The sequence below is a fragment of the Lygodium microphyllum genome, chromosome 12 (assembly GCF_053477565.2).
Source record: "Lygodium microphyllum isolate KBCC chromosome 12, Lygodium_microphyllum_v1.1.10, whole genome shotgun sequence".
Taxonomy (NCBI): Eukaryota; Viridiplantae; Streptophyta; class Polypodiopsida; order Schizaeales; family Lygodiaceae; genus Lygodium; species Lygodium microphyllum.
Window position 1 is genome coordinate 118523296 of NC_141146.1, and position 72089 is coordinate 118595384.

At 40.4% G+C, this 72089-nt stretch overlaps 3 pseudogenes; 1 reads left to right on the forward strand and 2 right to left on the reverse strand.

Moving 5' to 3' along the window:
• The first annotated feature begins 5116 nt into the window (after positions 1–5116).
• LOC148028195 (delta(7)-sterol-C5(6)-desaturase pseudogene) lies at positions 5117–6120 on the forward strand (annotated as a pseudogene).
• Positions 6121–42240: 36120 nt separating this feature from the next.
• On the reverse strand, positions 42241–43742 carry LOC148028196 (pyrophosphate-energized vacuolar membrane proton pump 1 pseudogene; annotated as a pseudogene).
• Positions 43743–44051: 309 nt separating this feature from the next.
• On the reverse strand, positions 44052–57386 carry LOC148028197 (tubulin alpha-1 chain pseudogene; annotated as a pseudogene).
• Between the last annotated feature and the right edge of the window lie 14703 nt (positions 57387–72089).

The following is a 72089-nucleotide window of genomic DNA, read 5'->3' on the forward strand; positions in this document are numbered from 1 at the left end:
ATACAGAGGTTCCGCCCGTAGGCTTGTTCATAATCCGCCCGAAGGCTATCCAGTAATCCGCTAGGGATCACTATTCCAAGCTTCTGCCCGTAGACTAGTATGCGGGCCTCGAGATCCAATCCCGAGTCACGTTAGCCTCTTGTGCAGGACCCGGAAGGCGAGGGATTTACGGCCAGAGCCCCCCTGGCACCCAAGCGTCCTCCTGCTCCAAGTAGAGCTCAACGGAAAGACCTCTCGCGGCGGGTTCGGTCCACGTTCCCGGCGCGGTCAACAACCCCCTTGGTTAGGGTCAGGCAGGCAGTCGGGGGTAACTGAGCTGCCACTCCCTTCAGGCCTTCAACCTGAAGCATTTATATATCTTTCATCCTTTAGTTCCTTAAACAAACAATGCAAACAGTGCTTTCTAAACTGTTACAAGCACAATCAATTCCAGTGGACGTTTAGTTGGCAAACTGTTAAGGAGTGACTCCTTCTCTCCGAATGCATCTCGCATTCGATCCGGAATCAATTGCAACTTGGCAAGATTCCTATCGTCCTTGGGTTAGGGTCATACCCTGTCAATACCTTAGGTTTTATTAATAGTAGATTCCGGCGGCTATGTCGCTTTAATCATTTGCGCCGAGCAATTACTTAACTTCCCTTAACTTGGCAAATTTTTCCCTTAATGAGGGCGATGTAACAGGATGACTACCCATCCCTTTTCAAGTTAAACTTACGCAAGAACCTGCCAACCTCATTCCAAGGAATGGCAAAACTTTCTTACGATCAAACCACAAGGCTATGCGATGTTGCAACTAGTTGCACAAGTGTCGCCTCCATTCCAAGAGATCATTTCACCTATTGAATGGCATTTTCTGGACACGGAATTATCTTCAGACGAGAAGTAGTGTTTAGGGCGTCTTTTTACCCATCCCATCCCTAATTTCACTAGATCGACAACGTTTAGTCCTAGGGTTCCAACTCAATTCGAGTTTCATCATTTTGAGCGATTGGTTCTTAAGGTAGGAATCCTAGATTATTGTTTGCATGAGCATCCAATTAGCTCAACATTTTGGGAATGTGGTTAGGACTAATTAGGCTTGAAGGTTTCGACTTAATGACAATTGGAAAACTTGGCCGAATCCTTAACGTGCTAATCCCTAGTTAGTGCTTGGGGTATCTATCGTATTGACTGAACGATGCCCATACGAATCCCTTACGGCTAGGTGATTTGGATAATTTACTATACTTGTCTCGCGACAAGGATGAATCCTTCCCTAGAGATAATAAACTAGGTCTACAGGAGAAAAATAGTTTCGACTACCACAATACATGTAAACATGCGACTCACTCTATCTTTCATTGGTAAAGTAAAAATACATGATAAGCTGGATACCAACTTTCTTAGGACCTACTAGGACTTACTTCAAATAATCATGTCTACTACCTTGTTATCTACACTTTAGAATCTCATGCTTTGTTTAAATTCTGCAACCTTTCCCAAATGCAACACTTGATGAATGAATTTTATGCACGATGAAAGTGCAACATGCAACCCTTTCATAACTACAACGTAGTTAAATGAGAATATTGTAGAGTTAGTGTTGGTATATTCTTTCTTGCGAGCACATGCCACATGCCAATCTCTAGATTCAATTTTTGATACGCCACCATTACTTTTTGGATAACCTCCTACGGGTGTTAACAACTTTTCCCCATGAACCACTACAATAAGGATTTTTCCTAGATTGCAACATAAGCTTATTCTTTCCATGTCTAGTCAAAAATACGCTTAATAACTTCAGCCTTATAATGATAGTCGGTAGGTGTTCTAGGCTCGTCACTTTGAAATGCATGATAAGGCAACATAATACTAAGGTCGTAAGATGGATAGACAACTCACGTTCATCATATTGAAAATGTTAATAAGTCCATTTCATGTCACGAGATAATTCTTGTAATCGATCAAATAGACAGATTTTCCTCAATTTCCTTTTTAATTCGGCTTGGTAAATTTGAACATGCATAGGTGCTTTCTATTCCGTGAGAGTTATCATACCTAATGCATTACTTTTGCGTAGAATCAAAAATCATAAAAAAAACCTGGGTCTGTGGGCTCGGGGAGATATCCACTTGAATGCTTGGAGATGAACCTCCCGCAGGCGCACCTTGTGACTTTTTAGGGGCCATCGTAGGTGTGGTTTCGGCTTCTGGTTTGCCTTTGCGGTCTATGAATTTACTTGCCTTGGTATGGAGCCTCCAGATCTTTGCCTTTTTCCCTTGTGCGCAGGAGATTCATTTGCGGGACTTTGGATAAATGGTGCTTGCGGAAGAGGGCTTTATGAGCTTCTTCTTCTTCTCTTCAAAGTCCCGGGGGGGGGGGGGGGGTAGGAATGGACTTATGGGGGATCTAGTGGGAAGGGGGCTTAGGAAAGCCCCCTTAGACAGAAGAGGGAGAAGAAGAGGGAGAAGAGAAGAAGAGGAAGAGAGAGAAAGAAGGAGGAGAAGAGAAGAAGAAGAGGAAGAGAGAGGCAAGCCAAAGATGAAGGGTCGTGTTTACTAAAGTGTGTAACGGACTCGAAGGCTTGCTCTGTAAAAGCTCCGCATATCTACAAATGGTAGAACATGATAAGAGCCAAGGCCTTGGAGTTTAAGTTTTTATTTATGGCCTTTGATCAAATATAGCAATAGGAGGTCACCTTTCTTGAAGGATCATTGCTTAATAGGTAGGTATCAAGCTAGGTCTTTTGTTTGTCTATTTTAGCAAGGAAGATATTCAAGTTATATTGCATACATTGGGAATGGAAAGATAAGGGCGCACTAGGGGTTGCAATGATAGAAAAGGAAGGTATCACAATTGCATTAGGAAGACATAAGGCAATCATAATTTATATTTCATTGAGAGTTAAATGAATCATAGGCCTGTGATTAACATACATTGCGTACGAATGTTTATTGCATTAATGGCTTAGGCGGAAGGAAGGAAAAAGATAAAGAGTAATAATCATACAAAGTATCACACTCAAAGATAGAAGGTTAGAAGATGTTGCATTTACTTCAAGTTGATGTTCCAACAAGCAGGGTTTATTGCCATACCTTGAAAACCTAAGAACCCAACTCCAAGGACTTAGTCGTTTCTCAACAAAGGATTCTCTACCAAAGGCTCTATGGTTGTGAAACTCAATAAACTAGATAGATTTTCAAGTAAGTCACAACCGTCGAGGGCTGCACAAGACAAAAGGGACCCTAGTTTGAGTCCAAGATACAGTCCATTAGACCTATGGATTTAGGGCAGTTGTGAATTGCCAAGAAAGCAAATTGACCTACCAAGTTTAGGACGATGGGATTGTCCGAGAACTATTTGACTATAGTATAGGGGAACCTAAGGTAGTGATAATTTGGGGACAACGGGGTATAAGACCTAACCCAAGGGGGAGAGCAAAATTAAGGGTAGTTGATTCATGCTAAGTGTGTCGCTTGGAACTGTTGAAATGGTTTTAACGAAGGTTGATCTTGTTAAAGATGGATTGTTGACCCAAGTTATGCTTGGTTGTTGAAAAGGTTGTAAAAGTGTGTTGATACATCCGAGTTAAATTCTAGTTGTACATGTAATGGGATTGCAATGCCTTGAAGCAAGAGGTTGTGCATTCAACTATTTGTTAATGTGGTTTTGGATGTTAACCCAAGTGGGGTGTGATTGATGATTGCATGGCTGGGTCTAAAATGACTGATTGCCATGGAAACAAAAGGGATGTTTTCCCTAGTAATTGTTTTTAAGCTGGTTGCTTTAGTTGTGGTTGATTTCCTAAAGGGATAATTAAGGAAGGATGGCGCTAGCTACCCCCCACAAACCACCAAACCCTAACCAAAGGGGTTATGAATCTGCGCCCAAAATGTGGATCGAACCTGCTGCGAGAGGTCTCTCTGTGGAAATTACTTGGTGTAGGAGGATGCTTGGGTGCCAGTGGGGCTCTGGCCGTTGTCGTGTTGCTGCGCATCCGAGTTGTATACACCTCCATTTCTTTTGTTGTGCATTTGTGTTAATTTCCGCGTGTGATTCATTGTTTGTGTGATGCATTTTAATAATCTGCATCCAATGTATATATTCCCTTAGTGCATGCGCATGATTTTGTTTGGATGCATGATGTGCGTGTATTAGAAAAATATGAAAAACTGATGCCAAAGGATCTTTGTCCTGCTGCTATTTGCTCTAGCTCTATGTGCAATGACAGTCTTTAAGATCACCACATGCTATACATCTCGGTATGAAGGTTAAAAACCAGGAACTTCAGGGTTGAGGAAAAAGGTTACTGTTTTCAAACAACCAAATGAAGTTACTTTTGTTTCTGCAGTCAAAGTTTGCTCCAACATGACAGCCTTGGTGCAAGTGTTTTGAAGATATGCTACAAGAGGGACATTTAAAGGAGGAAGCAGAGTTGCCGCAAGATATGTCTCTTGCAAATAATCTTGGTTGCTTGGATGTCAATGTTAAATTAATGCAAAAGGCATGGTGACATATTGCTAGCACAGCAATGCTTTGACAAAAATTATGCTCATGTCAGACTTTTATAAAAGTGCTGGAATGAGGAAGGTCGCTTGCCTAATTTTGACATGTGAACAAGAAAAAGAAAAACTAAAAATAGAGGAGAAAAGGAAGGGGAAAAGAGACTAATTGGGGAGAGAATTCGAATAGTGAAAGGAGGGAAGATCAGACGGCCTGGGGAGGATACGTGGGAAAAAAAGAATTTGAATGGGGAGCTTTTTCTGTCTTTGGTGTCTGTGTGTGGTCTACCTGTGTACCGCGGGTCTGCATTTTCTGCCTCTGGGCTTTTCCAAGATGGTGGCAATTGTTGAAGACTGCGAGACCAGATCAGGTCGCCAGGGAATAGGGAATCCGAGATTCTCTGCAGAATCATAAACGGGACGTATTCTTGATTGCTAGCAAAAAGATAACTGGGGAATGTTTTCTCATATGAGGCAAAGAGAGGGAGCTCTCTTTTGATGGGAACAGCCTGTTTTTGATAAATCTCTCTGACTCTCATGACTCGGCTTCAGCAAAGACAGACGTCTTCCACAGTTATGGCGAAAACTTGAATACCTTAAGGCTTACACACAGACAGAAGAAGAAGCAACCATCATGTATCTCATGTTTTACACCAACGAGAATGGCGAAAAGGTCTACACGCTGCAGAAAGAGTCTCCGCTGGGCACTCCCACTCAATCAGCGCATCCAGCTCGTTTTTCTCCAGAAGACAAGTTCTCGAAGCACCGTGTTGTATTGAAGAAGAGCTTTGGCCTGCTACCCACGCAAACACCCATGCCAGCCTACTAGTTGTCTGATAATACAACGAATTCTTTGAACTACTTCATGGAGTAAACATCCTAGTACAACGATTTGGTCTTGGACTTCTTCTTCCCTGCAAAGTGGTCCCGTACACCGCCCAAACATGATTGAAGAATTACATTGCAGGGGTCATCTTATACTTTGTGGCAGGCGATCTCTGGTGTTGGTACATCTACTATTGGAAAAAGCATGTGTATTTCCAAGCTATGCCTTTATATGTTTCCTTGTCTACAGCATCAGAATACATGATTGAACAAGGCTGGACTAAGTGTCATCCTAAAATCAGCCATATTGGATTGCTTCACTACATAGCATGGTCGATTCTTTACCTTATGGTAGTAGAGTTTGTCATTTATTGGATGCATAGAGGTTTACATGATTGCAGACCCCTCTACAAATGACTACATGCAATACACCATATTTTCAACAAAGAGAACACTCTATCGCCATTTGCAGGGTTGGCATTTCACCCAGTGGATAGGATTCAGCAGGCCTGTCCACATGTGATAGCAACTCTGTTTATACTGACCCACTTTATAACTCATGTTGCTCTCATATTTCTAGAGGCTGTTTGGATCACCAATATTCATGACTGTATCCATGGAAACATTTGGTCAATCATGGATGCAGGCTATCATACCATCCACCATACAACATACAAGCATAAATATGGGAACTTCCTGAAGCAGCAAAATCTCGTATGCTTTTTTTTGGCAGCCATGCTTATGTGGATGGATCTTTGGTCAATTTTTGTTGTTCCTGAAATGAGACAAACAGTGGCTATGGATTCCAATTGAATACCCTTGATGCTCAAAAACAGGATTGCTGAAAATTTTTGCTAGTCTGATGTACCTGCTGCTGTTGTGATTTGAATTTGATAGAAGATCTCTGAAAGCATCTGAAATCAGATGTGTGGAACAACAGAAGGATCACTGCACTAAAGGACATGCTTGATTGGATTATTAGTGCCATTATTCCGTTCAATGTAAAAGACATTATACATCTGAATGTATGTAAACAGTTTAAGAGTTACTTCCACCTAGATGCAATGCTGACTAAGAGAAACTTCAGATTTTTCTGTACATGAGTTTCCTGTAACTCACCTGACAAGGAATATAGTGAACTTTGGTATCAAATATTTGAGTTTTTCTTGTTAGCCTCATTTCTTGCTGTATCTTGAACCCCGTGTTCTGCAGCCTTTGCGTGAACTCTCTGACACCGTAAATCCCAATGCCTCTTGGCCCTGCACAAGTGTTCTATGTGACTGAAGATGGAATCTCGAGGCCTTGATACTAGTGACAAGGTGGAATCTTGGGAGGATAAACCTTCGGGGTTTGTTGCCAGAAGACGCAAGGATTATTCTGTGGAGGTAGAAAGGAACACTTAATTCTCCTGTATGGGTAGGAGACACACATTAATCCCAAGATAAGTTAAGAAAGTATTTGATCTTGTTTTATCTTGTTTTATCTTGTCTCCGTGTTTGTGCCCTAAATTACATAAAGGAACTTGTGACTAATGGGTTAATTAAGGAAGCTGCTTTTATGTGTCAAACATAACATGGTAGGTAATTAAATAACTAAAATAACCCCCGAGGGAAGTGTGGTGGATGTGACCAATGGGTCTGTCCTATGGAAGGGTGGTCTCGGTTAGCCGAGAGCTTTCGTAAAAGGAAATGTTAACGATAAATGTTAGGTCTATGACCTTAGACAATGTTGACTAAGAACGCGGACTTCAGGTCAATCCTAGTGGGAATAGCCGGATAAGTTCCGTTGTGGGGTAGACTCGAGAGACCCTAGTTGGCAAACCCTGTGTCATTCCTTGGGAGTGCCGAGCAGCATCTTCTAGATATATATCTCGAAGGACTGCTAAGACGTGTCCCACGATTTGAGGAGCGGCCACGTTACACTTGTTAATGGTAGGAAAACAACATAGCTTATCTCGTATTTTTTGTAGAAAAGTTAGAACAGGGCATTGAATTAGAAGATGTTAAAAAAGGACCTTGCATTAGATGAATAATTGTTAAATTTATATCTTATTTAACCTTGTATAAGTATTCTCCAATGAGAGAGGACCTTCCACTGATGGCACACAGGTGTCAAAATGAGTATCCAAGCTTATTTAGATGACAATGTCATGTACAAGATGAGTATTGAGAAAATGTATTGGCTTTCTGGCTGTTTTGAAGATGAGAGCCTTGAAGAAAGGCATGAATATTACCTATCTTTCATGGTCATTACATTTCCAACATTTCCATCAGATAGTTTCAGTCTACAACAACTCAATGCCATGGCTCTAAATCTTGAAATTCCCCTCGAATTCCCCTTGAAGTGTGGGATATACCTAGCATCCATACAAGCACAAATAGTTATCAAAAGTTATTTGAGCCACATACAAACTAGGAGCATATCCATCCATTAGGAAAATAGAAACATTTCAAATTGTAATAGCATTTTCCTTAAACGAAAGACATAGAACCTCTTGAGTATGTGGAAACTTGAAGAGGGGAGCTCTCAATAGACAGTCATGGCACATGGTCTATTAACTAGGGTGGCTGTATTAAGTTCATTAAAAAAGCAACATTTCCTACCAACATGTGGCATATACTCCCATTGTCATGCATGTAGCATATTCAGGGGGGTGAACAAGGAGTAAGAGATGATGGAACACATAGCACAAACATAAAGCAATATAAGCAAGACAATGCGGTGGAGATGGATTATGCTAACATTGTCATTGCTAGCATGAACATGGAAGAGCTACAGAAGAAGATGTGGGGTGACAAAAAATATTTCAGTGAGACTTAAAAGAGTCACAATAGAATTTGGAGGGCAAGTGCTACGTGCATGAGTGGTATCCTTGTTTCCATGCATTCGGCAAAGCAATGCTAAGTATTCTCTATGCAACATGTACATGTATTTTAATGGAAGGTCCCCCTTGAGGATGAGTTTGCTAGATTGTTTTGGCTCACCTATGCATCAAAGTGGTGCTCACATTGTTTGCCTTGCCATTAGATTTATTTTGGGTCTTACTTTCATCTAAAGCAAAAAGAGATTGGGTTTTGGGTTCATTTTTTTGGCTTAAAATGAGCCTTGTTTACATGCTTCCATGGCATGTTGATTTTATTCCTGAGGAGGTCTTGCAAATTGAATCCCTAATATGGGCTAGTTTTCATGGACTTCCTACTTTGCTAGATGGAGAAGTTAATGTGCTAGTAGAAGTGCTAGGTAGAGCGCTCCTACCAAGATGTATGGCAAAGATTAGGATTGACTTCAAAGAGGGTTGCATGTTAGTAGTTAGCAATGCATGGAGTATATTATTACGACTCTTGCTAAGCGTTCTAGTAATGGGATGTTTTATCAACTTCTCAAAGAAGTGGAGCATTACATAGAGGACTTGAAAAAACATAAAGGTGAAGTTGCCAAAATTTAGTCTAAGGGAAATGGTATCTTATGGGGCTAGTGCTTCGACCAATTAATTTTGTAAATTGATGAAGCAAAAGAAGCAACAAGACTTCATCACTATGATAGATGATGGAGGAGGAATCGTGGAATTCTGTAGGGATGTTTCAATCTCTTTAGAATGTATCTATAAATGGTCTATGCTTAGGTCCATTTGAGGTAAAGCGGTCAATGCGAAAGGGTGTCCTATTGCTCCATTAATCTTTGCCACCATAATCACCAACCTTTGCTTAGGAATTTGGATTTGAAGGTGCAACATGGAGTAAGCAAGGGGCTTCCTATAATATTAAGAAAATACTTAGTCTCCCAATTCTTTACCAATAATAATTGACCAATATTGTGCAAGAAGAGAAGTAATTAATTGTAACCTGTCCACCTGTTTGCTCGTAGGACACGTCTTAGCAGCCCATCGGGAAGGTGGTCCAGAAAGCGCCACCCGGCACTCCAATGGAATGCCACGGGTTTTTTGATCTAGGCCTTCTTGAGTTTGCCACGAAACGGAAGCATTCTGGCCATTCCCACTTAGGACTCACCTAAATCAGGGTTCTCCTAGTGGTCAAATTCCTAGAATGGCAGCTAGCGTCGAACCCTAGGCAAACTACTTTACACAAAAACATCAGGGTCAAAGCAGATTCATGTTGCACTTGGTTTAAGGAGAATGGGAAACGAGAGGGATGCAAAGCTCGACCTCTCTGCCCATAAGGCATAGTCCCATTCCATTCCCCTAAAACAACATAGATCGGGATTCTAGGTCAACGTTCCTTGCTGTTCATTTCCTTCGAGGAAAGTTCCCGGCCAACTTGGACCACCCATCCATAGGACGGACCTATGGCCACATCCACTGCACTTTCCTCAAGGTTGTTTTAGTTTTCTAATTACCTACCACATTTAGTTTGACACGCAAAAAAACAGCTTCCTTAATTAGCCACCACATTTAGTTTGACATGCAAAAAAATAGCTTCCTTCATGTAATCTTAGCACTGACATAGAAAAAAAATGTCAAACAAGTTCCTTTACAACAATTGATCTTATTTATCTTTGGAATACATCATATAATCCAGTCCATAGGCTAATCCATAATTCACTCAAAGGCAATCCATAATCCACAGGGATTACTAATCCAAGATTTTACCCGTAGACTAGTATGCGGGCCTCGAGATCCAATCCTGAGTCATGTCGGCCTCTTGTGCAGGACCTGAAAGGCAAGGGATTTACGGCTAGAGCCCCCCTTGGCACCCAAGTGTCCTCCTGCTCCAAGTAGCGCCCGACGGAGAGACCTCTCATGACGGGTTCGGTCCATGTTTCTGGCACGGCTAATAATCCCCCTTGGTCAGGGTCAGGCAGACAGTCGAGGATAACTGATGCTGCCTCTCCCTCCAGGCCTTCAACCTGAAGCAATTAATTATTTTTCAGTCTTAGATTCTTTGAGCAAAACAGTACAAACAGTGCTCCTAAACTATACAAACATAATCAATCCAGTGGGTGGTCGATTATTTGGCCAAATGCTAAGGAGTGAATCCTTCTCTCCGAATTCATCTAGCATTTGATCCGGGATTAATTGCGACTTGGAAAGATCCCTAAGGGTTTGTTTGTTTACCCTTTTGTCGTTGGGTTAGGGTCATACCCTGTCAACCCAAATTAACCAACACCTTAGGTTTCTTAAGTTATGACAGTAAATCCTGGTGACCATGTCACTCAAACTTGATCGAACCTTTGCTTACTAGGCAATACATAACTTCCCTTAACTTGGCAAATTAGCCCAAGAAGGGTGATGTAGCAGGATGTCTACTCATCCTCTTGCAAGTTGGACTTGTGCTAGAACCTGCCAACCTTGTTCCAAGGAATGGCAACTCTACTTTGTGATTTAACACAACCATGCGACATTGCAACTTGTTGCATAGGAGTCGCATCTAAATTGTGGGTTCAATCTCCCATCAATGACATTCCTTAGTTAAGAAGTATGTTTAGTCAAGATGTAGGGTTTGGGGTGTCTTCTTACCTAACCCAAGGCTAACCTTTCTAGGCCAATAACGTTTGCGCCTAGGGTTTCTAGGCTCAACCGGAATTTTAGTATTAGATCGTTCGATCCTTAGGGTAAAACCCTAGATCATTATTGCATGGGCGTTCACTTAACCCAAACATTCCATGAATGTAGGTAAGACCTTTGGGTTTGAAGGTCTCGACTTGGCATCCCAAGTGCGATACTAGGCAAAATTTCTAACGTGCTAAACCCTAGCTAGCACTTTGAGGTGTTCGTTGTACTAACTAGCTATTCTTATACGAATCCCTTGAGGGTTATACCCTTACAAGTGATCTAGCCAAATCGGTCTACTTGTCTTGCGATAAGAAACGATCTCTTCTTAGAGATGCTAAACTTGTTCTAAAGGTGTAAGTAATTGCAAGACATCACATTGCATGTAAATATGTGATTCATTACTTCTATGCACTATAAGGTTTGCAATAACCCTTTCTTTTCTTGCTAAAGTCATGACAAATGACAAATTGGAGGATAACTTGCATAATACCTACAAAGATTTACATTATAGAACTATGCCTGCAACTCTTCGTTTAATGAAATTGAATTTCATGCTTTGATATGACATGGAACCTTTTCTAAATGCAACTTCGATGATTGAAATTTAGGCATGATGATTATGTAACATCCAACCCTTTTCTAGATACAACATCGTTAATGAAGTTCATGCAAAACGAATATTATAAGACTAATGTTGACTTAATCCATTCCACAAGCATCTTCGCATGCAACTTGCAAGTCCATGATTTCATTTCCATGCTATGCAATTTTTCAGACAACATCTAACGGATGTGAACGATTTTTCCTCATGCAAATCACAACAAGGAAGTTATTGCCTAAATGCAATATACTCTTATTCTTTCCACAACCAATCAAAGATGCACTTAATAATTTCACCTTTTAACCCTAAGCAATATGCGTTTAGGCTTGTCACTTTAGAGATGCATGAAAAGGCAACATGCTACTAAGCTCGTAAGACGGATAAGTAATTTACATTCATAACTTTGGAAATGCATGCCATGCACAATTTTTCATAGATCGTCCAAGGGGATAAGTTCCCAAATGTATTTTAACTAGGCTGCGTGAATTTGAACATGCGCAAATGCATTCTTCCCGTGAAATTTAACATGCCTAATGCATTTCTTTTATGTGGAATTAAAGTCGTAGAACTTGGGCTTGAGGGCTTGTGGGGATGTCCATGCGTATGCTTGGGTTTGAGACCTCCGTGCGTGCGCCTTACATCTTTTGTTTTGGGGCCATTTATGCAGCGTAGTTTTTGTTGCAGCGGGTTCCCTCGGGTTATTTGCACGTCCTGAAGACGTGCAGTCTGCGATCTTTCTCTCCTACGTGGGATCAGGCCCTTGGAGGCTTGGATTTTAAATTTCGGGGATAAGCCATATGCACAAGGCTTAAGGGGCTTGCCTTTAGAAGCTTTTAAGAAGCTTTTGCTTCCCAGATTTACATGGGTGGAGGGGACAATGATTGGTGGAGAGGAGATGATGACAAAAGGGGGGGGAATTATGATGATGATGAGGATGATCGTGGCAGCAGCACGGCTACAACAACAGCTTGGCATTGATTCGGCGGCTTCTCCACGGGGCAAGCGGCAGATTTTCTTCTCCTCTCTCTAATCATGCCTCCCCCCAAGGCTAAGGGAGAGGTTATATAATGTAAGGGAGGGGGAGATCCACCATGTGGAGGCTTTTGTGCCTCCCCTCCCTCATGCATCCACACCACACTCCTCCTTAACTCACTTCTCCACACACTCCCTCTCTCCCTACCATGCATTGACTGAGGGGAGGGGTAATTAATAAAAACAATTTGCCTTAATCTTACCCATTATCCAATTGCCTCTTTTTCAAGAAGGGTGTTCTCATGTGGCTTTGTGGTTTTTAAGCCCCAGCCTCATTTGCACAATGTGGATGCGCTCATTCTTGCGCGTGCGGGTAAGGATTTAACTGCCAATATTAACGATGTGGGAGATAACTTTGCACAGCTTTTGCGCGGTCGTGCGGTGATCAAAGATCTTTAATATTTCAAGCAAAAATCTTACATTCTCTCCCCCTTAGAAGAATTGAGATGTCCTCATCTCGATAAGAACTGGGGGTATTGTTGGTTGAGAGTACTTTCATCCATCCAAGTGGCATCCTCTTTGGGATAATCTTTCCACTGGACGAGACATTCTCTCAAGGTTCTGGATCTCAATTTTCTCTCCCTAACATCTAATATCCTGTCAGGCCGTAGCTCAAGGACTCCTTGGCTAGGCATTACAACTTGTTGATCATCAAGTACGTGACTAGGATCAGGTACATACTTCTTCAATAGGCTGATATGAAATACATTATGAACCTTTAGGTTCTCAGGGAGTTGCAGTCTATAAGCATTAGGTCCTAGGAACTTGAGAATCTTGTAGGGTCCACAATACCTTGGACTTAGCTTCTTGCATTCACCTAAGGATAGGGAACTCTTCTTGGGGCGTACGCGAATGAAGACCATGTCTCCTTCAGCGAAGGATTTATCTTGACGTTTCAAATCCGCGTATGCCTTTTGTCTATCCTTGGCGGCTTGGATGTCTTGTCTTATTGACTTCATTTGGTCATCCATATCTTCCAACATCTACTTTGAAGCTTCAACTCTTAGGGTTGGATCCGAGAAGTTTAAAGGACTTTGACAATCGTGCCCATATAATGCTTGAAAAGGGGTCATCTAAATGCTTTGTTGATAAGAAGCATTGTAGGCAAACTCAACCAGCGGTAAATATTGGATCCACTTTTTGGGTTCGCAATAGCAGTGTGCCCTTAGCATATCCTCGATGGCTTGGTTGACTCGCTTCTTTTGACCATCGGTTTGAGGATGGTAAGCTGTACTAAAACAGATTTGAGTCCCAATGGCTTCGAAGATAGCTCTTCAGAAGTGTGATGTGAAGAGAGAGTCTCGATCACTAATGATTCTTCTAGGTAACCCATGCAGTTTGAATATCTCCTTGATGAACAACCTTGCAATGTCTGAGGCTTTATAGTTTGTCTTAACAGGAATAAGATGTGCAAACTTAGTGAGCATATCAACCACAACCATAATGGAGTTGTATCCTCCCTGAACTTGGGGCAGGCCAACAACAAAGTCCATACTGATGAATTCCCATTTCATTTGGGGAATGTCAAGTGGTTGCAACTTTCCTGGCATTTTGACATGTTCGGCCTTAATATGTTGACAAGACAAACATTCAGTGACATATTTGAGAATGTCACCTTTAATCCTCTCCCAATAATAGCTCTTTCTGACTACATTGAGGGTCTTGGCATAGCCAAGATGTCCTGAAAAAGGGGAATCATGAGCTTCCCAAAGTATCTTTTGCTTGAGTGACAAGCTTGCCGGTATACATAATCTCATTCTATAGTAGACAAGTCCACTATTGATAGAGAATTATTGATATTTTGCCTGTAGCTTCGGGTCTTGATCCTTGATAGCGATCTCCCTTAGAAACTTCTGATAGGTTGGATCATGGCATGCTTCTTCTCTAGCTAGCTCAAGTATTGGGTTATTTGGCATGGATACATTTGTGGCTAGAGATCTAGCTGTTGATGGATCTTACAAGATTAGAGAATTTAGAAATGCCTTGCGACTAAGTGCATCGGCAACTACATTCTCCTTTCCAGGCCGGTATTTGATTTCAAAATCATACTCCTCCAGCACTTCATGTTGAGATGACAAGCTTAACACATGCGGACATTAATGATTGACTGCCTGGTTAGATGGGTCCACACGTCTACACTTAGCACGTCGATGGTCATTATGACTCTCACATGGCCACTGACTCATTACTTATTATATTCAGGTTGTTACACCTATTTACAACTGGCATACTTATAGTGCCAGTCGACTAGGGTAGTCGGTTATGCGTTGTTTGACTTAGTAGGCCACTTTCCTTTATGTTGTATCTTATCTATACTTTGTGTACATTGTAAAGTGTGTGGAAGAAGAAGAAGAAATCAGCAAGAAAACGTTTTGGCCTCCATCTCTCTTCTTGTCTCTTGAGTGAGCTTCTCCTTGTGCATTCTGTGTGTGTTCGGCGCAGCATCTTGAGCAAGTCCCCCCACCACGCGATTCGTGACACTTCAATCCATCGACATTGCCTCATGTTGATCTCATTCTAGGTAAAGATCCACTTGAGACTTTTATGATCCGTCACCAGGGTAAACCTATTACCCAACATGCAGTGTCTCCATAGCTTGAGAGCATGGATGACAACTAACAATTCCAGATCGTGGGTAGCATAATTCCTCTCATGGCTCTTCAGTTTTCTTGAAGAGTATGCTACAAGATGACCCTCTTGCATAAGCACACATCCTAAGGTAAGTCTGCTAGCATGAGTTACTACTTCGAACTCCTTATTGAGGTCCGGAAGCTTCAGGATAGGTGTTGATACCAAACTCTGCTTTAGTTTATCAAAGCTGGATTGTTCAGCAGTCGACCATACAATTGATGTTTGCTTCTTTAGTAGATCGGTCAGCGGTGCTGCAATCAAAGCATAGTTTTAGATAAAGACCCTGTACCATCCTATCAATCGAAGAAAACTTTGTATTTCTTTGATAGTTGTTGGTGTTGGACATTCTAAAACATTTCTAACTTTGGCTGGGTATACTGAAATTCCTTCTGCTGATACAATGAATCCCAGATACTCAATCTATCGCTTGAAGAATGCACACTTCTTCTTTTTGGCATAAAGCTTGTGTGTCCTCATTGTCTCAAGGACAATGCAAAGTTAGGGTTCATGATCTTCTTCCTGTTTGGAATAAACTAAGGTATCATCAAAGAAGACGAGTACAAAGTCATCAAGATATGGTCTAAAGATATCCTACATTAACCTGTTGAAGGTGGCAGGTGCATTCGTCAGCCCAAATGACATGACTAGGAACTCAAAGTGTCCATATCTTGTGCTGAATGCCGTCCTTGGGATATCTTCTTCCTTGATCCTAATCTGATAATATCCAGACCTGAGATCAAACTTGGAGAAGATCTTCGCACCTTGAAGACTGTCAAGAAGTTCATCTATTCTTGGAAAAGGATATTTATTCTTAATGGTTGATTGATTCAACCCTCATTGTTTTCAAAGTGGTGGTTTTAGCCTCAGCATTAGCTACGTTCCTACCACTCACTAGCATCGTCTCTCCATTAGTTTTTAGAGTGATCTTAGAGTCAATTTTCTTCTATCTCCGCCTATGACTCTTCTTTCCTATTGAGGCAGCATCTAGGTTGCTAGGCCCAGGCAGTGATATGCCAGCCTGCCACATTTGTGCACGTATCATGACATGCAATAGGATGGGTGTATCCTTGTTGTCGAATGTCTCAATGCCAAACAACCCCAAAGGTACTAATGGTACATTTCCTGAGCTCAAGGATGGGTTTTGTCTAGGGTATTCCCTGAAGAGATGGGTGATGCCACACTCGGCACACCTGAGATCATCTCTCTCCATATTAGCCTAATCTTTTTCAGGCATCCTGTCGATATGTGACTAGGGTGACCACAAGTCCAACACGTGACTAGGTCTTGGGTTGGCTTTGAAAAACCTATGTCTCTTCCCCTTCCTTATGACATCATCGACACTGGTCGATAGTCCATGAGGACCGGATTACCCTCTTCATCATACGAGATGTAAGGGTTCACATATGACTCCTCGTCATTGGGCTCTTCCACGTAGTGGATGGGAGCATTAATCAGTGGATGTGTCATGAAGGGTCCAGGTGCTCTAGGTATGCCCGTGGGATTGATCTCTAATCTAGGAACGGCCAGTTTTGCATCATTAGGTGCTGGAAGGGGCAATGGGGCTCCTCTTCCAAAGAAGTTAGGCAACCTATTCCCGTACTATGATGAGTTATACTACTATGCATAAGGAAACCTTCTTGGCAATCAACAATGCATTGCATCCTCGCCAAACCTTCCGCGATTGGCACAAGCATTGGATCTTGGATCCTGGCACTCAGCACGGATGTGGTTGCCTTCATAGTGCACACACTGGACATGCGGTCTAGTGGGTCTCTTTACCAACTCTTGCAATTGTGCTAGCTCTATCTTGACTTTGGCTAGCTCTTGGTCTTGTCCCATGCTCTTGCCCTTATCCTGCATGTCAGGGGCTAATCTCTCGCTATAAATTGTGGCTTTTTCTATGGTGCCATCTCGATTTGAGCTTCTAGCGCTTATCTCCCTAAGCTGGTCATCTACCCTTATTGCTTCATTGAAAACCCTAGCGAGCACATCTCTCTGCAAGCTCGAGTTGCTTTGCCAGTGCCTTGTAAAGTTCCTCGTTGCGGATTCTATTTATAAAACCGGTAGAGAGCGCTCTCTTCTTTGGTCGTTTGTTGCTAGGAATTCTCTTAAATAGACTACGTACATGAGTGACGTAGTCTCTAATGTCCTCTTTGTCCTTCTGATTGACATTCATTATTCGGACGATGAGGTTGTCCGAATACTCTGTCTTTGAAAATCTCTTGATGAAGAGATCCCTCAGGCGATTGAAGTTCGTTTGCTCTACTACATCTAGGCTGGTGTACTAGGTCCTTCCCTTATCACCCGAGCAAAGCCCAAAAGCCTACGAGCGTTGGCCGAGGTCCATGAGACCATTAGCTTCGCAAACCTGCTCAAACTACTCCACGAAGCTATACAGGTCCTTGTTGCTGAGCTGGTACTTGTCCAGCTACTTGGCCATTGTAGGAATCTTTTTGTGGCTCCTCGCCCCTTGCGTGATTTCTAAGTGTGTGAGCAAAGAGGTGGCTAGTGTAGTTGCACTCTGTTCTATAGCTGTGTTGTCTATGAACTGCTTGGAGATAAGCTCGCTCAGTGTTAGGTCTGCCTCTAGCTCCCTCTCCCTCTTTGCATTCGGCCTTGTCGTGGCATTACTAGCTAAGGCTAAAATCGTCGTGTCTCGTGCACCTCTAGGTCTTGCCACAATTTCCTCGTCCTTTGCTCATGATTATACGTTGTGATGCTCTGCTTAATTGCTCGTACTATTTCCCTCCCCCTCCAGCTCGTCAGTCGGCTGGGGGGATAAGGGGGAATATTTTTTTTTTCATTTATCCAATTTTTCATTTTCATTTGAGGCAGTTCATGCGTGGATTCTTTTAGCAAATTGGAATATTACATTCTCTCCCCCTTGGAGGAATCAAGATGTCCTCATGTCGAGATAAAGTGGGGATATTGATGGTTGAGAGAGCTTTCATCTATCCAAGTGGCATCCTCTTCGGGATAATCTTTCCATTGGACGAGGCATTCTCTCAGGGTTCTGGATCTTAATTGTCTCTCCCTAACATCTAAGATCCTATTAGGCCTTAGTTCAAGGACTCCTTGACTAGGCATTACAATTTGTTGGTCATCAAGTACATGATTAGGGTTGGGTACATATTTTTTTAAGAGGCTGATATGGAATACATTGTGAACCTTTAGGTTCTCAAGGAGTTGCAATATATAAGCATTGGGTCCTAGGCATTTGAGGATTTTGTACGGCCCACAATACCTTGGACTTAGCTTCTTGCATTCTCCTAGGGATAGAGAACTCTTTTTAGGGCGTACACGAATGAAGACCATGTCTCCTTCTTCGAAGACTCTATCTTGACGTTTCAAATCTGTGTATGCCTTTTGTCTATCCTTGGCCGCTTGTATGTCTTGTCTTATTGATCTTATTTGATCATCCATGTCTTCCAACATCTGTCTTGATGCTTCAACTCTTAGGGTTGGATCAGAAAAGTTTAGGGGACTTCGACAATCATGACCATACAATGCCTCAAAAGGAGTCATCTGAATGCTCTGCTGGTAAGAAGCATTGTAGGCAAATTCAACCAAAGGCAAGAATTGAATCCATCTCTTCGGCTCTCGACAACAGTATGCCCTAAGCATATCCTTGATGACTTGATTTACTCGCTCTGTTTGGCCATCCGTTTGGGGATGGTAGGCGGTGCTAAAACAGAGTTGAGTCCCAATAGCTTCAAAGATAGCTCTCCAGAAGCGTGATGTGAAGAGATAATCTTGATCACTAATGATTCTTCTAGGTAACCCATGTAGCTTGAATATCTCTTTGATAAACAACCTTGCAATGTCAGAGGCTTTATAATTTGTCTTTACTGGAATCAGGTGTGCAACCTTGGTAAGCATATCAACCACAACCATAATGGAATTGTATCCTCCTTGGACTTGGGGTAGGCCCACAACAAAATCCATACTGATGAATTCCCATTTCATTTGGGGAATGTCAAGCGGTTGCAGTTTCCCTGGCATCATGACATGTTCGGCTTTGATACGTTGGCAAGACAAACACTCAGTGACATACTTGAGAATGTCACCTTTAAGCCTCTCCCAATGATAGCTCTTCCTAACTGCATTAAGAGTCTTAGCATAGCCAGGATGTCCTACGAAAGGATAATCATGAGCTTCCCATAATATCTTCTGCTTAAGTGATTGGCTTGCTAGTATACACAGCCTTGTTCTGTAGTAGACAAGTCCCTTATCAATGGAAAATTCCTGATACTTCGCCTGCAACTTTTGATTTTGCTCCTTGGTAGATATTTCCTTTATCATTGTTTGGTAGGCCAAATCATGGCATGCTTCCTCTCTAGCTAGTTCAAGTATAGGGTTGTTTGGCATAGATACTTTTGTAGCCAGAGATCTGGCCGTTGATGGATTCTGCAAGATTAGGGAATTTAGGAATGCCTTGTGACTGAGTGCATTGGCAACTACATTCTCCTTCTCTGGTCGGTACTTGATTTCAAAATCATATTCCTCCAATATTTCAATCCACCGACGTTGTCTCATGTTGAGCTCGTTCTGGGTAAAAATCCATTTAAGACTCTTATGATCGGTTACTAGAGTAAACTTGTTACCCAACAGGTAGCGTCTCCAAAGCTTTAGAGTATGGATGACAGCTCGTAATTCCAGATCATGCGTGGCATAATTCTTTTCATGACTCTTCAATTTCCTTGAAGAGTATGCTACTGGATGACCTTCTTGCATAAGTACACACCCCAAGGCCAGAATGCTAGCATCAGTTACTACCTCGAACTCCTTATTGAGGTCAAGAAGTTTTAGAATAGGTGTTGATACCAAACTTTGCTTCAATTTTTCAAAGCTATTTTGTTCGGAAGTTGACCATGTAATGGAAGTCTACTTCTTTAGTAAGTCTATAAGAGGTGATGCAATCAAAGCATAGTTTTTGATGAAGACCCTATACCATCCTGTCAATCCAAGAAAGCTACGTATCTCTTTGATGGATACTAGTATTGGCCATTCAAGCACATCTCTGACCTTGGCTGGGTCTACTGATATTCCTTCTGATGATACTATGAATCCCAGATATTCAATCTGACGCTTGAAGAATGCACACTTCTTCATTTTTGCATACAACTTATGAGACCTCATTGTCTTAAGGACAATCCGAAGTTCAGGTTCATGATCTTCTTCCTGTTTAGAATAGACTAAAGTGTCATCGAAAAAGACAAGCACGAAATCATCAAGATATGGTCTAAAGATATCTTGCATTAATCTATTGAAGGTGGCAAGTGCATTTGTAAGCCCGAATGACATAACCAGGAACTCAAAGTGCCCATATCTTGTATTGAAGGCCGTCTTTGGAATATCTTATTCCTTGATCCTTATCTGATAGTAACCTGACTTGAGATCAATCTTAGAGAAGATCTTTGCACCTTGGAGACGATCAAGAAGCTCATCTATTCTAGGAATAGGATACTTGTTCTTGACTGTTGATTGATTCAGCCCTCGGTAATCAATACATAGTCGAAGTGTCCCATCTTTCTTTTTCTGGAATAGTACTGGAGCTCCCCACGGTGAGTTGCTAGGCCGGATGTAACCCTGATCTAACAGTTGCTTGAGTTGTTCCTTCAACTCAATTGCCTCCGATATGGACATTCTATAAGGTCTCTTTGCAATTGGTGCAGCTCCAGGCACTAGTCTAATCTCATGATCTACTTCTCTTGGAGGCGGAAGTTCAATCAATTCCTCAGGGAATACGTCAGCGTATTCCTTTAGCCAAGAAGGTCCTTCGTGAGACTCTTGCTTTTGATCTAACTTGTTGAGTTTGATGAGGTAAATGGGTAATCCTTTTCTGACTCCTTTTATGATCCGAGATACTTTGGCTAATTGGATTCTTGGCACTCCTGCCTCACCTTGAGTTATGACAAATTCCCTTTCAGAGTTTCAAAAGGAAACTTGACCCTTTCCACAATGAATGTGGGCGTCATTAGGCTTAAGCCAATCCATCCCGAGTAGACACTCATGGATACCTAAATTCATGACTCTGAATTTGACTAAAGTCTTCTTTCCTCCCAGAAAGAATTCCACCTTAGCAGTTTTCCTGGTACAAGTTACCTCACGACCGTTTGCCAACTCCACAAGCAGGGTAGGTGCTTCTACTGTGGTTATTCCTAAACTTTTTGCACATGCTGGTGAGATAAAGGAATGTGTACTACCACAATCACTCAAGGTTTTGAAACCTTTACCTTGATAGTCCGACGGTGTCTGAATCACCGAGAACTGGTGATTTGGCCCTTTCTTGTGTAAAGCGGCATGGATTGTCGCTCTTTCAAATTCTGCTTCCATAGTCGGATCTTCCTCTTCTTCTTCTTTGCATCTTTGCCTATTGGCAATGCAAGCGGTTCTTCCTCTTCCACGGGAAACGGCTCCTTGACCGCGGCCTACACCTTGGAAAGGCATTTGACGATGTCCTCCACTAAGCTTGGGACATTGCCTCTTGAAGTGACCGGGTTCGTTGCAGTGGAAACAATGGAGGTTTCGGCCATTACTTTGAGTAGGAACAAAGTTGTTGAAGTTATTTGTCCTTGCTTTCTTCCTTTGTCCATGATTATGACCTTGAACTCTCTTCATTTGAGGTCTGAATGCTCCTCTGTTCGGGTCACTATAGGACCAAGTTTTATTACCCCTTGGTCTAGCTTGCACCTCCTGAATTATAGGCGCCGCTCGAATGAGTGCATCCTGAAGATCTGATGGATGCATAGATTCGAGACGGGTATTTACGGGTGGATTTAAGCCCGTACAAAATTTGGACACCTGCTGCGTCATGTCCATCTGTGGCACATACTTTAAAAGTGAGATGAATTTAGAGTAGTATGCGTCAAGAGTGAGTCCTAGCTGTTTTAGCTCGTAGAACTCATTCATTTTCTGAGTACGATATGCAGGTGGTAAATATCTTTCCTGCACGGCTTTCTTCAACTTCTTCTAGGTAACGGACCCCTCTGAAATCCCTTGATACCTGCACCATTGCTTCCACCAAAGTCTGGCTTCGTCGGTGAGCTTTAACTTGGCGAGCATGGCCTGATTGGTAGGTGCAGTACCAGCTGCTTTAAAGTAATCCTCCATGGATTCAATCCAAATTTCAGCATCAGCCTGGACGAATCTGCCTCTCCTGTCAAACTCGGGTGGCTTTATTTGCTTGAGGAGGAACTTCTTCTCCTGGGTCATAGGAGTACTTGATGTAGGAGGCGAATTTGGAACCTGTACCTGGGGTTGTGCCTGGATAAAAGTTTTCTTAACGTTATTATATGATAATCGATGATAGCTTATATTTCATTTTTAGCTCCGCTATCTTGTAAATAATGAAGCTACTTAACTTTTTAACAACTCTTATGCACAGCCAGATATTGATAAAAAGAAGTCTTTATTTGTATTTACATGGGCATAGCCTTATACAATGTTTTGTGTGATGATAATCCAATCATTATATTCAGTTTCGGGAGAACAATGTCGTATTGCATTTATCTATAGGAACTGTGTAATAGTAGGGTTTTGGGTCATGGATCTTTAGGAATCGATAATTACCCTTTCTGTTGGTATCCATACTTCTCATGGCGGCCCAATACTTTAATCCTGTCGACTGGGATTACACGGGTTACTTCCTCATATACATATGAGTTCATTTCAACCCTCCGACCTTGAATATGTAAAGTCGAATTTACGTGAGCTTCCACAAAAATGAACAATTTCACGACTTTCAAGTCTTCCAACCACTTGATCCTCTTTAGGTTGGTCTGTAGATAAGCAAACCGGTGGGCGGCTATATAGTAGATTCCTGAAGACCCCGTCCATCTTCGTTCTATGTATAAAGGTGATGGATTATAAATTTGCTCCAGGATTTTCATCATCCCAATTCTTTGTCTATAAAGGGGAGAATGCATTGCAGTCATAAACATGACCCGAAATACCAAAAACTTGTTCCACGCTTCATAGTTCTGCAAGACAGCATTGAAGATGAGAAAATGTTTGGACAGCAACAATTTCTTTACTTCATTTTATTGAGATCTCATAAAAACAATTCCGTTGTTGGTCGGCTCTGATACCAACTGTAACGTGTCCCCTAGCATCATCCAGGACACGTCTTAGCAGTCCATCAGAAAGGATGTCTAGAAAACTCCGCCCAACACTCCCATGGAATGTTACGGGTTTTGCGATCTAGGTCTTCCCGCGTCTGCCACGTAGCGGAAGTATCCTGGCCGTTTCCCACTTAGGATCGACCGAAATTAGGGTTTTCTTGATTGGTCATTAGCTAACAGCAACTAGCGTCAGACCCGAGCAAACTACTTTACACAGAAATGCCAGGTCCAAAGCGGATTCACGCTGCACTTGGTTCAAGGAGAATGGAAAACGAGAGGGATGCAAGGCTCAACCTCTCTGCCATAAGGCATAGTCCCATTCCGTTCCCCTAAAACAATGTAAATCGGGTAAGACGTAAGTCTAGGTCATTGTTCTCGTTATTCATTTTGATGATGATGATCATCCCGCTGTTCTTCGAGATTTTTGAGAAAAGTTCCCAGCTAACCCGGACCACCCAACTGTAGGACGAACCCATGGCCCATCCTCCGCACTTTCCTCGGTTTGTTTTAGTTATGTAATTATCTAACACATTAATTTGACATATAACAATCAGCTTCTTTAATTAACCCTGTTAAGCACTGGTTCCTTCACGTAATCTTATCACGTGACATAGAAAAACAATATCAAGCAAGTTCTTTTTTTTACATTTCATCATTTTATCATTGAAATACAAGGAGTTCCGCCCGTAGGCTTGTCCATAATCCGCCTGAAGGCTATCCAGTGATCCTCAAGGATCACTATTCCAAGCTTCCGCCCGTAAACTAGTATGCGGGCCTCGAGATCCAATCCCGAGTCACGTTAGCCTCTTGTGCAGGACCCGGAAGGCAAGGGATTTACGGCCAGAGCCCCCCTGGCACCCAAGCGTCCTCTTGCTCCAAGTAGAACTCAACGGAGAGACCTCTCGCGGTGGGTTCGGTCCACCTTCCCGGCGCAGTCAACAACCCCCTTGGTTAGGGTCAGGCAGGCAGTCGGGGGTAACTGAAGCTGCCTCTCCCTTCAGGCCTTTAACCTGAAGTATAGTTACTCATTTAATTTGTAATTCATAATTCAAACAGAGCCCTAAAATCTCTAGCAAGCACAAACATTTCTGTTAATCAACCAAGTTGTTTGGCAAACTGCTAAGGAAGTTTTCTTTCCTTTTGTGTATTAGCACTCATTCCCAAGGTGTCTTGTAAATTGGCAAGTGTAGGGCATACCCAACTTGGTTAACCCTAAAATTCCTTAGATATGCTAGTTTCCGGTTTACAACTTTCCTTATTTAGAAGGATATCCGAAAATACGTCTTTTTGCAAGATAACTTGCGTAGGGATCTGCCATCCTTGATGAGGGTTTTTACCTTTTCTCCTTGTGAATCAATCACAAGACTAAATGATTTTGTACTTGTTGCGCAAGTCCTGCGATGGAACAATCTGTTTAGATCCTTTAAGCTGACGTATGTCAGGCCTAGGGTTTCTTCTTTTAAGAACCTTAGGGACAAACCCTAGTTCCTTATCTTTACGAATTTATTGTCCCTACAGTAAGGAAAGTAGTCAAGTGTTTATGGTATGAATGTTTCTATGTTTAGATTGGTTCAGTTATCTTTTGGAAGGTAATATTAATCGTCTTGTCACGGTTTTGCTATCCTTGTGACAATTTACTTTCTAGTCAATACAGTTTAATTTAACTTCCGTTTTCCTTAAAGATGAACTCATGCCAAATAACAACATTTGCCTTGCTAAGATGTGCAATTAGCAAAGATAGCTTCCTAGTAATTTGAGCATCGAAAGAAACCCTTCATGAATTTAACCATTTACAATGATTCGTTGCGAAAGGAATAAGACTAACGGTGCAAGATATAATTTCTACACCTTTAGGAATTATTTAAAATATACTGCTATAGTAAATGGATAATCTCGCTCGTAATTTAATATGCTTGACGCAACTCGAAGGAAACTAAATTCTATTCATTATCATTCATTCAAATAAGCTAAACTTCTTTATTACTAATAATTCGGACAAATATATCCTATCCCTAACAATTTCTCTTTGCATGATCGACTTAAAACCGGATTAAAGCCAAGAAGAAAAACTTGGTTTTGGGGTGAGATATCCACATGAATACCGGGAGATGACCCTCCCGTGGCTACGCCTTGGACTTTCTTAGGAGGCATCGCAATTGTAGTCCTTCAGACGTAGAAGAAGCTTTACAACTTCTCCTTAGAATTCCACTGTCGCTCCTTGCACCGTTCGTCAAAGTAGTTTTTGGAAGGCTCCCCCCTTGAATTCGGAAATTCGAAAGGGTGTTTTAGAATCATTTACAACTAAGACCCATTGAAGCCATGGGGAAGACTTAATGGCCTTTGTAAGCTCGCACGAACGGGAATAAAAAGGTCTGGAAAAGACACAAGGTGTGGAAGCAAACTCCAAGGAAATATAGTAACCGCAAGGATTATAAGTGAGGTCGAAAGACCTTGGGTTAACTTGGAGGGAAGGGGTTTCAATACGCCATAAGGGAAGGGCTAGGGAAGGATCTAACACGGAGGTGTTGTAGGCTTAAGGGATAAGAGGGGTGATAAGACACGGGGGAAAAAAGTAATAAGACCCTTAAGGTCTTCGTGCTTTTAGGGGGAGTGACTTCAAAATGAAGGTAAGGGGTTTTTAGTACGAGGGTGAAATGGGGCTTAAAGGTCTTTAAATCCCGGGGGGAAAAAGGGGGCTTAGAGGAATTGAAACTGGGGAGAAAAAAGGGGGCTTAGAGGGATTAAACCGGGGGGGGGGGGGGCACAAGGGGGCTTAGGGGGCCTTAAGGGGAAACTTTTGGAGGGGGGAAAATAGGCAAAGGTGTGGAAAAGGGGGCTTAAGAAGGCCCCTTGGAAGCTTCCAAGGGCCTTCTAGAAGGCTTATGAAGGGCATGTGGGGGGTGGGGGGTTTCAGGGCCATCTGTCGACGGCGATGTCCAGGTGGCAAGAAACCGTGGCGGTTCCTCTGCAGCACGCGCGGCTATGTCCTTCGGCTTCTCCCTCCCTCAGGCCCTCTCTCTCTCTCACGTTGTCAGCACGACGGCTTCTGGCGACACTCCCTTCTTCAAGACCACCCTCACGCATTCACGACAGCTTCGTCCTCTTCATCTTTCGGCGGCCCCCCTTCAGCCTGCGGCCCCTCATTTAAATAGTGGAGGGGAGGGGGATCTTCCCTCCCTTGCGTGTCATCACGCATGTTTCCCCCCCTCATTCCCAGCTCCACCAAGGAGCTTAATTGCTCCTACTATTTCCCTCCCCCTCCAGCTCGTCAGTCGGCTGGGGGGATAAGGGGGAATTTAAAAAAAAATTCATTTATCCAATTTTTCATTTTCATTTGAGGCAGTTCACGCGTGAATTCTTTTAGCAAATCGGAATATTACAAAAGGACATGGCTTCCAAAGACGCAATTACGAATCTCGTACTTTACGTAAGTGCCTTAACTTGTTTAACATTAAAAAAATAATTCTACATAAATATTTCTTTAGTTTGGAATTTTTATAAAATACCTTTGAATCTCAATTTAAACTCTGGATAGTTTTTAGAATTTATGTAGGTCTTATTTTATTTTAAAAATAAAAAACTTTTAAAAATATTTTAAATGGCTTAAAAATGATATAGATAAATTTTTATGAAATATTTGGTTAAACAATTATGAGATGTGATATTTTTTGATAGATTATGTATTTTTGGAAGTATTTTTAATTTTTTTCTAGAATTTTTGAAAACTGATTACTATATCTTAAAAATAAAAAATAGTTATTTTGGATGAATATTACATTATTTTTTGATAAAAATCATGTTTTTAATTCAACCAAAAATCAGGATCTTCTATAGAAAACCTAAGAATATAGTTTTGGATGTTTTATGAAAATTTCTTAGGGTTAGAGAAAAATAAAATTAATTTGATGTTATCTGTTTGTTTGAACATTATTAATATAAAAGATGATGTGTCTAACTTTACGCAAATTAAAAGTGTTGACGAGCTATTAAGTTATATCAACATTAGAAAAAGAAAATTTTAAATTAAATTAGAGTTTATGGGATTGAGGGATGTTAGTTGATTTGATAATAAAAGGAATGAGAAAGAACTATAGGGTTTATGCTTTGAAGTTAATTCGCGAAGGGATTAAATCCTAGGTGTTATTTATGAGTGAATACACAGTCTCTTTTCTAAGGGACTATTTTCCTAATTTGCCCCAGGAGTGCCAAAGAAGAGTGCTATATTGGGCGAGAGATACAGAGTTAGTAGAGGGAGGTGAATATTTTGGCCCTAAATTAACTGTGGACGTAGAGAAATTATCCTCTTGGAGTTGGGGTTACAACGATTGTGCACAAACCATAGTTCTAGTAGCAACACATTTTAGGCTAATAGACACAGTAGAGATAAATACAATTAGTGTATCGTACCACTTCGATTGGTATTATCGCAGCTCTTACCGAACCTTTAGAAGAGTGGTCTGGGATGATGTGCTGCCCTGGATACGTGTGTCTAGAGGTTTAAAAATTACTTTTGATACAAAAGACATTAGAGAGGTTGCTGAAATCTTAGGCTTAATCCCCAAGCAAGAAGAAAAGTTGCCTTATGGGGAAATAGACCCAGAGTTGCCGACTATCTTGAATCTTCTAAGCGCGCATACAAGCGAAAACCTAATTTTATAGCTTCAAATAAACCGTGCATAATTTTGGAGTATGACAGTAAGAGCTAGTTTAGTAATCGTGGATGAATTCAGAAGAGAGACGGAGGTAGCAAAATGAAGCTAGAGATCAGCGAGCTAGAGAACGAGCGGCGCGACAGGAGGTTTGGTTATTAGAAAGGCTTGAGAGGGTCAATGCATTACTGAACTTAGGGATAGACGCTGTGTCTATTTCAAACGTAGAATCCTTAGAGCCTAACATATCATTTGATAGAACACCATCAAAGGGAAGTGAAGTAGCTTCATACCAGTGGGATCGAGTGGTTTTCAAGCACTGATAGTGCCACTGAGGTAAAGAGTACACAAAGTGAGAGCGTGGAAAGTGAAGCTAATGCCACTATAGGGAGTAATGAATCTACAGTTAGTTCAAATTTAGAATCTACTTTTGGGTTAAATTACTTATTTAATGCACCAAAAGAACCCTTGTGGATAAATAGAGTGACAGATCTAGGATTACGTTCTTTGTTTCGTATTCCCCGTTAAAGAGAGCAATCAAGAGCCGTATATGACTTTGGACTAAGATCCTTATTCAAAGAATCCAAGGGACCCGTGTGGTCTGACTCTATTTCAGATTTTGTACTAGGAACACTATTTAAGGAAACAATGGCTCGAAACCCAGTCAGATTAGCTGACTTTACGCAATTTGGGGGACTGTGGGACGAAGATCGCGATGCCCATTCGCAAAGATTTGAGGTTACCTGTGTTGCCAACGAGATAATAGACGACAACCAAAAGCTTCATATTATCCCTGCAACATTAAAAGATGAAGTAGCAAGGTGGTATGGGAACGTGGATGCTCAACATAAAGGAACCTATGCTGCCTTATCAAGAGCTTTTCTTGAAAAATTTAGGCGACAAGGTTTTCAAGATAGATTGGCTCTACAATTGGATTATTTATCCCAAGGGGCAGCTGAAAGTGTCGAACATTACATTGAGCGTATGGAGACAATTATACGAAAGATGAATCCAGCTTCTAATGATCCCACGCAAAAGCGTAAATTTATTTAGTTTACAATGACCAGCCACACTAGCAGATGCTAAAACACATGCCAGATGGTGGGAAGAAGTGCAGCTTAGTCAACAACGATGGAGGGATTTATTCAAAGAACCTCGGATGGAATATCCGAGCACTTCAGGCGGGGTACCTAAGAACGTGTCTTATGTGACCGTTCCCTTAAATCCATCGGCAACTGCAAATTCCAATGTATCAAGTGTACCTTTAAATCCGTACACTTCAATTCCAACCTATATGATGCAGACAGGGATGCCCTCTATGCCTCAACCTCAGTCCCCTCTTGATGAAGCAAAAGTAGCAGATATTATTGCAAAATATTTGGGAAAGTTGAAGGAGGAAATTATGGGTGCAGTACAAGCACCCTTGAAAGAAATTTATTCAATAACAACATGAGGTTCTAATGCGCAATAGCCTTCGAGCAACTCGACCTTAAACCCACCTAGATCAAATATCTGGTGTGGTAAGTGTCATGGTTATGGCCATGTTGCTACTGAATGTTCGACGCCTTCGCGATTAATGCCTGATCATCCTCCATTTTGTACTTTTTGTCTAAAAACATGTCATTTAGAAACAAATTGTTGGCACAAGATCGGCCAACAACAATAACAAGATCGTTCGATGCAAACAAATTACAATTACATGGATCGTAATAATACTACTTATGAGATCGGGCCACCCAATCAACCTTTCAGGCCCCATGGATTGCCTACCCAAGGCAGACCTCCAGTGCCACGAAACAATTATAATAGTGATGGAAATCGAGGAAGAAATTCTCATTTTAGGAGAAACAATGGTAACTTTCGTAACCCAATGGGCCAGAGTGGACAACAAAGGCCTAGAGGACCAGTAATTTGTTATCAATGCCAACAGGAAGGTCATATAGCTACTTATTGTCCAAATGCACGGAAAAATCAGGACTATACTCCCCTTTGTAGGAGGTGTAGCGGTGAAGGGCATCATGAAGAGAATTGCCCTAAGCAAGAGGATAATAAAAATAATGATAGGGGTAAACAAGTTTCTAATGAACCCTCAACCTCATCCGCAAATTTAGTTGAAGTAGAAACAACAAGGCAAGAGATTGGGTTTAGGTCTAAATTCATACCACGTAGGGCGACCTTTAAGGCTGACCCCATGATTGGTGTTGTTACTAGAACACAAAAGCAACAACAAAAGGAGCATGGTCTAGAGGAAGGAAGTCCCCAATCAAAAGAAGCCGTGAAGGATAAATCTAAGGACATAGATCCTAACATAGAGCTACCTGAATCGGATTCTCCTCAGCAGTCTTCAGACCATCCGTTATTGCCCGTGCCTCTAGCAAATCCTAAGATTCAATTGGGGGTGGCTCCTTTTCCTGAAAGACTTTTACCTCCAAAAGAAGGGAGTAAAGAGCAAGCGGAAACAATGAATAAGGCCTATGATCTTTGGGCAGCATTGGAGGAAATAAACTTAACAATTAATCTCAGGCAGCTACTTGAAGTAGCGCCTATATGTCAAAGGCAGCTTTATCATAAGCTAGTTCGACGTAGGAGGAAAAGGATTGAGACTAACACTTCTAAAGTAATTGCAAATGCATCCAAAAGGAGAACGACTAAGGAAGTAAAAATAGTAGATTTATTTGTGGATCCAGGAGCACCAGTTATAGACACTACCATCAATGGACATTTGCTGAGTGAAGTACAATTGGATGGTGGTTCAGCAGTCAATTTAATGACAGACTAGACGATGCAAGAATTAGGTTTGAAGAATTTAGAAACTACTCATATAGTTTTACGTATGGCTGATCAAAGGAAAGTGACTCCTTTGGGGTTACTTCGCAATGTGAAATCTGTAATTGCTGGACTAGAATTTCATGTAAATTACTTAGTAGTTCGCTCATTGTCGAATATCTCTTCATATTCTGTGTTGCTGGGTCGACCTTGGTTGTACCAAGCAAGGTGCACTGAGGATTGGTATAAAGGTTCAATTGTGATTGGTCCTCAAAGTGATAGGGTCAAGATTCAAGTTACCACAAAAGGGGTTTTGAGGGAGTCAGGAGATGAAATAGTTAGTGAGATGGATGAAAAGTCTAATAGTGAATTCTATGATTCAGAAGTAGAGAGGACCGATAAAGAAGGGCCTTATGCTTGGTTATTTAAAACACAACAACCAGTAAAAGAAGAAAAATTAGAGGTTAATATTGTGCATCAGCCTAGCAAAGTAGAACAAGTGGGTATTTGTGAATATGTTGTTAATTTTTCATCAGACAATGATTCTGATAGTGATATTACTCGCTGGTTGTCTACCTCGGAAGATACAACCCTAGACCATTTAATGGTTTCAGCAAAGGAGGATAAATATCTTGTGGATGTAATCCATGAATTCAATGATTTGAATGATTCATTTTTCGATGCATGTCCTGGATTTGGTAAAAATGAGGAAGAAGGTGACCTTAGAGATGCATTTTTTGCATATAACAGATCGGAAATCTTTTCCCCTAATGACTTAGAAGAGGAGGGGGAGAATGAGGCAGGAACATCAGACTTAGATGAAGTTTCAGTAAGCTCCTCTATGGAGGAAGTCAATACTATTGAGAATGATCATGACGAACCTGAGGAGAGTTTAGTTACAACATTTCCTTATGAGTTAGATATTCTGCCTTTTGGGTTCGAATAACTTCCAATTGTTGCTAAAAGATCTTACTATCGTCAGCTAGAAAAGAAAGAAAGAGAAAGAAGAAAAAGGAATGGTTGCAAACCTTTACAATAGCCGATATTACATGATGATAGAGATGACCCATCTCCAACTTTAAATAGATTTGCGTAGAATTTTAATGAATGCCATGGTAATTATGATAGGATAATCAATGATTTAAATGAGACTTTGGAAATAGAACGTGAGGCAGCAGTGACAGCTGTGAATGAAGCAATGAAGAAAATTGTGGAGTTACAAAAAGAAAAGTCAAAATTCCAATTTAGGGAGAGGCGGTATCTAGAAGAAATTTCACTTCTAGAGATGTATTTAGAAGAGCAAGAATCTAAATTAAAAAATGATGTACAACAAATGGAACGAATATCGCCTATTCCTAGGAAATGCTCAGTGGAATGTGGGCAAACAAATGAATTTTATACAAGAAGTAAACCTCTCGCTATTTCTGGAATTGGATTGCAAGAGAAAAACTCGACTACTGCTCCTTGGCTATATTATTCCCTTAAGCGCTCTATGAGCAGTAGACAAAAGCCGTATCATTATTTTAAAGGGCAGCTACGGAGATATCATAGAAGGCAATTGCAATCAAGCAAAGCTCACTTGCCAAGTATATGTGAGGTAGTCTTACCGCATCCCAAAGAAAGAGTAATGGATTTTACTGTCTATGGGGATGGAGTTGAACTAGAGCTTTGATGGTTTGAACCTCTGGCACCTAAGAATTTTCTAGAGCTAAAACGAGTTATACACTATTTAGGGTGTCGGATTCAAGGTGAGGAAGATGAGGATTTACACTCATTAATTCTCAAGCTTAGTACTACTCAATGGTCTTGATGATGCAGCTTCGGCTCCGCTCCATGATGTGATGGAGGTTCTTAATGATGAACCTGATAGCGGATCTGTGACCTCTAATGTGCCTATGCTAGAGGTTATTCCTGAGTATCCTATAGTTGATAATTTAGTTGCTAGGTTTGACTTAGATAGCGTGGATGATTTTGGGTTAGGGTTATTGTTTGCACTAGAAGAACTTAGAGAGTTTGAGGATTTTAGTTTTGATCTTTTGTTTTCTTAGAGTCTTTTGGTTTTTACTTTATTCTACATTTAAAAAGAAGGAAAAAATAAAAAAAAAACGTACCAAATAATCCTTTTAAAAAACTTTTGATTTGTTGTTAACTTTTTTGCACACCTTAGCTTAGTTAGTCTTCACCTGGTTAGGTAGTTAGTTGCACGCACGCTCGGGATACTCCTTCAGTGCTAGGAACTTATTACACGGGAGTTTGACTAGGTGGCCAATTTCTAAAGGAGTTTCATTCTTTATTGAGCTAACCTATTAATGGTTTAGTGGTTAGTGGTTGCATTCTGTGAAGGTTTAATGATTTTTGCAAATTTGTGAACCACTACGTGTTTATTCTCACATTATTTTGGAGCCGCCACGTCAACATTCATAACAGGTTGTTTCATATCAAATCTATCTATTTATATTCGTTTGAAATAAAGGATAGTAACAATCTCTATAACTTGATTGAAATAATTTAGAGATTTCACAACCTAAGTAATTATAGAAGGAACATAAAACATTTAAAACATAAATACATTGAAAGATACATAAACAATTTAGTCTATATGAGAGTCCACTCACATGGGATGGGACTTAGTACCAGGGAGTGCTTAAAAGGGGGTGATGTGTGTGCATGACATAGTGAATTCCATTGTATGGATGTCTAATTAGGAATCCAATCGAGTTTTCCTTGGACTTTTTGTCGCTTTTTAGCAATGTGGGGTAGCTGAATAACAAGGTTCTCTCCACGAAATTTTGACTAGGAGTAGAGTGGAAGAGAGATGCTGAGCTAGTGAGTATCTTTGCTTGTCATTTGCCTAGGCAAGATAACTGATATTATGTGCTAGATTAGATTCCTCGCGCGACGTTGTTGAGCTAAAATGTTTGAAAGTTCAATTTGGTGATGTATTCCTAGCCTTCTAGTCATTCCTATAAGTCACGAGATTCAAAACTAAAGTAATAATAATAAATTAAGTTTGGTAGAGTCGATCTATTTATTCTTCTAAAAAGACAAAGAATAAAAATAAAAAGAAAGGAAAAAAAAAACACTCTAAGACTGCAGGGTTGAAAAAAAAAAACCAAAAGAAGATAACCATCACCTCTGAGGTCCTGGTAGGCTGTAGGGATTTCCTTGACGGGTGCCCTACATCCGATGCCTTGCATCTCTTTGGGGTGGGACCTTTTGGGAAGGAGAATGAATATATATACTCTTTTGACTTTTTAAAAAAAATCCAAAAACAAAACAAAGAAAAGTTATTCTTTAAAAAAAACAAGAAAGTTTGGAGTTAGGGACCATTTACTGGTTGTTCTAGTAGAACATGGAGGGTTAGCAGTTAAACCATAGGAGTCCTATTTGGTATTGTAGTATTGGATTGCCTTGTTTGGGTTCTTTGATAGGCATGGACCTTATCAGTGACGCTACTTCAGAAGAAATATTTCTAGTAGGATAGTAGTGTGGCAATTTATTGCCTAGAGGGATTATTGTTATTTAGCGGCTCTAGACAGCTTCCTAGTTGGTATATTCTATGCAATGGATGACGCTCTGTTATGCACTTTAGTGGGCAGAGTGAGTAAGGGGAATGTTATTTTGCACTAGTTTTTACATAATTTCCTTGACATGTTTGTATTGTTTGCGTTTTACTATGACACCAATCAGTATTTTTCTACCTTTGCAGTGTCTACTAGTTGTCCATGTGTGGTTTTGTAGATTTTGTAGCTGTGCTCGTGAGGATGCTTCGCAATTAAGTGCAGGAGAGTATATTTTTTCTTGAAGTTGCGTAGCAGTGTTCGTGATGCTGAATGTTCGTGATGAAGATGTGCTCATGAGGACACTTCGCAATTAAGTGGGGGAGAAATGACAACACCTAGAAACAATGCCTAGCATTGCAAAAATTTTTAGCAATATTCTATACAATTGACACATTGTTACCAAATTTTCACATTAATTTAATGCAAATGCGATCGTAATTTCGTCTTTGGAGGACGTGTCTCTGTAGTCCGACAAGTGAAAAATCCTAGTTCAAAGGATTTTTGTGCTAGAGGGTGGACTTAGGGAAATACCAAATAGAATTCGATAGTTTTATCTAATCAGAAGGGATTATTTTTTATTAGTGGAACCATGAGTATTTGAGTTAATATGAGCAAGGAGGGGAAACATTTTGATAATGGCAACCTCATAGGCAAAAATGCAAGAGAGATTAGTCGTATAATGAAAGTGGAAAAGTAGCTAACATTTTAGCCTAACAAAAAAAATATTATGTAAGAGAGGATGCTAGTTGAAAGAGAAGGGGGGGTGTTCTTCTATGTATTATGGTTCTAAAGGTTAGGAAATGAGTTTTAAAAAAAAAACCATAACTAAAAGAAAAAATGTTGCATGTGGATTTGAAGAGGTTATGATCAAGGAGCTTGGCGGCTTGGATGTCCTGTCTTATTGACTTGATTTGGTCATCCATGTCTTCTAGCATCTGCTTTGAAGATTCAACCCTCAAGGTAGAATCTGAAAAGCTAAAAGGAGTACGACAATCGTGCCCATATAATGCTTGAAAAGGGGTCATCTGAAAGCTTTCTTGGTAAGAAGCATTGTAGGCAAACTCAACTAGTGGCAAAAATTGAATCTACTTTTTGGGTTCGCGATAGCAGTGTGCCCTAAGCATATCTTCAATGACTTGGTTGACTCTTTTTGTTTGACCATCAGTTTGGGGATGATAAGCTGTACTGAAACAGATTTGTGATGCCATTTGGGCTTACAAATGCTTTAGCTACCTTCCATAGCCTGATGAATAAGATTTTGCAACCTTTCCTCTTTCCATTTGTCTTAGTCTTCTTTGATGACATTCTGATTTACAGCAAGACTCTACAGGATCATTTATCACACATGAGGAGGGTTCTTTATGTATTGAGACATAACAGTTTTTTTGCTAAGGAGAAGAAATGTTCATTCATGCAGACTAAAGTGGAATACTTGGGACATATTGTCTGTGAGAAAGGGATATAGACTGACCCTAAGAAGGTGCAATGTATAAAAGATTAGCCAACACCTACTACTACTACTACTTCTCGTAGAGGATTTCTTGGTCTATCTTCATTCTACCGTCGATTCATCAAGCATGATGCGGCTATTGTAGCTCCTTTGACTGACAGGTTGAAGAAGGAGGCTTTCTTTTGGGATGCTCTTGTAGATATTAGCTTCAAGCAATTGAAGGAACTCCTTACTTCTGCTCCTATTTTGGTATGTCCAGATTTCTTGAAAGATTTTACCATACAGTGTGATGCCAGTGGCAGAGGCATTGGGGCTGTTTTCTAACAAGAGCATGGAGTGATTGTCTTTGAGATTCGTAAGATTATAGATAAATAAATGGCTATGAATATTTATGACCAAAAGATGTTGGCTACTTTGCATACAATAAAGAAATTGCACCATTACTTGTATGGTAGCCAATTCAGAGTTCGATTCAGAGTCCAGAGTTATCACAGGGTTCGTAAGTATTTCCTTACTCAGTCCAATTTTAGTCATAAACAGCGTAGGTGGGTAGCTACATTGCAAAATTATGATTTTGACATCACTCATATAAGGAGTAAAGACAATATAGTGACTGATTCTCTTTCTCGTATGTGGGCTTGCAAGGTTTCAACAATGAATGAACTACATAGTGATTGGATTGAAGAACTACAAGAGGCTTATCTTTTGCATGAAGAGCTCAGCCATGTTTTTTTGAAATTACAACAAGGTCTCATGGAAGAACACTTGCATTATCAGCTTAAAAATGGCCTTATTTGGTTAAATGGCAAGATTGTCATTCCTTCTACCTCTCCTTTTACATGGAAAATTATAGAGAAACTACATTCTTCACCTTTAGCTAGACACCTTGGACTTTTCAAGACCTATTACAAGATCAACAAAAGTTTCTTTTGGAAAGGGTTGTGGAAAGATGTCAAGGACTTTGTCATGAGGTATATTCCTTATCAGCAGAATAAGGACATCATCGATAAGCCAGGAGGTTTGTTGTAGCCATTACCCATTCCTATAGGCAAATGGATGCACATTACCATCGATTTCATCACTAGCTTACCTACTACCAAGAAGGGATGGAATAGTATATATATGGTGGTGGATGAGTGGTGGATAGACTCACCAAGATAGCCCATTGCATTCCAACCACCAAGACACAGTTTACTTATTTTCTCAAGTGGCCAATCAGTTCATGGAGAAGATCTTTAGACTACATGGACTACCACAGGTGATTGTTCATGATAGAAACTCAAAGTTCATGAGTAACTTTTGGTAGGTGATATTCACATCTATGGGCACTAAATTGGCTCCTTCTACGGCTTATCATATTTTGATTTCTAGTTTTTTTAAATTTATATTTCTTTCAATTCTTTATATATTTTAGTCTAATATATTATGACTCATAATTATTTGTATATCTCTAAATGTTTTGCAGACTACCATCATTGATAGGACACCTACTCCTAGAGAGGTAGGTTACCATCGAGGCCATAACTGCGCAGTGACATGGCTTCACTTTTATGAGGAGGGTCTCATCACTGAGGACCAATACAATCGGGGCATGAGGATTCGACAGCCAGAGGAGGTATGTTTTTCTTACTTTCCTATTAAAAGTATAGCTAATTATAACTTTTTCTCCACCTTCTCTATGTAAGCAACCCTGATCTTTTGTGTGTGTAGGCGAACCCGGATGTGGAGCATAGCGAGGAGGGGGATAGCGACGCTAGTAGCCATGGTGGTACTAGCGAAGATGTTTCCTCTTCAAATTCGTAGAGGAGCACCATACCTCCTCATGAGGCCTTCTTTTCTTGTATATGTATGATATCTCTTTGAGCCTACTGCTTGTGGCTACACTTTAGGTCGCAAGCACTTAAACTTCCCTTGTAAATACTTTTGATATATAATGAATACATGGACTTTTATTTTCAATTCTTGTGCCCGTAAGATACATTGTCTTTTTCCCAAATACACAATCTGATGTATGGGAGGGGGAAAAAAAAACCAGAGAGCATTTCCAGTTCTGTTTTGCGTGTCTATCAGCGCGTCTAAATTGCAGATAATTTGTGTTTATACGCATGTCTATAATGCAGACTACACGCGCTTATACACACGCTTCATAATTCAAATTTAAAAAAGAAATTAAATATCTTTTAAAAAAAGATTTTTTTTTGTTTTTCGTTCGCGTCTATCAGTGCTTGTAAAAGTGCGTCTACCAGCGTGTCTATATGCACGTGTATATGTGCGTCTATTGCGTGTCTATTTGTGCATGTAAATTCGTTGATACATGCGATTATAGACGTGAAATGGTAGACGCGCAAATAGATGGGCAGATTAGTATTTTATCATGTTTTTTAACTAATATTATTCTTTACAAATATATAATATTATCATGCTTCACCTTCACCTTTATATTGATTGTGCTAACATCTTTAATTTGACTATATAGGTCATTGTAGACAATCTAGAGAGCAGGATAAGCCAAGGGATGGCAGATGAGGAGTTATAGGAAATCTTTATACATACATGTCCAGATCAAATGACTTGCTTCAAAGATACTAACATACCAAGAGTTGTCTCGATTATTGTTTGGACATTTAGCACATTCTAGCTTAGAATGTTCTGATGCACTATTTCCCTCTTCTCAAGAGCTGATATAAACTTTCAACCACATGAGTAAAATTTAAAAACCACATTTGTACATTTATTTTTTACTTTTGAAAATTTAGATAAGTAATGTAGATTAAGTTTCTTAATGATAATAAAGATTTTGATTTCTAAAGCATAAGAGATAAGTAATTTAAAAAATTCCAAAAAAAACTTTAAAATAAAGATCCTTTCAAATAATAGAAAAAATGTGATTATCTTTTCATTACATATTTAAAAGGGAATTAGACCGGTTTAATTTGTAAGATAAAAAGATTTGGACCAGCTCAAGTTGAAACGTAAAAGTTTTGGATGGTTCAAATTAGTTCAAGAAAGATCGCACTCATGCAAGTTGAATATTCCAGTACCTGCTGAGCCAGCCTATTCAAAACAGTACGAAACGTAAAAGTTTTGGATGGTTCAAATTGTACTAAACTTCTTTAGGCAAAGACAGGAAAGATCTATGTCAGGTTCACAAATTTTTTTTCCCGAAAACTGCTACATAGGCGACGGATGCGGCATGCTGAAGCTTTACGTGTCTGTCATAACGTCCATAAAAGTGATATGCAGCCCCCAAAGCCCGTTTCCAATCCATGTGATAGTCAGGGCGGGACAAGGCGTCTTTATGAGCATGGGAAGCTGAAAATAACTCTCCGTATGAGTCGAGGACTTGTTGGCAAGAACAATCTTCCATTATAATTACTAGGCGCTCCGCGCCTAACGGACGTGATTTTCGCGGCGAGGGCGGGTGCTGGACGCGTGGCACCCACCCTTGCGTTTCTTTGTGGGGAGGTTGGGGGCTGCCACGTGGCACCCGCCCCCAACCTCCCCTTAACTAATAGTAAAGATTATGCTGGTCCCCACATCCTCCCTCTTGAAATGCTATACTGCCCTGTTCAATATTACAATATGTCGTTGCATGAGAAACGAGGGCTCTGAAAGCATATTGAAGGATCATATTTTACTAGATATGTTCAATACACACGGCTTGCTTGTATGCAATTGCTCGATTTCCAGGAAGTGCATGACGCGCTGCATCCACTAGTTAGGAGACAAGACGAGCACCCATAAAAGCATGGCCAACGGCCTGCATGACTACACCGAATCATACCGATCGAATTGTTTAACCTAATTCTTCCCACTGCAAATGCAGATTACATGTACCAAAACTGTGTTCTGAGTTAGGACTTGGACAGAATATGTAGCGTTCTGACCTATCGATCCATCAGAAACTTTCAACCGTATATACCATTGACCTGCTTACCATATCGGAGCAGTTTTACGTAAAGAATCCAACAAATCGAGATCAAGTAGCAGGCTTTCTGCGCAAATTATATACGCATGCATCTTCACTGACATCGTCTAGCATAAATCGAAGATACGTTAGAAGGCTTTTCACGCAAATATGCTGATGAGGACTTGAGACCTGAGATAAAATTGGTATGTTAACGAAATCGTGACGTATGTTAATTACACAAGGAACTTTCAAACGATCCCCATATAGGAAAAAAAGAGAATTCCCCATGAAATTCCCTAGTTGAAAATGCATATAAGTGGGGAAAGTAAAAACTAGGGAGAATGGGACATTTTCTAGTGAGAATAAGTAGGGAATCACATAAGAACTTTCCTATGTAAGAAATATTTCCTACATAGGAAAATACAAAAATTTCTATGTAGGGAATAATTCCTATATAGAAAATATTTCATATATAGGAACAATTTTCTAGAGGTAATTCCCTAGGTACTCTCACTAGGAAATCTCTCATTTTTCCTATTTTTTACATTCCCTATTTATATGTACTTTCAACTAGGGAATTCCGTGGAAAATCTCTTTTTTCCTTATCACTTTATCTACTTTGCCCTTTCTCTTAGACATGCGAATATCAAACAAGAAATTGCACAATAAATTTTTAACTAGAAAATTATATAGAGAATGCCATCATTTCTAAGTAAGGATCAATAACATACATCTAATGATCAAAATAGATTAAACAAATTAAGACATCAACATCTACTTCTAGCAACCAAACGAAAAATGAAAATAATTTTAAAGGAGCATATAACTAAAAACTAATTAAGCAGCATGTGTGTCTTGATTGTTTTATCACTTAAATCTCCAATATGTTGCAAAGTAATAAATGTTTGTCTACCCTCTTCTCTAAATTTCAACATGGGTGGCCGATAGATATCATCATATGATGGTATGCGTATCACTCCTATTGATACTCAAGTGATCAAATATCATTAGTTAGTATAACCATTTTAAAAAATGACTCATTATCAACATAAGAAAGCTTGTAGTACTTGATTCTTGGCTTGAAGAAGTGTTAAGGCAAGCAATCTCAATGTCTTCCTTTTTTGCATTGTCTCTTGTGTCATCTTTAGTAACTTGTTTACCTATATATACATAGAGTTAACCAAAGCTCATGATAATACAAGGTTATGAAAAAATTCAATAACACAAAAGAAAGTAATTAGATATTTTGTATCAATTTGGGTCACCAAATTTGTACAAGTTTTTGATCCTTAAAGTTGGTACCTGCATCTTGACTTGAAGAAACATTATTGCAAGTAACCTCCTAATCTCCCTTTCTTACATCACCTCTTTTCCCACCTTTTGTTGTTCTTTAATCTATATTTATATATATACACATAATTACTTAAAGTTTAAAAATAGGAATAACTATGAATATTTTAAATTAGACAAAGAGACTAATTAAAGCTAGTTAATCTCAAAATGAATCACCTAATAAAGCAAGATGTAAAATATGTACAAAATTTATTTTTCAAAGTTTAGTAGAAATAAAGACATATACCTCTATCGTGATTTGAAGAGACATTAGGGCCAATGACCTCCTTAGCTTTCATTGTTCCATTATCTCTTGTACCATCATTTGTGATTTTGTTGCCTTTATGTACACATAATAAACCAAAGTTTAGAAACATAAGCGACATTTGTAAAACATCAAAACACGCATTTGTAAAACATCAAAATATCAAAACACGCATACCTTTTTTGCCCTGTTCTTTACACCATCTGATAGTAAATTGAGCATGTGAAAACAAGGAATTCATTGTTCATACTTTTATGGGCTCATCAACTTCTCCTTCTGGTTTGAAGCATCTTACAGACTTCTTGTTGAACAGTGCGCGAGGGAGACGAGGAACGGAGGAAGAGAGAAGAGAAGAGAGACACGGGACACCAGAAGTGGAACCCCAGAAGTGCATCAAGTGAGCACGCATTAGATACAACATCAGCTCCTTAGCTAGAATAGATAAAACATCAAGTAGAATAAACATAAGCTTGAACACATGAATCAACTGAAAATAGACAAACAACAAGTGGAAACAATGAAACATCAGCTAGAACAACTCAATAGCTAGAATAATAATGAAACATCAGCTGGAACATTTCAACAGCTGGAATAAGAATGAAATGAAATATCATCCCATTAGCTCGAAACATTTCTTATAAACAAAGCGTGGAATAATTTCAATGCATTAGCTGTAATATAGATGAAATGATATGAAACATAGCATGAAGAGCCAAAAATCAGCTGGAAGAAAGAAACATTTAGAATAATCAAATGATGAACAAACTACCGACAATCATCAGCAAGAGATCATCAATTTTCTTACTGCTACTCAGAGCCCAAGCAAACATCTCAGCAATCTGCTTCTCGGACTCTAGGAACATCTTTGTACGCCTGGCCTCCAGATCATCACGAAATCGCTCAGACTCTCTCTGCATCTGCAGTTTCATCTCTTCTAATCTGAGAAAGCGCTCCCCCAAAGTGCGGATCACGGAGACCAATCTGAGAAAGCACTCCCCCAAAGTGCTGTCAACTGGGGGCTGTTGATGCCACAAGCTGGACTTTGAAGAAGTCCTATGGTTGAGGAATCTGTCCATCTTGAAAGCCTTCACGGCCTCATAGTCTATACTGCAGCTGCGCTTCTTGTGGAGAGATGTGTAAGAAGTATCATGGTCATCCAGAGACCGGTTGCGATACCACCATTATCACTTATGGGACCATATGCATCTATGGCTAGATAGGTGGAAATGGTACAAAGCATTCCAAGAGCTACAACTGTGATCCCGTACATGGCTGCTAGGGTATGGCTAACATAGATGGCAACATCAATAGCAAATATTGAAACAATTACAGACTTGTAGCTAAGTGCCAAACCAAAGATGACATTGGTAGCAGCTCCTGTCTTGCAAGAATCAGCAACATCCTGGACTGGTTTGTATGTATTGCTGGTGAAATACTCTGTAACGTAGCCAATTACCAACCCTGCCCAAAGCCCTACTCCAACGCAAAAAAATAGTTTCCAGTTTTGAACCATCTTTGCACCACCGTTAGGATCATATTTGTAAAACGTGGATGGTAGTGCCAACCAACAAACAAAAGCTGCACCGAATGTCATTAAGATGGTGGATATCAGCAACTGTCTCTTCAGTGTAGATTCAATATCCCTTAGATTTGAGATCTCGAACACATCAGTTGCGAACAAGGTTGTGATGAGGCACACCACAATGCCCATAGAGCTAATGAGTAGAGGGAAGCACATAGCAGTGAAGTCATGATTTGTGCCAAATGATGACATGGAAGCTACAACAAGAGCTACGCAAGAAGCTTCAGCAAAGGAGCCAAATAAATCTGAACCCATTCCAGCAATATCTCCCATATTATCACCCACATTGTTAGCAATGATCGCTAGATTTCGCGGATCGTCCTCTGGGACATTCCTTTCTACTTTTTCAACAAGATCTGCTCCAACATCCGCAATTTTGGTATAGATTCCACCTCCAACCCTTTCAAATAGAGCCACGGATAAGCATCCAAGCCCATAGCCAGTGATGGCCTCAAAAAGGCCCTCCCAATCATCCTTGTAATAAAGCTGGAACAGTTTTATAGTGATGTATAAAACTATGAGGCCATTAGCAGCAAGTAAGAAACCCATCATCGAACCTGATTGGAAGGCGATTTTGAATGCTTTGTCTATCCCTTTTCTGGCTTCCAAAGTTGTGCGAGCATTCGCATATGTTGCGATCATCATGCCCAAAAATCCCGACACATCAAAGCTCCCAATATAAATGCAACTGTAGTGAAAATTGCTGTAAAGAGAGCTGGGGCACATTCCTGCTTTGGATCGTATCTGCAAGGCTGGGGCTTAGTACTGAACCCCTTCACAGATCCTAGGAACAAGAAAATGATAGCAGCAAATATGCCCATGAAATAAACCAAGTACTTGTACTCTGTCAGTAAAAACGATGTGGCTCCTATGGATATGGCTTGCTAAATTTCAGTGCATTTCCTAATAGCTGCAGCCTGCATCTGATTCCTCATCCAATCTATCCTCCTCGTCACAATCTGATGATCCATTGACGATGTTGTGACTGTGGGTGTCGTTGTTGTCGAGGAAGGTGTAGCCATTGCTGGCAGGCCTCGACTTGTGCTCGAAGGCCAAGAGACCAGTTGCGATAGCGATCTGGTGGTGGTTGGTCAGAATCATCTGTATCTTCATTAGTTAACAAGTTAGTTATACCATATGCACCAGTAATTATACCCCACAAGTTAGTTAACAAAATATTGCTAAGGCACAGTAAAACCACTTCAGGAGCTACACTACATTCTTGCAAAGTTAGGATGTTGAATTGGAAAGGTAAGCAAATGTATCATTAATCTCTACCCATTCCAAGTACATATTCATGTCTTCCTGCATGTCAAATGCCACTGTCACTGTCATTGTCTCACTATCTCACTGTCATTGTCACTGTCACTATCACTGTCACTGTCTCCCTGTATCAGTACCAGGCTGCCATTGTCTCCCTGCATGTCAAATGCCTACTGGTTCTCGCCCACAATCAGGAAATCAGTGAAAAAGCAATTGCCCTTCTCATCATTGTACTCAAAGGCATATGCCATGATGCTTTCTTCTGTTAGCCCTGAGCTTCTACCAACTTTTATTACCCTCCTCCCCACGATGCTGTTGATGTTTGCTTGCAAGTCAATAGTTGTAACATCTCCCATCTCACCTACCCCTTTGATAGTAGTTGTGACTTTGGAGACATCAAAAGTGCCCCGAACGGAATGAAAGCACCATCAGCTCGCACAAATGTCTTGACAACACCTAGAAACAATGCCTAGCATTGCAAAATTTTTTAGCAATATTCTATACAATTGACACATTGTTACCAAATTTTCACATTAATTTAATGCAGATGCGATCGTAATTTCATCTTTGGAGGACGTGTCTCTGTAGTCCGACAAGTGGAAAATCCTAGTTCAAAGGATTTTTGTGCTAGAGGGTGGACTTAGGAAAATACCAAATAGAATTCGATAGTTTTATTTAATCAGAAGGGATTATTTTTTATTAGTGGAACCATGAGTATTTGAGTTAATATGAGCAAGGAGGGGAAACATTTTGATAATGGCAACCTCATAGGCAAAAATGCAAGAGAGGTTAGTTGTATAATGAAAGTGGAAAAGTAGCTAACATTTTAGCCTAACAAAAAAAATATTATGTAGGAGAGGATGCTAGTTGAAAGAGAAGGGGGGGTGTTCTTCTATGTGTTATGGTTCTAAAGGTTAGGAAATGAGTGTTTTAAAAAAACCATAACTAAAAGAAAAAATGTTGCATGTGGATTTGAAGAGGTTATGACCAAGGAGAGGGCGCCCTCATCCTAGGGGGCACATCATAGTGGGAGATGAAGAGAGGGAGAATGGAAAAAGACTAACTGGAAGAGGAAGAGGAAAGGGAGAGGAAGTCCAAAAGCCAATTGGAGAAGAGGAAGGGAAGGAGTTAGTGGAAGTTGAAGAGTCATGAGAAAGAGAGGAGGGGGTACCATCCTATAAAGAGGGAGAGAGAGCAAACTAAAGGGAGAGAAGGGCGCCATCATCAAGAAGGGGACATTATCATCCTGAAGGAAGTGCCATCAATTCAAGCCATCCAAGCAAGAGGATTTGAAGAAACAATTGAAGTTGGAGAGAGCAAGAAGAGAGAATTGAAGCCCATGCCTATTCCATAGCCATTACTATGTCTTCTCCTTCTACCTCCATTTTGGAGCCTTTCTCTTCTCTTTTCTCTTAGTCATCAACATAAAATCATGGAAGCTAAGCTCGTATGTTTGGACTTAATCAAGATTAAGTCTTAAAAGAGTTAAAAGTGGCTTTTCCATGGCAACAATACAATTGACCAATTGATCTCTTGGGAGAGGGAAAATGATGATCTCACCATTGGGAATGATTGGATAGACTCCCCTTTGCTGGATTACAAAGGTGTAACGTGTCCCCTAGTATCATCCAGGACATGTCTTAGCAGTCCATCGGAAAGGATGTCTAGAAAACTCCGCCCAGCACTCCCATGGAATGTTACGGGTTTTGTAATCTAGGTCTTCTCGCGTCTGCCACGTAGTGGAAGTATCCTGGCCGTTCCCCACTTAGGATCGACCGGAATTAGGGTTTTCCTGATTGGTCATTAGCTAACAGCACTAGTGTCAGACCCGAGCGAACTACTTTACGCAGAAACGCCAGGTCCGAAGCGGATTCACACTGCACTTGGTTCAAGGAGACTGGGAAACGAGAGGGATGCAAGGCTCAACCTCTCTGCCATAAGGCATAGTCCCATTCCGTTCCCCTAAAACAATGTAAATCGGGTAAGAGGTAACTCTAGGTCATCGTTCTCGTTATTCGTTTTGATGATGATGATCATCCCGTTGTTCTTCGAGATTTTTGAGAAAAGTTCCCAGCTAACCGGGACCACCCAACCGTAGGACGGACCCATGGCTCATCCTCCGCACTTTCCTCGGTTTGTTTTAGTTATGTAATTATCTAACACATTAATTTGACATATAACAATCAGCCTCTTTAATTAACCCTGTTAAGCACTGGTTCCTTCACGTAATCTTATCACGTGACATAGAAAAACAATATCAAGCAAGTTCTTTTTTTTACATTTCATCATTTTATCATTGAAATACAAGGAGTTCCGCCCGTAGGCTTGTCCATAATCCGCCCGAAGGCTATCAAGTGATCCTCAGGGATCACTATTCCAAGCTTTCGCCCGTAAACTAGTATGCGCGCCTCGAGATCCAATCCCGAGTCACGTTAGCCTCTTGTGCAGGACCCGGAAGGCGAGGGATTTACGGCTAGAGCCCCCCCTGGCACCCAAGCGTCCTCCTGCTCCAAGTAGAACTCAATGGAGAGAACTCTCGCGGTGGGTTCGGTCCACGTTCCCGACGCGGTCAACAACCCCCTTGGTTAGGGTCAGGCAGGCAGTCGGGGGTAACTGAAGCTGCCTCTCCCTTCAGGCCTTTAACCTGAAGTATAGGTAATCATTTAATTTGTAATTCATAATTCAAACAGAGCCCTAAAATCTCTAGCAAGCACAAACATTTCCGTTAATCAACCGAGTTGTTTGGCAAACTGCTAAGGAAGTGTTCTTTCCTTTTGAGTGTATCAGCACTCGTTCCCAAGGTGTCTTGTAAATTGGCAATATCTTTTACATTCCAATGTAGGGCATACCCAACTTGGTTAACCCTAAATTTCCTTAGATATGCTAGTTTCCGGTTTACAACTTTCCTTATTTAGAAGGATATCCAAAAATACGTCTTTTTGCAAGATAACTTGCGTAGGGATTTTCCATCCTTGATGAGGGTTTTTACCCTTTCTCCTTGTGAATCAATCACAAGACTAAATGATTTCGTACTTGTTGTGCAAGTCCCGCGATGGAATAATTTGTTTAGATCCTTTAAACTGATGTATGTCAGGCCTAGGGTTTCTTCTTTTAAGAACCTTAGGGACAAACCCTAGTTCCTTATCTTTACGAATTTATTGTCCCTATAGTAAGGAAAGTAGTCAAGTGTTTAGGGTATGAATGTTTCTATGTTTAGATTGGTTCAGTTATCTTTTGGAAGGTAATATTAATCGTCTTGTCACAGTTTTGCTATCCTTGTGACAATTTACTTTCCAGTCAATACAGTTTAATTTAACTTCCGTTTTCCTTAAAGATGAACTCATGCCAAATAACAACATTTGCCTTGCTAAGATGTGCAATTAGCAAATATAACTTCCTAGTAATTTGAGCATCGAAAGAAATCCTTCATGAATTTAACCATTTACAATGATTTGTTGCGAAAGGAATAAGACTAATGGTGCAAGATATAATTTCTACACCTTTAGGAATTAACTAAAATATACTACTATAGTAAATGGATAATCTCGCTCGTAATTTAATATGCTTGATGCAACTCGAAGGAAACTAAATTCTATTCATTATCATTCATTCAAATAAGCTAAACTTCTTTATTACTAATAATTCAGACAAATATATCCTATCCCTAACAATTTCTCTTTGCACAATCGACTTAAAACCGAATTAAAGCCAAGAAGAAAAACCTGGTTTTGGGGTGAGATATCCACATGAATACCGGGATATGACCCTCCCGCGGCTACGCCTTGGACTTTCTTAGGAGGCATCGCAATTGTAGTCCTTCAGACGTAGAAGAAGCTTTACAACTTCTCCTTAGAATTCCACCGTCGCTCCTTTGCACCGTTCGTCAATGTAGTTTTTGGAAGGCTCCCCCCTTGAATTCAGGAATTTGAAAGGGTGTTTTAGAATCATTTACAACTAGGACCCATTGAAGCCATGGGGAGGGATTAATGGCCTTTGTAAGCTCGCACGAACGGGAATAAAAAGGTGTGGAAAAGACACAAGGTGTGGAAGCGAACTCCAAGGAAATATAGTAACCGCAAGGATTATAAGTGAGGTCGAAAGACCTTGGGTTAACTTGGAGGGAAGGGGTTTCAATACGCCATAAGGGAAGGGCTAGGGAAGGATCTAACATGGAGGTGTTGTAGGCTTAAGGGATAAGAGGGGTGATAAGACACAGGGGAAAAAAGCAATAAGACCCTTAAGGTCTTCGTGCTTTTAGGGGGAGTGACTTCAAAGTGAAGGTAAGGGGTTTTTAGTACGAGGGTGAAATGGGGCTTAAAGGTTTTTAAATCCCGAGGGGAAAAAGGGGGCTTAGAGGAATTAAAACCAGGGGGAAAAAAGGGGGCTTAGAGGGATTAAACCGGGGGGGGAACAAGGGGGCTTAGGGGGCCTTAAGGGGAAATTTTTGGAGGGGGGAAAATAGACAAAGGTGTGGAAAAGGGGGCTTAAGAAGGCCCCTTGGAAGCTTCCAAGGGCCTTCTAGAAGGCTTACGAAGAGCACGTGGGGGGTGGGGGGTTTCAGGGCCGTCTGTCGACGACGATGTCCAAGTGGCAAGAAATCGTGGCGGTTCCTCCCCAGCACGCGCGGCTATGTTCTTCGGCTTCTCCCTCCCTTAGGCCCTCTCTCTCTCACGTTGTCAGCACGACGGCTTCTGGCGGCACTCCCTTCTTCACGACCACCCTCACGCATTCACGACAGCTTCGTCCTCTTCATCTTTCGGTGGCCCCCCTTCAGCCTGCGGCCCCTCATTTAAATAGTGGAGGGGAGGGGGATCTTCCCTCCCCTGCTTCTAACCCTCTTCCAAACTTAAGGGCTGTTCACACATGTACATATAGGCTAAAGCTAAATTTACAAAGGCTGGAATTAATCCAAGGTGCAAATATTAATGTTGTATTTTCCTTCATGACAAACCATCCCTTCCTGAAGATGGTTTTGTCCTCAAAACCAAGAAGTAAGGGCCTATATCCAAGTCAAGAATAATAGTAATCATGCCCATTCATCTTCCAAATGATAAGAAAGCACTGTCCATGAAAAGAAGACCTTTTGCATACCAAACTGTGAGAAAACTGGCTGCTGTCCAAACAGGGCTGATTCACTAAAACTGCCATAACTTTTGATATATTGGTCCAAATATGGCGTACGAGGTGTGGAAACGAAGTATACACTCCCAAGCATCACCCCATAACATCAGAATCAAATTTTGATGAAGTCAGGACAGTTTTATTGTCTGCAGAAATTTCATACAGCAAGCTGTCTCTACACAGTCACTGCATACTGCATCATATATCATCCTGTAATAGCCAAGGAAAGTTACTGACATAAGTGGATGGTTGCCAAGAAGACTCTTCAATGGGCAAATTCTTCCACTTAATAAGATACTCAATGAGAGTACGATTTCTGAGAACTTTCTCTCTCTTTCCAATAATGCTTTCAGGTTCATATATGATCAGTCCTGCCTCATCCAATGGTGGTAACTCTTCCAATACTTGTACATCGGGCCCAACATACTTCTTCAGCTGTGAAATATGGAATACATCATGTATTCTAGTGGAGGATGGTCGCTGAAGTTTATAAGCAAGCTCTCCAATTTTGTCTAGAATCAAATATGGTCCATAAAACCTATGAGCAAGCTTGTTATTCCCACCCTTTAGTGAAGCATAATGCGTCTTGGGCACTTTGAGAAATACCCAATCTCCAACCTTGAAGTCTAAATGTCTTCTTTTCTCATCAGCATAGACCTTCATTACATCTTGTGCTTTCCTTATGCTGTCCTTGCATTGCCTCATGAGCAACTCCATTCTTTCCAACTCTTCCTTTGCTTGTGGGTTGATGTCTTCATGGAATAAAACTGATGGAAGTTGAACTTTATACCCATAAAGAGCTTCAAATGGAGACATCCCAATGCTCATGTGATGCGTGTTATTATAGCAAAATTCAGCAAGGTGGATCCAATGATCCCATGAAGCTTGTGTGTCATGACAATAATGCCTAAGGTACACTTCCACCCAATGATTGACTCTCTCCGTTTGCCCATCAGTCTGAGGGTGATAGGCCGTGCTAGGAGTAAGGAAAGTACCCATAGAGGAGAATAGACTTTTCCAAAAGTTGCCCATAAACTTCGAATCACGGTCTGATACTATTCTCATAGGCATACCATGTAGTTTGAACACACCTTCCATAAATTGCTCGGCGACTTGTCTTGCTGAATATTGGACTTTAGTTGGGATAAAGTGGGCTGATTTGGTCAATCTATCAACTACCACATAGATACTATTCCATCCATGACTGGTAGTAGGCAATCCCGTTATGAAATCCATGGAAATATCTGTCCATTTGCCCGTAGGTATAGGTAAAGGCTGAAGTAAGCTAGCTGGTAATAGAGTGGAATCCTTATTTTGCTGACACTCCAAGCATTGAGATACATACTCTTTAACATCTTTCCATAGACCTTTCCAATAAAAACTTTGATGAACTCTATCAAACGTCTTGAAAAGGCCCAAGTGACCAGCCATTGGCGATGAATGCATCTCTTGAAGCACCTTCAGCTTGAATTTACTGCTGGGAATCAAGTACACTTTACCTTTAAACCATAAGAGGCCATTATGCACTTTAAAATTTGGAAATTCAGCATCACACCCTTGCTGTAATTTCTGTAAAATATGGGCAGCATGCTCATCAAGCACATATTCCTCTTGAATGTCTTCAATCCACTCCTTATAGATGGTAGACACAGTAGATAGACTGCATGCCCACATTCTTGATAACGCATCAGCCACCACATTATCCTTGCCAGCCATGTATGATATTTCAAAATCATATGATTGCAAAGTAGCCAACCATCTCTTTTGCTTGGGAGAAAGATTGGGCTGCGAGAGAAAATATCTCAAGACCCTATGATCGCTTTTGACTTTGAAGTGTGTCCCATAGAGGTAGTGGTGCCATTTCTTGATTGCATGTAAAATAGCAAGCATCTCCTGCTCATAAACATGCATCTCTCTCTCTTTGTCATCAAATTTTCTGCTCTCAAATGCAATGACACCATGCTCCTGTACCAAAACTGCTCCCAAACCTCTACCACTGGCATCTGCATAAATGGTAAAAGTCTTGGAGAAATCAGGGCAAACTAGTATGGGTGCTGAAACAAGCAATTCTTTCAGCTCATTAAAGCTCTTGTCAGCGATCTCATCCCAAAAGAAGGCCTTCTTTTTTAGCCGATCGGTAAGAGGAGCTGCAATATGAGCATAGTTTTTCATAAACCGTCGGTAAAAGGATGACAAACCAAGAAACCCTCTTAATGAAGTGGCATTGGTTGGTGTAGGCCATTCTTTGACGCACTGAACCTTCTTAGGATCCACTTTGATTCCATCTTCTCCCACTATATGACCCAAGTACTCCACTTCCTTTGTCATAAAAGAGCATTTAGTGGCCTTGGCAAACAGTTTGTGTATCCTCAACATGTCAAAGACCTCTTTTACATGCTGCAAATGGTCTTCTTTATTCTTGCTATAGATTAAAATGTCATCAAAGAATACCAAAACTATTTTAAAGAGCAATGGCTGAAGTATCTTATTCATGAGAGACTGGAATGTGGTTGGAGCATTTGATAACCCAAAAGGCATAACCATAAACTGATAAAGACCCCTCTCCGTCCTGAAGGCTATTTTGAATTCATCCCCTTCCTTCATGCGTATTTGATGATATCCCGATCTCAAGTCAATTTTTGAAAACACCTTGGCATCCTTCAATTCATCTAAGAGATCATCTATTCTAGGTATGGGATACCTATTCTTGATAGTGACCTTGTTGAGATCGCGGTAATCAATGCACATTCGAAAGGAGCCATCTTTCTTCTTCACAAGAAGGACTGGAGAAGCAAAAGGTGATTGGCTTGCCTTAATGAGACCCATTTCCAAAAGCTCTTTGACTTGGCGTTCTACCTCTTCTCTTTCCACTTTGGAGAGGCGATATGGTGGTTTGTTGATGGGCTTTGTATTGGGCAGCAAGTCAATGGGATGATCCACTTCTCTTTTGGGAGGAAGAGAGGTAGGTGGCTGGAAAATATCATCATATTCTTTCAGCAAATTACAAAGACATGGGTCCATATTGTTGGTAGGAGAAGAGGGCTGATCCTCTTCAATCTTGGAAAGAAGAATGGTGAACATACATGCCTTTGCATTTATCTCTTTCTTAACCTTCTTGGGACTGATCATCTCCATTCTTTTCTTTTCAGCTCCATGTAGTGTTACTTGTTGTCCACACCATTTAAACTCCATTTCCATGTTGCTGAGATCCATGGTAAATCTGCCCAAAGATTTCAGCCAGTTGTAGCCAAGTATTATATCAATGGGACCCATTTCTAATGCAATTAGACTCACTGAAGTAGTGCACAATGGAGAAAAGGTGATAGGTACATTTGGACAGCATTGATTGCTCATCTCAAAATTTCCATTTGCCACTTGGATTTTGAGTGATGTAGGCATTTCATGCGTATTCAATTTCAGCCCATTGAGTGACTTAGCATTAATGAAGCTATGTGTACTTCCCGTATCTATGAGTATATGAGCGGTCCTTCCCTTGATTTGACCTTTAAGGCGTAGGGTATTATCCCCTCTTGAACCACTCCATGCATCACTTGATATGGCACATAGCGATGGATGTAAATCAGTCCATGAATCATCCAAATAATGACCACTCGGGTCGAAAGGAAACCCATCCATCGGATCATAGAACTCTTCATGGCCATTCTCTTCATTTTCATGCGCCTCTTCTTGAGTTGTTGTGACATCAAGCTGAGCCAAGCTTCCTTCAATAGATTCACCATCGGAATCATCCTCGATGATCATGCTAATCTTCATATTTTTGGCCTTGCATTTGGACTTATGATCGGGTGACCATTTCTCTCCACATTTGTAGCATAGACCTTTAGCATACATATCTTTGAGCTTATCATTCGATACATGTTTGCCTTGAGTAGGGACTGAAGTTTTGGCATTTATATCAGTCCTCTTTCCATCAAATCTATTTTCAGCATTAGATCTGAAATTACTACTTTGTTTTGACCCAAACACAGTAGGAAAAGTGGGTATCTTGCTGTAGGTATTGCTGTAAGTATTTGATGGCTTCCCAATATGCTGAAAATCAGTTTTAGCATGCCCATAATGGCCTGATGTCCTTGAGAACTGCGTAGGCTGAAAAGAATGCCCTGTTTTTGGCTGAAAACCCTTGTATTTCTGCCCATAACGTTCAGCCAATTGAATGGCAGCTTGTAGGGATGTAGGATTCATGGCTCCAACTTCAGAAGAAAGAATAGGTTCCAAACCAAATATGTATTTATTCAACTTGGCACTATCGGAGACCCCATGAACATACATCGAGAGGTTCAAAAACTGATTTGAGTACTCTCTAACCGAGAGACCACGTTGCTCAAGAGCATACCACTTTTTCTCTAACCTCTCTTTTTCAATAGGGGAAACAAAGACTTCAATCATAGCATTTTTCAATGCATCCCAAGACAAGAAGTCATGTCCCATCCTCGCCATATATCTCCACCAAGTGTGAGCATAGCCTTCTAGATGAAGGGCTGCAAATTTTACTTTGGCATTCTCGGGCCTTGGGTAAAGAGAAAAATACATCTCTAACTTGTCAAACCACTCCTCCAACTCCGTGGGTGAAGGATTCTCTCCCTTGAAGTTTGAGATAATTATTTTCTCCTTGTACTCTCTCTCGTATTGAGGAGGTTGTCCATTAGGGTGCTGCTGCCCACTATGGTTTTGTGGCCCAAAAGAATTGCCAAAAGGTCCTTGCCTAGGATATTCATTATTTCCATGCCCTTGTGCATAAGGAGTTTGATGTCCATAATGCATACCATGACTTTGTGGCTGGAAACAATGTCCTTGAGGATGAAAGTATCTGTTGCTCACATTGGGAGGTTGTCCATGCATCGGTGAATTGAAAGGTGGTTGCTGCCCATTATTTTGCTGATTCCAACCATGATTTGACATGGGATTTGACCTATTGGCCTGCACTTGAGGAGAGAAATTATGTTGTGGCTGTCCAAAAGCATTTGGGGCTGAATTCACATGTCCATGTGGCTGCCCATAAGAGTTTGGGGTTGAATTAATATGGACTTGCTCATAACCACCAACATTTGCTTGAGGGTAAAATTGCTTGTAGAAAGAGTTGCACCCATGGATGTCTTCATCATGCTTTGAGTTTGTTTGCACTCTTTCTTGAAGATCCTGCCCATGTGGCTGAAAGTGACCCATTTGTTGATGGAATTGTGGCTGAAGTGAAGTGGGATGAGCAAAATCCTTAGCTTTAGATGATTCTCCAACTTCAAATTGACCTACCACCTTAGGAGTAAGTGGTTTAGGTGGTTCTTCAGCCCTATGCGGGTGTGGGATATTAAGACCAGCTGTAGGCAACATTTTCTCACCAAGAAGTGCTACAAGCTTGTCAATACCCAACCTCATACCCTCGAAACCTGATTTCATATCCTTTATGTCATTTGACAATTGCTGAAAACTGTTTGAATTCATTGAGATATGAGACATCTCTATGGGTTGATTGGTAGGGGAGTGAGTGGAGCTTGCATCGACCTCATCGTTCTCATAATGCATTCGATAAATGGCATCTTGAGAAGTGTCATGATGTTCACCCCTTTCCTGTTGATGTTCATCCCTATCCTGCTGATATTCCTTCAATTCTTCATTGATAGTATCCAAAACAGGGTCTCTCTTCTTATTTCTAGCCATGGGTTGATTTCTGTCCTGAATTTCTGTAGTAGAAAAACTTGATTATCTTTACTTCTAGAGCTCCAAATTACGAGGTCTCTGGCTCTGTTCAAAGCTTGAAGAGCCCTCTATCCAATGATCTATCAAATGCAGAAAATGGATGAGTATAGAAATTTCTGTAAGGGATTTTCTGTTGCTGTCTGAAAATTCCTGCAGGCAGTGAATACCCTGTTCTAGTCAATTAATGGCTTGTACCATCAATACCCAGCATGTACCAACTTCATAACCTTGTAGGAGAGTCTCATACGTCTGCCCATACTGAAAATGACCTCAGTAACCAGTAAAATGGCTGTCTGACTCAAAGTAGACTGCAATCTTTAATGAGGGTATGTATACATACTCTGTTCCAATCTTTCAGACTGAACCATAGTGTCTTTACCATAGGATGTATACATTTTACTGTAGCCATATGTCTTCATACATTTGCCATACCATACATTTGCCAATATCACAAGAACTCACTGTCCATACTCATGCTGTAGGCTGATTTCAAATGCCTTTGAGATTTGTACCTGCACCTAAACTTGAAAATACGTGGGATCCGAGACCCGAGGGGTTTGCAAAGTTCCCTCTCGGGCCGGGTTGCGCTCCCCTTCAGGGTCCTTGTTGGTAGGGGAGGGTCACCTCACTATTGTCCTACCGACTCGCCCGGCATCCACTTTTTCCTCGTGGGCAAGTACATGGCAAGTGAATTCTAGCTCTAAAAATCAGCATGATATGCATGGAATAGGAAGGAAATACAATTGCCTTTCATTTGCCCTTTTTCATGATATGCAAGATTGAAATTGAAAAGGCTGAAATGTAAATGAGAAGTGGAGAGGTATTTACCTCAGCAGTGACTCACTACTTACAAAGTTTTTCTCACTTACCAATTGGGTAATGATTTTCTTATGATCAAGAGGCAAAATAGGCAATCAATTTCATGTCAGGGTTAGGCAATAAAAGATTGAGTAATGAAGCTCAAGGAATTACTGATTTCAGTGAATGGAAATAGATGGGTAATGCTCATTCATTATGGAAGAGTTTGAGACATTTAGAGATGGCCATTTCAGTAAATTGAAGAGGTTTAGTAAAGACAATGACTGAGATAACCTATAGGCTTCATGTAATGCATTAGGCTATGAATGAAAGCTTCATTTATTCCTCTTATTTCTCTTCAGCAATTGGAAATGAGATCAGCAACAATTGGATGTAAAGAGAAATTAAGAGTGATTAGAGTACCTCATTTGATTGATTGGAGAAGAGCATTGTTGATGGAATGACCTTCAATCCATAATGCTTGACATAGGTGGGCTGAGCTTGATAATCCAACTTCTCTACTTGAAGTAGGTTGCAATAGGTATTAGAGAGGGCTTCAATGTGTCCAAGAGATCCCGAAATTTGAGAGGGAATGCCAAAATTTAATGGCATAAAAGCTTCAGGCTGTCCATTGAACACCTAGACCTCCATTGGCTTCAATCACTTCAATGTCGGTCCAATGTTGATGGATTCTTGAGGGGGAATGGTTGAGGAAGCTTCAGAGATGCTTTGCCCACAAAAGCCCCATGAATTGCTTTAAAAATTTCAGGAATCTTTAATGCTGTCCCAAACTGTTACACATAGAGTTTGCAATCTCCATATCCAAGCTCCAACAAAGCTTCAAGCTTCAAGATCAGTCAATGTTGGTACTAGGATGTATGTAGAGGCTTCAGGGAGTATAATAGAACAAAAACCCTTTGATCTTGATGAAGAAATCTGAAAAATTTGAGTGCTGTCCAGAACTGTCATAAAACTCCATATCCAGGGTTTTGAAGAAGAGGGAACACTCCAAACTGATAAGGATCTTGAAGAAATTGGTGAGATATCTCTTGTTCAAGGTTGGAGATCATGCACACGGCTCTCTGTACCTTGGCAAGGTCACCTCCAGGCACGACAGTGGGAGGCTGATAGTTGATGCCGCACTTGAACCCGGTAGGGCACCAGTCCACAAACTGAATGGTCCTCTTGGTCTTGATAGTGGCCACAGCCGCATTTACATCCTTGGGCACAACATCGCCTCTATACATGAGACAGCAGACCATATACTTTCAATGCCTCGGGTCACACTTGGCCATCATAGACGCGGGCTCGAACGCACTGTTGGTGATCTCCGCAACAGAGAGCTGCTCATGATAGGCTTCCTCAGCCGAAATGACGGGCGCATAGGACGAGAGCATGAAGTGAATTCTCGGATAAGGAACCAAGTTCGTCTGAAACTCGGTAACATCTACGTTCAAGGCACCGTCAAAGCGAAGCAAGGCCGTAAGGGAGGAAATAACCTGAGATACGAGTCGATTCAAATTAGTGTAGGTAGGACGCTCAATGTCCAAGGAGCGTTTGCAAATGTCGTATATGGCTTCATTGTCAAGCAGCATAGACACATCAGTATGCTCGAGAAGAGAGTGAGTGGACAAGACGCTGTTGTAGGGCTCCACAACGGAAGTAGACACTTGAGGGGAAGGGTACACAGTAAACCCTAGCTTTGATTTCTTGCCGTAGTCTACAGACAAGCGTTCCAGGAGCAAGGAGCCAAGGCCGGAATCAATAGCAATGCATCAAGAGGATCATCACCCTGAATTTCTCACGTAGTATAGGAGTATGTTCAGATGGCGCAAACAGCGTGAGTGCATACTCACGTCCTGGAAATCAGCAATGGTGCTAAGTAGCTACATAAGCTACTCCTCTTGAAGCTCTTGAGGCAGGGGAAGAGGTCATCCAACCCATTCTCATGATAGAAGTGAGAAGGAGAAGATCTGATGTGGTCTTGGCCATGGATTCTTGTGGAAAGCTTGAAGAAATGAGGAAAGGGAAGAAGAAACCCTTTCTTCTCAAAAGTAACCACAGTTAAAATGTCCTGTAACCATTTGTTTGTACACTTACCCCAAATTTTGGCTCAATCTTGATCACGTCCTGCTATTTTGGCTGGGGCCTTCCATTTTCTTCCATTGGTAATGCCAAGAATCACCATCTTCATCCCTGTTTGTAGCAGACCTTCACATATAACTCCGGTTTGAAATCTTCATGTCCTGTCAAGTCCTGTCACTCAAATTCCTAACTATGGTTTGCTCTCTCTAGCCTAGGAAACTGAATCTAGTACTTGAAAATGACTTCTGCAAGGATCTAAGCTACTGCTCTGATACCAATGTAATGAAAGCAATCAACCATGGAATGAAATCTAACTGAAATTGAAAATTAACTAAGCTACAACAAAGAATTAACAAATCTATTGCACCAAGACATCTTCATCATGTATTAATGGTTGGGAATTCCAGAATACATGACGGCCATGGCTGAGTGCTTCATAGGCTAGAAAGAAGCTAACTCCAAGAAAATGGTAAAGCCAAGATTATTGAATGATCAAAAGATGTCTTGCCTTTGGCCTCCTGTCCCTTTTATTCTAACCCTCTTCCAAACTTAAGGGCTGTTCACACATGTACATATAGGCTAAAGCTAAATTTACAAAGGCTGGAATTAATCCAAGGTGCAAATATTAATGTTGTATTTTCCTTCACGACACTGGATACGTGTGTCTAGAGGTTTAAAAACTACTTTTGATACAAAAGACGTTAGAGAGGTTGCTGAAATCTTAGGATTAATCCCCAAGCAAGAAGAAAAGTTGCGTTATGGGGAAATATACCCAGAGTTGCCAACTATATTGAATCTTCTAAGCGCGCATATAAGCGAAAACCTAATTTTATAGCTTCAAATAAACCGTGCGTAATTTTGGAGTATGACAGTAAGAGCTAGTTTAGTAATCGTGGATGAATTTAGAAGAGAGACGGAGGCAGCAAAACGAAGCTAGAGATCAGCAAGCTAGAGAACGAGCGGCGTGACAGGAGGCTTGGTTATTAGAAAGGCTTGAGAGGGTCAATGCATTACTGAACTTAGGGATAGACGCTGTGTCTAATTCAAACGTAGAATCCTTAGAGCCTAACATATCATTTGATAGAACACCATCAAAGGGAAGTGAAGCAGCTTCATACAAGTGGGATCGAGTGGTTTCAAGCACTGATAGTGCCACTGAGGTAAAGAGTACACAAAGTGAGAGCGTGGAAAGTGAAGCTAATGCCACTATAGGGAGTAATGAATCTACAGTTAGTTCAAATTTAGAATCTACTTTTGGGTTAAATTACTTATTTAATGCACCAAAAGAACCCTTGTGGATAAATAGAGTGATAGATCTGGGATTACGTTCTTTGTTTCGTATTCCCCGTCAAAGAGAGCAATCAAGAGCCGTATATGACTTTGGACTAAGATCCTTATTCAGAGAATCCAAGGGACCCGTGTGGTCTGACTCTATTTCAGATTTTGGACTAGGAACACTATTTAAGGAAACAATGGCTCGAAACCCAGTCAGATTAGCTGAATTTACGCAATTTGGGGGACTGTGGGACGAACATCCCGATGCCCATTCACAAAGATTTGAGGTTACCTGTGTTGCCAACGAGATAATAGACGACGACCAAAAGCTTCATATTTTCCTTGCAACATTAAAAGATGAAGTAGCGAGGTGGTATGGGAACCTGGATGCTCAACATAAAGGAACCTATGCTGCCTTATCAAGAGCTTTCTCAAAAAATTTAGGCGACAAGGTTTTCAAGATAGATTGGCTTTGCAATTGGATTATTTATCCCAAGGGGCAGCTGAAAGTGTCGAACATTACATTGAGCGTATGGAGACAATTATACGAAAGATGAATCCAGCTCCTAACGATCCCACGCAAAAGCGTAAATTTATTGATGGGCTTAATCCTGGCTTAATCCTGAAGTTCATCAGCATGTTAGTTTACAATGACCAGCCACACTAGCAGATGCTAAAACACATGCCAGATGGTGGAAAGAAGTCCAGCTTAGTCAACAACGATGGAGGGATTTATTCAAAGAACTTCGGATGGAATATCCGAGCACTTAAGGCAGGGTACCTAAGAACGTGTCTTATGTGATCGTTCCCTTAAATCCATCGGCAACTGCAAATTCCAATGTATCAAGTGTACCTTTAAATCCATACACTTCAATTCCAACCTATATGATGCAGACAGGGATGCCCTCTATGCCTCAACCTCAGTCCCCTCTTGATGAAGCAAAAGTAGCAGATATTATTGCAAAATCTTTGGGAAAGTTGAAGGAGGAAATTATGGGTGCAGTACAAGCACCCTTGAAAGAAATTTATTCAATAACAACACGAGGTTCTAATGCACAACAGCCTTCGAGTAGCTCGACCTTAAACCCACCTAGATCAAATATCTGGTGTGGTAAGTGTCATGGTTATGGCCATGTGGCTACTCAATGTTCGACGCCTTCGCGATTAATGCCTGATCATCCTCCATTTTGTACTTTTTGTCTAAAAACAGGTCATTTAGAAACAAATTGTTGGCACAAGATCGGCCAACAACAACAACAAGATCGTTCGATGCAAACAAATTACAATTACATGGATCGTAATAATACTACTTATGAGATCGGGCCACCCAATCAACCTTTCAGGCCCCGTGGATTGCCTACCCAAGGCAGACCCCCAGTGCCACGAAACAATTATAATAGTGATGGAAATCGAGGAAGAAATTCTCATTTTAGGAGAAACAATGGTAACTTTCGTAACCCAATGGGCCAGAGTGGACAACAAAGGCCTAGAGGACCAGTAATTTGTTATCAATGCCAACAGGAAGGTCATATAGCTACTTATTGTCCAAATGCACGGAAAAATCAGGACTATACTCCCCTTTGTAGGAGGTGTAGCGGTGAAGGGCATCATGAAGAGAATTGCCCTAAGCAAGAGGATAATAAAAATAATGATAGGGGTAAACAAGTTTCTAATGAACCCTCAACCTCATCCGCAAATTTAGTTGAAGTAGAAACAACAAGGCAAGAGATTGGGTTTAGGTCTAAATTCATACCACGTATGGTGACCTTTAAGGCTGACCCCATGATTGGTGTTGTTACTAGAGCACAAAAGCAACAACAAAAGGAGCATGGTCTAGAGGAAGGAAGTCCCCAATCAAAAGAAGCCGTGAAGGATAAATCTAAGGACATAGATCCTAACATAGAGCTACCTGAATCGGATTCTCCTCAGCAGTCTTCAGACCATCCGTTATTGCCCGTGCCTCTAGTAGATCCTAAGATTCAGTTGGGGGTGGCTCATTTTCCTGAAAGACTTGTACCTCCAAAAGAAGGGAGTAAAGAGCAAGCGGAAACATTGAATAAGGCCTATGATCTTTGGGCAGCATTGGAGGAAATAAACTTAACAATTAATCTCAGGCAACTACTTGAAGTAGCGCCTATATGTCAAAGGCAGCTTTATCATAAGCTAGTTCGACGTAGGAGGAAAAGGATTGAGACTAACACTTCTAAAGTAATTGCAAATGCATCCAAAAGGAGAACGACTAAGGAAGTAAAAATAGTAGATTTATTTGTGGATCCAGGAACACCAGTTATAGACACTACCATTAATGGACATTTTCTGAGTGAAGTACAATTGGATGGTGGTTCAGCAGTCAATTTAATGACAGACTAGAGATGCAAGAATTAGGTTTGAAGAATTTAGAAACTACTCATATAGTTTTACGTATGGCTGATAAAAGGAAAGTGACTCCTTTGGGGTTACTTCGCAATGTGAAATCTGTAATTGCTGGACTAGAATTTCATGTAAATTACTTAGTAGTTCGCTCATTGTCGAATATCTCTTCATATTCTGTGTTGCTGGGTCGACCTTCGTTGTACCAAGCAAGGTGCACTCAGGATTGGTATAAAGGTTCAATTGTGATTGCTCCTCGAAGTGATAGGGTCAAGATTCAAGTTACCACAAAAGGGTTTTTGAGGGAGTCAGGAGATGAAATAGTTGGTGAGATGGATGAAAAGTCTAATAGTGAATTCTATGATTCAGAAGTAGAGAGGACCGATAACGAAGGGCCTTATGCTTGGTTATTTAAAACACAACGACCAGCAAAAGCAGAAAAATTAGAGGTTAATATTGTGCATCAGCCTAGCAAAGCAGAACAAGTGGGTATTTGTGAATATGCTGTTAATTTTTCATCAGACAATGATTCTGATAGTGATATTACTCGCTGGTTGTCTACCTCGGAAGATACAGCCCCAGACTGTTTAATGGTTTCAGCAAAGGAGAATAAATATCCTGTGGATGTAATCCATGAATTCAATGATTTGAATGATCCATTTTTCGATGCATGTCCTGGATTTGGTAAAAATGAGGAAGAAGGTGACCTTGGAGATGCATTTTTTGCATATAACAGATCGGAAATCTTTTCCCCTAATGACTTAGAAGAGGAGGGGGAGAATGAGGCGGGAACATCAGACTTAGATGAAGTTTCAGTAAGCTCCTCTATGGAGGAAGTCAATACTATTGAGAATGATCATGACGAACCTGAGGAGAGTTTAGTTACAACATTTCCTTATGAGTTAGATATTGTGCCTTTTGGGTTCGAAAAACTTCCAGTTGTTGCTAAAAGATCTTGCTATCGTCAGTTAGAAAAGAAAGAAAGAGAAAGAAGAAAAAGGAATGGTTGCAAACCTTTACAACAGCCGATATTACATGATGATAGAGATGACCCATCTCCAGCTTTAAATAGATTTGCGCAGAATTTTAATGAATGCCATGGTAATTATGATAGGATAATCAATTATTTAAATGAGACTTTGGAAATAGAACATGAGGCAACAGTGACAGTTGTGAATGAAGGAATGAAGAAAATTGCGGAGTTACAAAAAGAAAAGTCAGAATTCCAATTTAGGGAGAGGCGGTATCTAGAAGAAATTTCACTTCTAGAGATGTATTTAGAAGAGCAAGAATCTAAATTTAAAAATGATGTACAACAAATGGAATGAATATCGCCTATTCCTAGGAAATGCTCAATGGAATGTGGGCAAACAAATGAATTTTATACAAGAAGTAAACCTCTGGCTATTTCTGGAATTGGATTGCAAGAGAAAAACTCGACTACTGCTCCTTGGCTATATTATTCCCTTGAGCGCTCTATGAGCAGTAGAGAAAAGCCGTATCATTATTTTAAAGGGCAGCTAGGGAGATATCATAGAAGGCAATTGCAATCAAGCAAAGCTCACTTGCCAAGTATATGTGAGGTAGTCTTACCGCATCCCAAAGAAAGAGTAATGGATTTTACTGTCTATGGGGATGGAGTTGAACCAGAGCTTTGATGGTTTGAACCTCTGGCACCTAAGAATTTTCTAGAGCTAAAACGAGTTATACACTATTTAGGGTGTCGGATTCAAGGTGAGGAAGATGAGGATTTACAATCATTAATTCTCAAGCTTAGTACTACTCAGTGGTCTTGATGATGCAGCTTCGGCTCCGCTCCATGATGTGATGGAGGTTGTTAGTGATGCACCTGATAGCGGATCTGTGACCTCTGATGTGCCTATGCTAGAGGTTATTCCTGAGCATCCTGTAGTTGATAATTTAGTTGCTAGGTTTGACTTAGATAGTGTGGATGATTTTGGGTTAGGGTTATTGTTTGCACTAGAAGATCTTAGAGAGTTTGAGGATTTTAGTTTAGATCTTTTGTTTTCTTAGAGTCTTTTGGTTTTTACTTTATTCTACATTTAAAAAGAAGGAAAAAATTAAAAAAAAAACGTACCAAATAATCCTTTTAAAAAACTTTTGATTTGTTGTTAACTTTTTTGCGCACCTTAACTTAGTTAGTCTTCACCTGGTTAGATAGTTAGTTGCACGCACGGTCGGGATACTCCTTCAGTGCTAGGAACTTATTACATGGGAGTTTGACTAGGTTGCCAATTTCTAAAGGAGTTTCATTCTTTATTGAGCTAACCTATTAATGGTTTAGTGGTTAGTGGTTGCGTTCTGTGCAGGTTTAATGATTTTTGCAAATTTGTGAACCACTACGTGTTTATTCTCGCATTATTTTGGAGCCACCACGTCAACATTCATAACAGGTTGTTTCATATCAAATCTATCTATTTATATTCGTTTGAAATAAAGGACAGTAACAATCTCTATAACTTGATTGAAATAATTTAGAGATTTCACAACCTAAGTAATTACAAAAGGAACATAAAACATTTAAAACATAAATACACTGAAAGATACATAAACAATTTAGTCTATATGAGAGTCCACTCACATGGGATGGGACTTAGTACCAGGGAGTGCTTAAAAGGGGGTGATGTGTGTGCATGACATAGTGAATTCCATTGTATGGATGTCTAATTAGGAATCCAATCGAGTTTTCCCTGGACTTTTTGTCGCTTTTTAGCGATGTGGGGTAGCTGAATAACAAGGTTCCCTCCACGAAATTTTGACTAGGAGTAGAGTGAAAGAGAGATGTTGAGCTCGTGAGTATCTTTGCTTGTCATTTACCTAGGCAAGGTGACTGATATTATGTGCTAGATTAGATTCATCGCGCGACGTTGTTGAGCTAAAATGTTTGAAAGTTCAATTTGGTGATGTATTCCTAGCCTTCTAGTCATTCTTATAAGTCACGAGATTCAAAACTAAAGTAATAATAATAAATTAAGTTCGGGAGAGTCAATCTATTTATTCTTCTAAAAAGACAAAGAATAAAAAGAAAAAGAAAGGAAAAAAAAAGCCCTAAGACTGCAGGGTTGAAAAAAAAACCCAAAAGAAGATAACCATCGCCTCTGAGGTCCTGGTAGGCTGTAGGGATTTCCTTGACAGGTGCCCTGCGTCCGATGCCTTGCATCTCTTTGGGGTGGGACCTTTTGGGAAGGAGAATAAATATATATACTCTTTTGACTTTTAAAAAAAATCCAAAAACAAAACAAAGAAAAGTTATTCTTAAAAAAAAACAGGAAAGTTTGGAGTTAGGGACCATTTACTGGTTGTTCTAGTAGAACATGGAGGGTTAGCAGTTAAACCATAGGAGTCCTATTTGGCATTGTAGTATTGGATTGCCTTGTTTGGGTTCTTTGATAGGCATGGACCTTATCAGTGACGCTATTTCAGAAGCAATATTTCTAGTAGGATAGTAGTGTGGCAATTTATTGCCTAGAGGGATTATTGTTGTTTAGCGGCTCTAGACAGCTTCCTAGTTGGTATATTCTATGCAATGGATGACGCTCTGTTATGCACTTTAGTGGGCAGAGTGAGTAAGGGGAATGCTAATTTGCACTAGTTTTTACATAATTTCCTTGACATGTTTGTATTGTTTGCGTTTTACTATGACACCAATCAGTATTTTTCTACCTTTGCAGTGTCTACTAGTTGTCCATGTGTGGTTTTGCAGATTTTGTAGCTGTGCTCGCGAGGATGCTTCGCAATTAAGTGCGGGAGAGTATATTTTTTCTTGAAGTTGCGTAGCAGTGTTCGTGATGCTGAATGTTCGTGATGAAGATGTGCTCATGAGGACACTTCGCAATTAAGTGGGGGAGAAATGACAACACCTAGAAACAATGCCTGGCATTGCAAAATTTTTTAGCAATATTCTATACAATTGACACATTGTTACCAAAGTTTCACATTAATTTAATGCAGATGCGATCGTAATTTCGTCTTTGAAGGACGTGTCTCTGTAGTGCGACAAGTGGAAAATCCTAGTTCAAAGGATTTTTGTGCTAGAGGGTGGACTTAGGAAAATACCAAATAGAATTTGATAGTTTTGTCTAATCAGAAGGTATTATTTTTTATTAGTGGAACCATTTGTATTTGAGTTAATATGAGCAAGGAGGGGAAACATTTTGATAAAGGTAATCTCATAGGCAAAAATGCAAGAGAGGTTAGTCGTATAATGAAAGTGGAAAAGTAGCTAACATTTTAGCCTAACAAAAAAAATATTATGTAAGAGAGGATGCTAGTTGAAAGAGAAGGGGGGGTGTTCTTCTATGTGTTATGGTTCTAAAGGTTAGGAAATGAGTTTTTAAAAAAAAAACCATAACTAAAAGAAAAAATGTTGCATGTGGATTTTAAGAGGTTATGATCAAGGAGAGGGCACCCTCATCCTAGGGGGCACATCATAGTAGGAGATGAAGAGAGGGAGAATGGGAAAAGACTAACTGGAAGAGGAAGAGGAAAGGGAGAGGAAGTCCAAAAGCCAATTGGAGAAGAGGAAGGGGAGGAGTTAGTGGAAGTTGAAGAGTCATGAGGAAGAGAGGAGGGGGTACCATCCTATAAAGAGGGAGAGAGAGCAAACTAAAGGGAGAGAAGGGCGCCATCATCAAGAAGGGGACACTATCATCCTGAAGGAAGTGCCATCAATTCAAGCTATCCAAGCAAGAGGATTTGAAGAAACAATTGAAGTTGGAGAGAGCAAGAAGAGAGAATTGAAGCCCATGCCTATTCCATAGCCATTACCATGTCTTCTCCTTCTACTTCCATTTTGGAGCCTTTCTCTTCTCTTCTCTCTTAGTCATCAACATAAAACCATGGAAGCTAAGCTCGTATGTTTGGACTTAATCAAGATTAAGTCTTAAAAGAGTTAAAAGTGGCTTTTCCATGGCAACAATGCAATTGACCAATTGATCTCTTGGGAGAGGGAAAATGATGATCTCACCATTGGGAACGATTGGATAGACTCCCCTTTGCTAGACTACAAAGGAGACGGCTTCCAAAGACGCAATTACGAATCTCGTACTTTACGTAAGTGCCTTAACTTGTTTGTCATTAAAAAAATAATTTTACATAAATATTTCTTTAGTTTGGAATTTTTATAAAATACCTTTGAATCTCAATTTCAACTCTGGATAGTTTTTAGAATTTATGTAGGTGTTATTTTATTTTAAAAATTAAAAACTTTTAAAAATATTTTAAATGGCTTAAAAATGATATAGATAAATTTTTATGAAATATTTGGTTAAACAATTATGAGATATGATATTTTTTGATAAATTATGTATTTTTGGAAGTATTTTTAAATTTTTTCTAGAATTTTTGAAAACTGATTACTATATCTTAAAAAGCAAAAATAGTTATTTTGGATGAATATTACATTATTTTTTGATAAAAATCATGTTTTTAATTCAACCAAAAATTAGGATGTTCTATAGAAAACCTAAGAATATAGTTTTGGCTGTTTTATGAAAAGTTCTTAGGGTTAGAGAAAAATAAAATTAATTTGATGTTATCTGTTTGTTTGAACATTATTAATATAAAAGATGATGTGTCTAACTTTATGCAAAGTAAAAGTGTTGACGAGGTATTAAGTTATATCAACATTAGAAAAAGAAAATTTTAAATTAAATTAGAGTTTATGGGATTGAGGGATGTTAGTTGATTTGATAATAAAAGGAATGAGAAAGAACTATAGGGTTTATGCTTTGAAGTTAATTCGCGAAGGGATTAAAATCCTAGGGTTAGTATTTAAGTGTCCAGTATAGAAATAGAGATGAAGAGAAAGATTAAGCAAACTTTTTGAGTTTTCGATATTAAATTAGTTGGACTACTAGAAACGAGTGTCGTAACTATTGAGGAAGGCTAGTACAAATCATAGAAATTAGTTATCAATATCACCTATTCAGTGCAACAACTCCTTGGAGTTGGCTTGACATCCGGGTTAAAAGTGGCTTGGTCTTTGGCCAGTCATGTCTCTGCCGCATGAGCAAACATCACCAAGTATCAATATTTTCATATCAAGAAACGGAAACCAGAATTCTTCTTTCAACTCACAGAGAAGTTTATAAAATGGACAATATAGAATGCCTTAACAGCAGACAGCTCAAAAACAAGTAGCAAAGAGGGAAACCTGGATTCACACTTGTAAAAATGCCATACCACCGCTCATCTGTAATAAAAGACGTTGCCCTTTCCACTGCACTCAAATAAACACCATGTCCAACATTTGGAGGTAGTGGATGGAACATCTTCTGGTTGGGGTAGTCCAAATCAACCACAACATGTCGATTTGGCAGAAACCCAACTTGACGAATCCCTGTCCTACTTTGTACTATGGCTCCAAGTGTACCAAATGTCTCCTGACCTGCAACCTGTGAAATTCACCAGAGAGAGAAACGTTGTCAAAGGGTTTGTGAAAGCAAAGTCGCGTCTTCAGAAGACCTTGATAAATTTCAGGATAAAAGATCAAACAAATGAATAAGCAAGATGAGGAAATAATGTCAAGACTCTGTTTTATTTCTGTCAATAAGAGACTCAAGATTCAAGATGAAGAAACCCGAGCAGCCTCTGAATTGCATAGATCATCTATACATTTCAAAGAGAATTTCCAAGAGTATGGTTTTCATCGATGAGTAAGAAAGTGGATGAACATGGATAATTTTCTCATTCAAGTTCCATCATGATGTCTATTTACTGATATTGAGATGGCTTACGGTTAGAAACAGTTTTCAAATTTTCCATTTTTTATATATAATGTTAGCCTTCAATCTGCCCTGTTCCTGGATTATTGTATGTTGCCTTTCAGTTCTTTCAGCCTGTCAACAAGATAAGCCACCATATTGCTTGAAGTTGCTTGCTAATATGGATCCCAATTGTCCTGAACATATGAAGGCTGCAACTCAATTAGATCCTGTAGTTGAACCTGCAGAACAGGCTGCGAGTTTTGCTTGCTAATGATCACTTCTGTCCTCCTCGATGATTATGGGTTTTACAAGAAGGGTATCAGTTTAGCTTTCGCAAGTCGATATTAATTTGTAGAAACATGATGGGTATCAATCTGTGGAAATGTGATAGTTTCAATCTATGGAAATGTGACGGTTTCAATCAGACTGGACAGCGCTGCTCTTTTGCCTTTTTAGCAGCCTCAAGGACGACTTCAAGGGAGAGTAACTTCTGAGCTTTAATATCAGTTTTATAACTTGACTGTGGACAATAAGCACAGTCTTCAGTGCAGCCACCAGAACTTACAGCCAAAGCTAGTACACTTCGGCTACCTGATCCTTTTTGGCTTCTGTTATGGCCTATAGGCTTTTTAGCTTCACCAGGTCAATTGTATTTCTCACTTGTTCCAGTCTCAACATCCCAATGGACAATTAATCCATTTTTGGAAGCTGAAAATCAACGTGCATCATCATCTGTCAGTGCAACCGATGTCACTGCCTGCCTGTGGCGCCTTCCTACGTTTCTTCCTTCCAAAGGAGTTGCTAGCTCAATAAGTCTGCTAGGCGCCTTCCTAGATCTTCATCATCTTCTTGTAATCACTGCCTTCGTTCTCCTTTCATAGCATCAATATAGTATATTTGCGAAGCAAGCACAAAGTCTTCTGAGTACATTTCCTCAGAAGTTGCAGCAGAGTTGACTTCTTCTTTTTCATCATCCTCTCCTCCAACTAAAGTACTATACGTTGAGCAGGTCGGCACAACATCCAGAATGGCGTTGTAGCTGCCGGTTGAAGTTACTTTGCCTTCATCAGCACTGTCCGTTCTATTATCTTCCAATATTGCCGTGATAGTTGACTCGACTGGAGCGCTTGACCTCGTCGTCGCTTTCTCTTCTACTGCTTTTTCCTACCCTTTGTTTGTCTTGATCTTCGTCTTTTTCTTCCTCCCCTTTTCCTCCGACACAACATTGAGTTTCCCCAATAGCAGGATTCTACTGATCTGTATTAGTCACTTAGTGTAAGAATAGAGTTTCAGCATGGGTATTGACCACTGTATCAGTAATTCTGTCTGCAAAATTGATATTAGGCCATGACACTTTTGGAAGAGGGTTAGTTTTCCCAAAAGCCTCTCAGTGAATAGTGAGAAGATTCTATTGCTTCTGGGTGCTATCAATTATCAGGTGCGGCAGTAGTTGTAGCAGCCTCCATCTACGCTTTTTCTTCCGTCCTCAATTCACTTGTTGCATCTAAAGGTACGCTTCCTTGTTGCATCTCTCCAAAACATTTTAAAACTTCCTCATCAAAACCATAATCAGCATATCCTGACATAAGTGATGCCTAGGATGCTGCATCTCGGACTGGTAGTCTGTCAAACATAGCCTTTGCTTCCAGAAGAAAGCCACACTTGGCATACATATCCACTAAGGTAGTACCCAAGTAAAGCTCTGTTTTCAGACCCCTAATGGCTGCTTTGGCATGGAACTTCTGACCACTACAAATAGCTCCTGTACTCCCACAAGCTTTCAAACCTCAGGCAAACAGATTAACATCAGGAGAGACTCGTTCAAGCTCTAGCAGTTCAAAATATTTTAGGGCATTGTGACTAAGCCGCACTTTAACATATCCTGCAATCATTGCCGTCCAAGCAACAACATCTCGATTTAGCATTTGATCAAACAGATGCAGTGCTTCTGCAGACGATCCAAATTCGGCATACATGTCCACTAGTGTGCTGCCTGGATGAAGACATCTTTCCAACCCAATTTTCACTATTTCAGTGTTTATTTCTCAACCTGATTCCAAAGCTGCTCTATCACCACAAGCCTTTATACAAAGAACAAGTGTAACAGCATCTGCAAGCCCATAATCGACATATCCTGAAATGAGTGCCGCCCATGAGATTGCATCTCGAGTTACCAATCTATCAAAAACTCCATGTTCTTCTACACGCATGTCACATTTAGCGTACATGTCAACTAGAGCATTACGGATAAGTTCCTCTTGCACCAAACTCCTCTTCACTATATTCCCCACATAAAATAAAAGAGCAAACATAACGACTAAGTATGTACAAAGTATCAAATCACACACACAACTTTTGGGTGGTTTTCACACCTCGAATGCGCAGCAATACGACATCCACCCCCTCTAATCCTGCGCATCCTCCGGATGGGCCAACTACCCATAATCGTTATCATCAAGATCCACAAACAGATCAATCTCTTCATTATGCATTTCTGGTATACCAACAAGATTATCTGTCATATCATCTGTCTCTTCCATTGGAGTTTCTTCTCATTGCTCTTCTCTTGCAAATTCTTCCAATGCATAATCTTCATCATCTCTTTTCTTGAAAATCTTGATTCTTTTTCCAGCAATAGGCACTCTAAGCACTGTCCCATCCAATTCTGTCAATTCATATGTTGCATGATCAAAAACATGTCTGACTATGTACAGCCCAAACCATCTTTTCACCATCTTCCAAAGTGTAGTATGCTGATTTTTAAGGCTGCTATCAAAGACCAATACCCAATCTCCCTCTTCTATTGCTCTAGGCCGCAAGCGATGCCTGCTGTCAAACCTGTCCTTATTTCTTAGTCTAGCAACCTTCAACCTGTCAATAGCTAGCTGAATATCCTCTAGTCTTCTCTCCAACTGCTGAATCCGAAGAGCTAAGAGCTCCTCTCTTGTCAAATCCTCCTGCCAAGGTAAAACTAACCAAGTCAAAGCACAAGTCTCAGTCGGCATAACAGGTTTCTCACCATACATCAACTCTACGGGCATATATCCTATGGTAACACTGTGAGTCGTACGATCAGCCCACAAAGCAAATGGTAGAAGTCTCGGCCATTCTCCAATCCATCCTTTGTATGCTTTGGCTAATGCTTTCACTATTGGCGGATGCCCTCTTTCACTCTTCCCATTTCCCTCTGGATTATATGCTGTAGTTAGAGCCAACTTGATTCCTAGTTGAGAGAAAAACTCCCTAGCTTCATCTGCATCCAATTCTCCGCGATCCGCAGTGATCTTACCCACACAACCATACCTGCAGAAAATTTCCTCCAATAAGAACTTACACACTGCACTAGTGGTCTTCGTTCTCAAAGATCCCTCAACATGATTGGTAAGATCCTCTCTAGCCAAAACAATATACCTCATCTGCCATAGACCCATAGGCATAGTAACCAAATCAACTACCCACTTATAATGAATGCATAGCGGATAGGTCGGATGAAGCTCATCTCGATGACGCACTACCGAATACATCTGGCAGTCTCTGCAAGTCTCAACAAAGTGAGAAAAATCTCTATACATGCCTTTCCACCAATATTTCTCCTTGATTTTCTCATAAGTAGCCCACACTCCTCTATGACCAGCCCAAGGACTCTCATGAAACTCCCTCATCACCTGTAACTGTGTCTCTCTATCGCAGACAACCCGCAAAGGTAATCCGCCTCTTTTCTTCGGATGCTTCCAAAGAAATCTGTCCTTGAGAAAATAACCATAGGCTTTCCTTCTGATCTTCTTGAACTATTCATCTGTCCATTCATCTCTTTTGCTTAGTGTACTAAGGTACCTACCAATCTGCAACCAATCTCCAACATAGAGTTCTTCTATGAAAGCCACAATATCATAGACATGACAAACATGATCAACCATAGTGGCTGAAATTTCTGCATCATCCTCTTCTACAAGTAGAGTCTCCTCATCATCATATCTAGCTCTAGACAACATATCTGCCGCTGGATTATCCTTCCCT